Raw genomic sequence first — 70972 nt, forward strand, 5'->3', positions numbered from 1 at the left:
ACCCAAGGGGTCATCGACCCATCCACGAGGTCGAAACCGGGACCTAAGTCACCAAGAGCTTAATCCCTTTTCCATGGGCTCCCGTTGCTCACCAGCACACCTAAAGCCTAGCAGTTTAGCTAGTGGGGTTTATGCTAAGCCGTTGCCCATACAACGGTCGAGTGGTTGCACGATGGTTGAATTAGGCAAGATGACAAATCAACTCGGTCCTTAACCATGACAAGATGGATATCTCCCAACCTTGCTCAACCACTAAGGTACGAGCTCAACATTCCGGCATTTCACACAAGAAACACCCATCCATCTCATCAATGCACCACTTTTCTTTACACCCGAAAACCCATCTCCTTAGTTGAACACACTCACACATTTATTTTTTGAATAAACAAGTGTAGTCATGATTGATTAAGAGTAACGAGTTACTAAGCTTTCTAGCAGTATTTATCATCTAAACAGAGCAACTCATATTTAGAGACAAATATAGGACAACAAGGAATAATCACAACAATCAAGGGGTGGCTATCCAACCATGTCTTGCGATAAAACAATATGCATTTTATAAAACAGGCCAATAGGTTGTGTTTGAAAAACTAGGTATTAAATATGCATCAAAGGGTGAGGTTGGACTTGCCGTTCTCAAAGCCCTCCAGGAGCTCCTGCTCGCGGTACTGGTCCTCGGGCTCGGGCTCGCGGTCGAACTCCTCCTCGTGCTCCTCCTCGGGTACTCTGCGATCTATGGCACACACAAACGAGCACATAATAAATAAAAGGGAAATAAGATTTTACCCGTTGAGCTTTGAACAGGAAACGTGAACGGAAAATAGGTAGGAGGGGTATTTTCATGAAATTTGGATATGCTTCAGCGGAAATATATGAGAGGGGGCCATGGTTGAATTTGGGATCAATTGGAGGAAGTTTGGCGCATGAAATGACGAGTTAAACAGGGATTATGCGCTTAATTAGGAGGTTTAGGACTGAACTGCGAGAACCAGGGACCTATTTGTAATTATTTCTGAAATGGTGGAAGGGCTTGTTTGTGAATATGGGAAACTAGAGGGTCGGATCGAGAGGGGAGGGATTTAATCCCTTTCTTCTTCCTTGGGCCACAACAGGAAGTGGGGAGGGGGATGGCCGGCGATGGGCCGGCCGGCCTAGCTCGCCGGCGGCGAGGCCGAGTGGCGGGGGAGGGGGAGGAGAGTGTGGGGGACCCATTTTGGCCCTCACCTTGGCCGGCTAGTGATGGGGAAGGGGGCGCCGGCGTTGGACCAGGAGATGGCGGCGGCGGGCTACTGGCGGCGGCGTGCGGGCGGTGGGGAAGAGGGGGCGAGCAGGGAGGGCGGTGCCGGTGGTGTGGGGAGGCGGCAGGGGCTCGGCCCCCCTTTTATAGGCGGCGCAAGGGCTGGCGGAGACCAGAGGTAATGATGGTGGCCGGACCTCCGGCCGGTGGCGTGCCGGAGTGGTGAAGCTCGTGGATGGCGTGGGCTCGGTCGACGAGGGCACAGGGGCGGCGACCGACGGGCGGCGACGCCACGCGCTGGGCCAAGCGCTAGGCGCCAAGGTGGGAGTGGACGTGGGCGGGCGTGCACAGGCGGCGAGGCGCGGGCGCGGCAGCAGGCGGCGCGGCGCGGGCCCAGCGCGCGTGCGGGCGCTGTGCGCCTCGGGGCGCGTGCAGGGGCAGGCGATGCACGGGCGGCGCCAGGAGGGAGGAACCGGGCGCCTGGCGCCAGAGAGAAGAAAAGGAGGCAGGGAAAAGAAAAGAGAGAGAGGAAGGAGGAAGAAAGAGAAGGAAGAAGGAGAAGGGAAAAAGAAGAAAGAAAAAGAAGGAAAAACGAGGGAAAAAGAAAAGGAGGGAGACGGCAGGAATTGCGGGATTTGACGGCATGCGTGATGGATTTGACGGGCACGCGGCAAAAAATACGGGGAACGAAAAAAGAGGGTTGACGACGTCGGGGGCCGGAACGGCGGATCCGACGGGAAAGAGGGGATTTTTCGGGAGCTCAACGGTCGGAAAATTTTTGGAAAAACGAGTGATTTAAATTGGTAATTTTTACAGGCGTTACAGAATCTACCCCTCTCATTTCAGGGAGCGACTCCTTTGGGCCCTCTCTATGTGATGAATTGAAAGTGCATGGCCGTGCCTCGACTAAAGGTTAGTCGATCAGAAAAGTTCTACACTGAGCGATAAAAGGCTAAGAATAAGGGTAGCACTTGACTCGCCTTATACTTGGCTAGGTGTCGCGTGGCAGAAGGATATAATATTGGTGAGTGTTACAGGTTATGTAAGATATGATCTTCGTGAACCTTACGTCTTGCTAGAGGCCAATGCTAACTATTGATCGGAAATGGTCTCTGAGTCATGTCCGTTGGTTGCATGAACCTACAGGGTCACACACTTAAAGGATTGAAACACATGGATACTTGCATAATTAACTCTTGTGCAAGTGGGAAACTGTTGAAGATGCTCAAGAGGGCCTATCCCGTTTGGATGTGCTGGCCCGTTAAGCAAGTTTATAGATGCAAATCACCGGCAACAAATTTGATTAACCTAGGGGCTAATAAATCTGCCGCACGTCCTGCTGCCAGCCAGGGCTCCTGCCGCACGTCCTGCTGCCGCAGGACTCCTGCCGCGTGCAAGTGCTGCTGCTGGCCAGGCTCCTGCTGCACGCAAGTTGTGCCGCACGCCAGGTACCTGCCGCCGCGGCCGCAGCTGCAGTCTTCCCTTCTGAATCAAAGCTTGATCGCGGGATCTCCAAGAACGTACCATGGAATGCTAGCACGTTCTGGTTCGTCGTTCCATCCCGTACGTATGGACTGCCGTAGATGTGTCGCTCGGTTGCGCACTTCATCAGATCGTACCACTACTTCCTCGACGTCAATCGGATCGACTACTCGCGCTTCATCAAGACTTCCGCTGCGACGCGTGATGAGCGAAGGTATAATCTATGATCATCTACTCACAAGTGATCCTATTTTACACGGTTATATTTTTTTGTGCTAGCGAGTAGCATACCGTATTGCCCAACAGTATTGCTGTTGCTTGTAATTCTTCTGCAATTTATAACTTGCATATATAGTTCCTCAAACATACTCTTAGCAGAAGATGCAGGAGCTAGACGTTTTCTCTTTATTCATCTTCTTCGGAAGACTACCATATGCTAGACCTTAATTTGTTCTCGAACATGCTTTTATTGGTGACTCACATGCCCTGATCTATGATTTTTCCCAATAAAAACCTACAGAGCCTGCAGTAGCAAGTTTCCAATCATGATATCACACATTTGTGCTAGATAACTTCTCATCAGGAATAAGTGCTTCCTTTTGGCTGAAGAATAAGTGACTTGATGTTTTCCTTTTCTAATGCGGGGTGGGACTGGGAGTGAGGTTGATTTAATGATGATTCTAGCATTTTTCATAATATTGTAGGAGGATGAAGTATGTATACCATTTTGCGAAGAGTATTTTGCATATTGAGTTAACAAAAATCTTTTTTCTGGAAATTTGTATAGCCATGGTCGTTTTAATTTTAACTTCTCCCTTGTATTTTTAAAGTTTTTCAGTGCCATACCAGAAATTTCAGTTTGATGTTAACAGATATGCTAATGATTTTGCGGTGCTTGTTGCAGGTAAATGGCCAAGTCTAGCTCCTTTCTTTTTTTCTGGCCCATTTGAAAATATAAGGTCTCCACAAAATTTGAATGTGAATCATTTTGTCACGCAACTTTAGATTCAATAATAGTACATTTATTTTGAGGAACAAGGTGATCCATCATCTTCTCACTCCTTAATTCTTTTATATGGCTTGAGTAATGGAATTAATCCATCACCATCTCATTCTTGACAAGCACACGATAGTACAACACATGAGGGATAGACTCATAAAAAAAATTATAGGATGATTTCTTGATATACCACAACATCTATAACGAGGTGATTCCTCAAAATAAGGACCCTCTAAGTCTTATTCATCTACTTTTCAAAAGCAGTTGCAATTATTGTAATCTACAAGGTATAGAACAAAACGGTCGCAATCCACGTATATAGAACACAAATATGCAGGTTATGTTGTTGTATCGTCTACTCATGCTCCAACGATAGCTTTTCAAATATAATTTAGTGGATAAGGAAAGATAGGTAGTGTAACGTTCCAATCCATGAGCGAGTTGGGCCAGACCGATAGCTAATAATTTGGAGTACTATGGATGTGGTACGGTAATTCTACAATTTTAGTCCCAAATTGAAAATAAAGAGTGGGATGGGCTAATTTAAATAGCCATATTTAGGAGGTATTGCAATTTTTGGTTAACTCTTTTAAAATGTAAGCACGTTACAGAGTAGGTGTGATCCACTCAACTTGTAGAGTGAGAATGAGCCGTTTTCCTAAACTTGTTACGTATAGATGCCCAGGTGGTTTTTGCACCACGAATTGGCCATAGACAAATTACATATATTTTTTTAATTTTGATCACTTCATTTTTAACATGTTGCATTCCGTATTATAGTAGCTTAGAAAGCATAAACAACATAGCAAAATGGGCGTGCATGCAACGAGCAAGTGAAAAACTAGTAGGAGGCTACTTTTAGTTTTGCACGACGGACCCAGAAATTGGCTAGGAGAGGGGCTGTTCCAAGCTTAACACAAGATGAAGTGTTTTGCACCTTTCATATTTGTACTACTCCGGATCCTTTTTATTTGATGTTTAGGATAAATGATAAAAACTAGTTGCAGGTTGAAACATGAACTATAATGAACCGGAGGTAGAAGTATATTTTCTTTTCAGTCTATGTTGATTTTTTTTACCTTCGACTAGGGTTGGCAAGCCGGACGTGCACTTTACTAGTAGCATAAATGATAAAAACGAATTGCAGGTTGAAACATGTGTTAGATACGTCAAATATAATGAACTGGAGGTAGAAGTTGCAGCTTGTTGAGCGGGTGCGGCTGCAGCTGTGCAGCACATCCGTTCGGCTCCACGCACAAATAACCTGACTTTTTTTTTATTTTGGCCCTTTTTGTGAAAAAATTTCACAAATAGGCTCCTGGCGAAACCAATTCCGAAAATGGACCCTTAGCTTGGCGCCAGGATGACTGGCGCCAAGGTATAACGTCTTGGCGCCAGGCATCCTGGCGCCAAGGTCCCCCCACCGCGCCTCCGACGTGGCGCCGGCTCCCTGACGTGGCGCCGAGGCTTGGCGCCAAGATCTATGGCACCAAGCCTTGGCGCCAGGGAGGCTGGCGCCAAGCCTTTTACCATAACGACCCGTCCTTCCTTTTGCGCAGTTTGATTTCGCATCTCCCTTTCTCAACAACCCGCGCCGGCTCCCTAGTCCGCCGCCGCCGTAGGCGCCCTCGCCGCCCGGCGCCCGCCCGCCCCCGCCCGGCTCGCCCCGCCGCGACCCGCCCGGCTGACGCCCCGCCGCGCGCCGCCCCGCCGCGCGGCCGCCCGGCGCCAGGAGGCAGCCCGCCGCGCGCCGCCTTGGCCGCCCTGCTCGGCGCCCCGCCGCGCGGCCGCCCGGCGCCAGGAGGCAGCCCGCCGAGCGCCGCCCCGGGCCGCCCCGCCGCGCGTCGCCCCGGGCCGCCCGGCCCGAGCCGCGCCGCGCCGACCCGCCGGCGCCCCCCGGCCGGGCCCCAGCGCCCGCCGTGGCCTGAGGCAGGCCGCCCCCCGCCTTGTGCCCGCTCCCGGCCGGGCAGGCCGCCTCCCGTCCTGAGCCTGCTCCCACCACGATCGAAGGTAATTAGTTGTAGTATAATTTAGATGGATAGGTTTAGATAAAATAGTTATATTGATAAATTAGAATAGTTAGGTAAAATTTAGATAGATAGGTAGAATTGTTAGATAAAATAGGTAGATAGATAAATTGACAGATAGATAGAATTGTTAGATATGAAAACTAATATAATTTGATAGCATAATAAACTAGTTATTACGATATTTAGTTAAGTAGTTGTATAGTTAAGTATATATGTACATATTAGGTGACATAGTTAGTTAGTATATGTGACATAGTTAGTTAGTTGTATTTAGTAGTTAGGAGTCAATTGATACTATCTGATTTCATACTAGACTTTGGCATTTTGATTTATTATGGACTAAATGAATTGTGCGTCGTTATATTGATATACTAGATGGAGAATGTAGTGAGCATATATCACGGAGGCACCGTGGAAAGGGATGAATATGGATGTGTTAATTTTGTTGCCATGCAGTGCGAGGTTGTCATATTTGATGAGAAACCCTCATTTAGTGAGTTGCTTGCAAGGGCTCGAGAGGAGTTACATTGTAATGAAGATGATGAAATCACAGTCGAGGGCATACTTCACCTAGGTTCCCCTCTCAACATTCAAAGGAAGATGGTCCCAATTCGGTGTGTAGGCCAGTGGGAAAAATATGTGAGGACGGTTATGAATGGTCATTCCCCAAGTGTTGAAGTGGTTGTTCATCGGGTGGGAGTTGATCCAAATCCTCGTCGGTTTTCCCGAGCAATGGGTTAACGGGCACACTTCGATCCTCCCGTCCCAGAACCGTTATGGACGTGGATGTTGCACCTACTATTCCCGATGCTGAATCTGCCCCTAATGAAGTAGTTGGACATGGTTGTCGGATTGTTGATGATGTGGCGGACTCTCCTAATGAGTTCCTTTTCACTCAGAATGATCCGAGTAAGTGTCTTACCAGTTTCTATTGTTGAGAGATAATCCATTCGTTACATCAATTTATTCTTTACTCATATTTGTACTTCATGGCGCAGGAGATATTCCAGAAAATGTGGATGTGCCTCTAGTTGATGCGCAAGTGCAATGTGGAGATGGATTGCGTGGCTCTAATAGTGTTGAAATTTTGAATGATGAAGATGCATACGAGATGGGAGTGGATCTTGATTCTGATGATGATCGTCCTGTTGGAGAGATGACAGAGAGTGATATTGAGATATTCCGGCGTATCTTCCGTGGACGTCGTGATCCGATAGTTCACGAGTTTAGCGACCTGACTCTTTCCGATCAGGCGTTTGCAGAAGGACGTGATGATGAGCTCCTAAAAGCTCCTAAAGCTGGTCCTAGTATGGTTATTGAGGAGGGAAGGGTATTTAAGGACCTTCCCGCATTGAAGCGATGGTTGCAAGCTTTTGCGGTGATACGGAAGAGACCGTACAAAGTGTTGCATTCATATGCGGAGCGCCGTTACACAGTTGTGTGTGACAAGGAACGGTGCCCATGGAGGGTTTGTGCAAGGAAGCAAAATATCACCGGGAAGTGGAAGATCACAAAAGTTGTTGGTCCACACAATTGTGCTGACCATGAGCTTACAGTGAGACATTCGCAGCTAACATCTACCCTCATTGCGAAGCGGTTGATGGGAATATTGAAGGAACAACCCAACATGAAAGTGAGAACAATTATCAGAACTGTTGAGGAGATTTATGGAGGTTATGTGATAACTTATGGTAAAGCTTGGAGAGCTAAGCAACGAGCATGGAGGATGATTTATGGGGATTGGGAGTCTGGGTACGAGCAGCTGCTAGTGCTTTTTAATGCAATTAAAGCGGTGAATCCAGGCATGCATTATGAGTACATCCCAAAGCCAAATGCTTAGAAGGATGGGAGGCAGATATTCGGGCGTGCGTTCTGGTGCTTCCCTCAGTCTGTGGAAGCCTTTAGGCACTGTCGTCCTGTTTTCTCTATTGATGGTACGTTTTTTATTGGCAAATACAGGGGCACACTTCTTATAGCCATATCTTGTGACGCGAACAATATGTTGGTTCCTTTGGCATTTGCATTGGTTGAGAGGGAGAACAATGACAGTTGGGGATGGTTCGTAAGACTAGTCCGGATACATGTGGTTGGTCCTGGCAGGGAGGTTGGCGTAATATCCGATAGGCATCAGGGCATACTTCATGCTGTGCAAGAGCAGATAGAGGGATATGCACCTTTGCATCATCGTTGGTGCACTCGGCACCATGCGGAGAACCTTCTTCGGAAGGATGGTGTGAAGGATAATTTTGATCTGTTCCAAGTTGCTGCTTGTCAGCTTGAGGACTATTACTTCCAGCGCAAATTGGAGCAGGTAAGGACCGCAACAAATGCAGAAGGTAGACAATGGCTCGCTGGTTTGATGACAGATTTGGATAAGTGGACTAGATCTCATGACGCCGGTGGTTGGAGGTACGAGTTTCAGTGCAGTAACATGGCCGAGTCATTCAATAAGTTGTTATTGGGGATACGTGGTATGCCTGTGAACGCAATCGTTGAATTCACCTTCTACAGGCTTGTAGCGTGGTTCAATGAAAGACACGCAAAAGCAGAAGCATTGCAGATTGCTGGGGAGAGATTGGCTGAAAAACCAAAGAGACATCTCATCATTGCAAATGAAAGGGCTTCCACACATGAGGTGCAATGTTTTGATCTTGGCTCAGGGACTTACAGGTCGAGCATAGGGGCGGTACAACGTCCGACGGCGAGATCCGAGAGTCGAGGATACATGTGGTAGTCCTCTGAGATTTCAAATGCACTTGTGGTAGGCCAAGGCAGTACCACTTCGTATGTTCTCATTTGGTAGCAGCAGCTAGGCATCACAATTTTGATATCGAGAGCATGATACCTCATGAGTTCAGCGTAGACACCCTTGTGCGGACATGGAGCCCCCGCTTCGTGCCTTTCCGGGATCCTAGAGAGTGGCCTCCAGATGATGGGCCAAAATATGTTGCGGATCCAGCTTACCGTTGGAACAAACGTGGAACAAGGAAGCGGACGAGGCATAACATGACTATGGATCAGGTATCCGGAAGAACGAGGCGTGGTAGAGCAACACCATTTCTTGCTGATCCAGAATAGAACGAGTGCGGCAAGTGCGGTAGATTGGGCCATAATTCACGCACTTGCCGTTGGCAGATTAGTGAGGTGCGACTAGTAGCTCTTTTCGTTACTTCATATTTATTTTATTCATGGAGGTTATGTTTCTACATCTGTAATTACATGATTCATTGTTTAATAATCTTATTTGTTTTTGTCTTTTTGTAGGATGGCGCACTTCCACCTTCTAGACCAGGCATACGACCAGACCCACCGAGGTCGTCTCATAGCGGAAGGGCAGGTAATAATCTATAATTCATGATTTAAGCATTGCAAGCGTCCACGTCTTGTTTTCTAAGAAATGTCTGACTCGGTTTGTTTGCATGCAGGTCCTTCCGCTCCTTCGTTCTAGAGCCCATGATGGGTTTTTGGCGCTGCAATACGACGACCGCTACACTCCTTTGCTAGAGATGGCGGGCCTAAATGTCATCTCGTATCAGGTTCGTCGTGGGATGCCCAAGTTCAACTCAGCGGCTATAACTGCGTTGGTTGACAGGTACTACTTTATTTCTATTTCCTCCGTTCATATTCAATTTATTATGTCCTTACTTATGTTAACAAGTAATATTACTGCAAAATGTAGGTGGCGGCCCGAGACTCACAGCTTTCACTTGCCGTTCGGAGAGATGACAGTGACCCTACAGGACTGTCAGAAGATGCTGGGTCTGTCGATTCGTGGGTGGGCAGTGACTGGACCGTGCGTCTCAGAGGGTTGGAGAGCACGAGTGGCAGCCTTCCTTGGGTGAGAGGTTGACGAGCAGGGGACTCGCACATCTGGAGTCCTAATCTCCTGGCTGCGGGAACACTTCGGCCAGTGCCCCCAGGACGCGGATGCGGAGACAGTTGGGCACTACTGCAGGGCGTGGATCCTGCACCTGTTTGCCTACGTTCTTTTCCCAGAAGCTACAGGTGACACTGCGTCTTGGATGTGGATCCACTGCCTCACTAACTGGCACTAGGCACGTCTTTACAGTTGGGGATCAGCTGTGCTGTGTTTTCTATACCGACAGCTGTGCGAGGCGTGCCGTCGGACTGCGGGCTCCGCGTCAGTTGGTGGGTGTGTCTATCTATTGCAGTTATGGATGTGGGCCCGTCTTTGTGTTGGTCGTCCCAAGATTATGCCGCGTCGACCGTGGTTCCCAGGTGAGATGCCGAGACGGCAGCCGACATGGGCATATATTTGGGATTAGGTTAAGGTTAGCCATACGAGGTTGGACCGCGCGTACCTGGATTACATCAACGAGATAGACGCGCTCACGGCTCATAGTGTAAGTGAATTTTTTTTAACATGCTTTGTAATCTTTTAGTATAACAACTAACATCTTGTTTTGTCATGTTGCAGGTAAATTGACAGCCTTACCAAGGAGAGGACGCACTTCCTTTTACCCTTAGCTTCGTGTGTGGGTTGGACGAAGATCTTTACAGGATGAAGTGCCCTCTTATATGCTTCTATGCTGTTGAGTACCACCTGCCGGATCGAGTAGCACGGCAGTTTGGGATGAGGCAGATTTGGCCACCACCGGCGACCTCCACTAGTGTGGAGTTACATAAGTAAGTCTTTTTGTATTTGAATTATTTCAATACCAGTAACTAAATATTGCCTAGCAGTAACATGTAACGTGACGTGCAACGTGGATCGTAAGAAGAAACGGAAGGTCTCTGAGTGGGCCGCGTTCCACCAGGCGTACATTGACGATTGGGAGGACTTCGATGAAAACGTGGACAAGAACGACGAGCCACACACAAACAGTGAGTACAGGCAATATCAGACTTGGTACCAAGGTGCGACGCGTCACAGGCTGAGGGCAGCGTGGACGGAAGATGACTACGCCGATATCCACTCATCCGACGATGAAGACACGGTGTACGATCACAGTACTCGTGCTGGAAGGCAGGTGGAGGCAGGACCAATCCTGGATAGGATGGTAAGACAATTGCTTCACTTTTCTATGTTCTATGTTAAGTTACTTAGAGACTTAGTTAGTTAGATAAGGACTTAGTGATCATCTGACTTAATCATTTAGTCATTTAGTGACTTAGTGTGTAAGTAAGTTAATGACTAAATCCTTTATTGCTTTAGTGACTTAGTCATTTGTTGCAGGGCCGTACCCTCCAAAGCTCGGTTAGAGATATAGAGCATTTCCGTCCTAGAGTTACGTACCCCGAGACGCGGAGCTTCCTAGAGGTAAGTCTCAAATTATTCTTTCTAATACTTTATTAATACGTTACATTCTTCTTTCGTGTAACTAGTTTTTACTACTGCAACGACTGTCAAATCGGCTTCGCCGTGCCACTGCTTGTTGTGGTTGCAGGACTGCCACGACGCGAGACGTGCACGTTCCATCTCTACGCGAAGGAGGCGTCGGTACGTCTAGCCAAGGCCCCTCAGGTTCGAAATCAATTGCATCCGAGGAAGAGGACGACGATGACGACGATGAGCAGAGGGCCGAGGAGCTTGGCCCGTCTCAGCTCCAGGAGGCTCCCTTGACTCAGCCTACACAGGTTGTAGGCACTAGACTACGTCGTCCACGTTCTCCTTACACTCCAGGCACCGACGCCCTTGGTCACAAGGGTAAGGGTAAGACTAGGAGGCAGTGACGGTTCTTATTGCGAACTTTGTATTATATGGACTATTTGTATATATGGACTTTCATTCTGAACTATTGTGGATTCTATTATGAATGTGTCATATGCTTGTGTCATATGCTGTATGTTTGTATTTATGTTCACTATTCATCTCGTAATTTTGTATGGATTCATCAAAAAGTAGGGGAAATTCTGCCGAAATTTTGCTAACAAGTATCATTTTTATTTTCTGCGGATATTTCACTAGACTACGACTTCGAAATGCATTACATCGCAAAATGAACATAGGTCGTCTACAAATTGCGTGTCCATACTTAAAGTGCATTATTACATGACAACATAATAAAAGTCTCACAGTAGAAAATATTGTTCATAAATAAACCATAGAACTAGAACCTAAATATGGCTACTGAGTGCAACGAGGCCACTTTCCCTTCCTTAAGGCATCGGGATTCTCCTCAAACGCTGCTTTCGCTCGGCGTGCCCGCTCAAGCTTCTTCTCTCTCTCCTCCCTGTTCGCAGCAACCCGCCTCCTTTCCTACTCTTCCTTGTGCTCCTTTTCCGCAGCCTCCTCTATGAGCCTCTTCTCGTACACCTCCTTCCTCTCTGCATCCCAGCGCATCATATACTCCAAAAACTCCTTGTCTTCAGGATTGATCTCAGTGTCGATCCACTGCTCAAAATCACATAGCGGTGGAGGGGTCTACAACAAATGCAATTGTTATAAAACAAAAAAATTATGGACAATAATTATAAGACAACAACAATTCCTTACCAACATGTTAATGCGACGCTGACAAAGTGTAGGTTCAAACGCAAAGTTGGAACACATCCAATACCTCTGCCTATACGTGGCATGTTCTTCGGACTTGGCTACCTTGCAAGGATCGCCGCAAAAGCACATCGGCACTGGAACACCACTAGGCAAAGGCAATGGATCGAACGCATTTCCGATCTTCTTTGCGCCATAACTACAATTTAGTTTATTTCGTTCTATGTATCAAACGCACTTAACAATAAACCTACAATTAAGGTTTTTTCATTTGATCCACAACAATGAGCATATAACATAACTACGTGCGCTGAGATTACCTTAGTTTCTTAGCTTTTCCACGCCTCGGCATCCTACATTTGCATGAAACCCTAAGTTCAAAAATGCAACAAATATATAGCGAATCGATGTGAAAAAAAGGTACGAGGGAGAGAGGATACCTTGCTCTTCAGGATCCACGGATCAAATGAAAGTTTCCTAAGCTACAATGTCGATTCGTAGTCTAGGGCGAAGTAGGGAGAGTAAAAACCCGAGAGGGTGGAGACGAATGAGGAGGAACTCTCGGGCAGGAAGAAGGGGGCGGTATATGTAGGGAGGCTTGGCGCCAGGGAGGCTGGCGCCGAGCCTTGGCGCCATAGATCTTGGCGCCAAGCCTCGGCGCCACGTTGGAGGCGCGGTGAGGGGACCTTGGCGCCAGGATGCGTTATACCTTGGCGCCAAGCTAAGGGTCCATTTTCGGAATTGGTTTCACCAGGGGTCTATTTGTGAAATTTTTTCGCGAAAAGGACCAAAATAAAAAAAAAAGTCGGCACAAATAACAGCAGCTGGAGCCCCCAGCAGCTCAGCTCAGCTCAGAACGCCACAACGTGAACTAGAAGATCAGCCACACCGCCACACGTGTGGCACGCACACGGCGGCCCAAACGCATGCTTACTTTCACCGTCGTACGAATGCCACGGTGACGCACAGTGCGGCGGGCAGCTCGCCCCAAACACGAGTTTTGGTTCGCCGACCTAGCTCGGTCGGTGGTTCCAGGTGCCCAGCAACGATCCTCCCAAATCGCATCCGTGGACAAAAAGGACACGAGAAGGGAAAGAGGAGCGAGCCGGTGACTTGCGCACGTCACCCGGTGTCCCCGTGGGCCTGCGCGCCGCTCTCGCCGTCGCCTCACGTTTCCCCTGGGGACGGGCCACGTTTGTGCCGGCGACCCCCGCACGAGCGACGACACGTCACGGTCGTGCGCCCTACCGGTGCACGCGCACGGGGTCACGAAATTAATTATTTCGTGTCCTATCTCTATTCCCATCTGTACCAGAAAACAGTCTCGTACTGGTATTTGTATCTCTCTTATTTTCCTTTTCCGTCCCCTTCTTTGTTGCTCTCCTCCTGTCTCCCCCGCCGAGGAAGACGCACACCACCACCGAGGGCGACGAGCGACGGGGGCGAGCGCAGAGAGGGGACAAAAACAAAAATAAAAATAAAGGGAGAATTAATAAAAAAATCTAAACAGCAGTAACGGAGAAAAGGGTAACGGGAAATACCCTAGGCCGCGATCTCGGCGGTGCGGCGCGTCGGCGATCGGCGGGGGTCGCCCCGCCGCCGCCGCCGGCGTGAGGTAGATGCTGGGGCGGCGCGGGGGCATGGGGTACGAGGAGGGGGAGCTCGAGCTGGAGGAGGGCGAGGCGGCCCTCGGCGGCGCGGACGGGTACGGCAACGGCGAGCTCGTTGATCCCGACGCGCTCACCTACATCGTAAGAGACGCTCTCTGCTTCCCCCTTTTCTCTCTCTCTCTCTGGTTTGCTTGCGGATTGGATGGATGGCTGATGAGCTGGAGGTATGCGGTTTCCTGCTGGTTTTTGCGACGAGCTGATTATTGGTTTGATTGTCGCAGCGTTGCGGAATTTTGTTTTTTTGTTTTTTTTTGTGTTGCGTTAATTGTGATTACCTTTGTAACATCGTCGCGGAATTTCAGATTAATTTTGCAGTGTAATTTGAGGTGATTACTGATTGGTTTCTCTAATCTAATCTAACATACTTTATCATGGCTGCTGGGTGAATGTGGGGCCAGTTAATTGCTGCCCTTAGCAGGGGAATTGGAATTTGGTTAACATGCTAGCTTTAGCTGGTTCTGGGGGGTTACCAATTTACCATGTAATGTATTTGGAGCTGACATGAGAATGTGCACTAGTTCGTGGTTACTTACACAATCCTTGAATAGTAGTACTACTTTAGAGAATTACAGCGATTTCTGGTACTGCTTTGGTGAACTAGGAAGCTTTCAGTGCTAGATTTAACAGGTTGCTGCAAGTATCCCTGACACAACACCTAGGTTTCTGTTACGTGGAAGAAGTTAGCTGGTGACTAGAGCAGTGGCATGGTTCCCAGGGTTGATTCACGGCCTTACGGGCACATTTCGGTTTCATTTGTTTTCGGATAATTTATTGTTGCGTGACCTTTTGGGTGAAAACTCTGCTGTGTTATCATGGATAGTGTGTCGACAGGATGGAGTGATCAATGTGCTAGTTGATGCTATTGTTAGCAAGGCCGAGACTTACTGCACATAGCTCATGCCTTTTATTACGGATTAAATTTTGTCTCTTGCGATATTAGGTTCCTAGATCATTATCCGCATTACTAATTGGGCAACACAAGCATGCACCTAAGTTTTCATGATGATAGAGCAAAAAGGTTTTCAGTTTCCCTGTGTTTCCTAACATAAATTTAATGACGCCATAGTAGCCTTAGGTACATAATTCTTTAGGACTAATGAGGGGTATTTGACTAAAACTTGAACTAGTTTGCTATATTTTCTTTTTCTGATGGTAAATTGTATGAACTTCTTACTCCACTAGGGGATCAATGAACTGATAGTATTAGTTGTATATACTGTAGTAAGAACCATGTATTCGGTAGGCTGTTGTGCTTTACAATTCGTACGATGACATGAATCAATTTCTGTTGTCTAATCAATGCGGAGAGGCAACACAGGACAGAAATGCTTCTATGTTTTACTCTGATTTTTCAGTCGAATTTATTTTTATTTATAACAGTCTTTCCTTTTTTTTTTACTGATGTAGGAGTTTTTAGCTCATTAAAGATGTGTGTGTGGCTGTTTTTTTTTTTGGGGGGGCGGGGGGGGGGGGGGGGGGTGGACCTCACAAGTGCAAGCAAGTTGGATTTAGCCTAGAATTGAAAGCAACAAGAGACACATAAACCAAAGAGAAACAAAGAAAGAAAAATATTGCAATAGAACAAAATAATGATAGTAACAAGTAGTTAAGGTTTTGGATTTTTAAGTCATTGTTCTGGCACGTGGATTGCTAATTTCCATCTGTCTATCCAATGACTACTATCATCGTGTATAGAGATTAATATTTTGTCATTAGGAATGCACTATTATATGGTATATTTTTTCTTTATTCTAGAATTTGGTTTGTCATTCATGAGTACTGAGACATTGATAATGCTCACTTTATTATGCTGCTTGATGTTCCTGTGTGCACGTGGAGTTTTTGGGGTTAAAAATACCATATACGTAGTAGTTATAGATATTCATATGCAAATTCCAGCTTTTAGTTCTTAGGAGTGAGGGGTAACTCATAAGCTTGTTTGGATTCAAGGGATTTAATCTATTCTTTATAAGATAGTTTTGGGGTTCTTATCTCTATAATTATGTAAGTGGATAATGAGTATTCTGAGGGATGAATTATTCGTGCTAAGTTCATGCTTCACCGCTTCTATTGATGGTTATGTACCCAAAAAGAGAGCATTTAACTTTGTTGCTCCATACCCACATATACTTCAAGAAACTGCTTTCACTTTTCATGCATGCTTTATTTTTTTAATACACTCTCATAAGACGCTCCGTCCTTCTGAAAGATCAACTTTTAAACTTTTACGTATAAAATATGGTCCTTCCGCTAAAAGAATAAAGCATGTTGCATTGTTTACAGGATAAAAAGATTCAAAATTTGTTGGGCCATTTCTGTAAGAAATTTGAAGGCGCAATAACTCCGGAGAATTTGGGTAAGAGGATAAAAAATTTCCACCCTGTTTGCTCTGCAGAAGTTATTGATCTTGTACTGGCTTATGTGAAAAAATCACTCACAATACATAGGTTCGCTATATGGGGGCCATGGTTCATTCTTGCCAGCACACCCACATTCCCCTTTGGCCTTTCCTCAATGTAGGATTCCTGCAGATCCACCAAACCATAGCAGTGCCTCTAGATCACCATATTTGCCAACAGAGGTACACTTCTACAAAGTTTACACATGCTGACTTACTAGGATTACTGCCTAAATGTGACTATTACAATGTGCTTTCAGACTGCGCAAAAGAACCATTTTATTAAGACCGAATTAGACAGCAGCAGGAAAAATGACTACTATCAAATATCCGATGAATGCAATGGTAGTCTCTCACAGCAGATGTTAAATGGAGCAGTCAATGGTTCTGAGCAGAAAGCACTGAAAATACGTATCAAGGTGAATAACAATGGAAGTTTGGCAAGAAATACTGCTGCTATATACAGTGGCTTGGGCCTTGACATTTCCCCGTCATCATCCACGGAAGACAACCTAGATGGGACTGATGGGGCTCCGGTGCCTGAAGTTTTGCCTGATGAATCTCCACATACCATTTTTGAGGTTAAGTTTTGCCCTATTCGTGTTTATTATGGTAAAGCTTTGTACGATTGATTTTTAAGAGTTAACGCATTGTGTTGTTTGATGAACAGATAATGACCTGCCATTTTATTCCTGGAGGACACTTGCTCTCACCCCTCACAGGAAATGTTCTAGAACTGAGACAAAAGCCAAAAGCTATGGTAAAACACGAAGCACCAGAATTTCATGATGATAAAGCAGAATTGCATAGAGATCGGGGCCATACAACCTCTGCTACGCCGGATATCAATGATAAGAGTGCCAAGGAAATCAAGTCTGATGAAAAGAAAGACAGGGTTCCCAATTTCAAGAGTTCAAAATGCAGAGTTAACAAACCATCTGCTGTGAATAAGGGAACTAAGCCTCAGTTACAGTATGTTTCACATGATACTGCTTCAAACTTCTTACCTACAATCATAAAGACACAACATTCAGTCGAGGAGTCTGAAAATTTTACGGGTGAGATTTCATCAGATCAAATGCAGGGATTAAAAAAGGGTCCATTAAAAGGACACATTAGTGACAAGAACAAAGACAGTAAGAAAAAACCTTCACTTGATCATGGATTTTCATGTAAAATCAGTTATGATTCTGAAGAGTACAACAATCAACCTTCTACCAGTTCTAGTCACCTTAAAGACATTCCTAGCAAAACTTCGTTGCTGGAGAGGGACAAAGAAAAAGTAGTGCATATAAAAGAGGAACTATCTCAGTACAAAAGCAAGGAAATCGGAAGCCTCTTTAGTGCAGAATCCATGAATATCATGACAGGAAATGTTCATAGAAATTCTTCAGGACTGATAAAAGGGAAGAAGAAGATTAAGTTCAAGGCACAGAAACAATTGAATGAAGACAGAGACAGAAAATCTTGTGGTGAAGATGAGGCTTATGCTTTAGGCCATAGAATTGATTTGGCTAAATCATATCCAGAAGATAAGAGTGTGAAGATTGAGAAAAAGACCATTTCATCTGGGGAGACTGGCAACCAGGCAGAAGTTGGAAATGGTGGTGACCTCAAGATCTATCCCTTGTTTGATAACAAATCAGATCCTTTGCCATTAGTATGTAGGAATGGGACTACAGAATCATCCACAGCCCTGACTACTCCAGCACCTATTGTAATAAATGAACAATGGGTGTGCTGTGACAAGTGCGAGAATTGGCGCCTTTTACCCTATGGGATGAATCCAGATATACTTCCCAAAAAATGGCGGTGTAGCATGCAGAGTTGGCTGTAAGTTCACCCACCTTGTTATTTCTTGCAAGTGCTGTTATATGTTTTGTTTGGTATAACCATGTTTATTTTGGTATTTGCAACTTATTGTAGGCCTGGAATGAATAGCTGCAAAATAACTGAAGATGAGACCACAAGAGCCCTTCGTGCTCTTTATATGGTTCCTGCACCTGAAAATAACATTAAGGATGGTGGCCATGTTAATGCAACGTCAGGCATAGGCGCAGCTACTGCTTCAACTTTGAAGGGAAATATGCAGTCCATCAGTACATCAGGGAAGTTGAAAGGTTCCCATGATGGAGCCAATGTGGCAAATACTTCTGACTTGGCTGATATGTCAAAGCCCTCAAAGAAGCCACATGCTCCTTCCAGTAGAAAACCTGAGGGTGTTGATTGCTTCCCTAAACTCAAGGAAAAACGGAAGATAGAAGAATTATCAGATAAAGGTGAACCACCTAAAGTATTGTCGAAGTTTACTAATGACTTCATGTTGTATTGATTCTAATGGTTTATGTTTCTGCAGGAGAATTTGTTGAAAAAGATCAGTCACATCAAATGAGGAGCAGTGTAGGGGTTGATCATGATAACCTGAGAGCATCAAAGAAAATGAAGAAAGAATCCAAGCATCAGCCCTTTGAGTATGAGATAAGCAAATGTAGTCCTCCTGCCAATTTGACTCTAAAAAACATGCAGAAGCGTAGACATATTTCACCTTCATCAGGTAAACATTCTCATGGTGAAAATAAAGGTTTTTCAGATGGGGTCATTAAAACGTCCGATACAGAAAATTCTGGTCTTTCAGACTTATCTATTAAGAAGAGAAAATTGAAACAAAGGCAGTCAAGCCAGCATGATCTTGACCTGGGGCATAGTAATACCGACATAAATGCAAAGCAAAATATTACTGAAACTAATGTTGTGAAGAAAAAGCCCAGGCCAGAACTGAAGTTGTCAAAGACAGGTAGGACAGCCGCCCATTCTAAAGGCACAGATGCTGGAACTGATGATGATAGAATATCTGCTCACAATGAGTGTGTAAGTGAACAACGTCAAGAAAATACCCGTTTGCAGTATCCATTGCTCTCTGAAAGCTCCACAAGGTGGAATGTCTGTCATGCACCAACGTCTACGGCTGCCACTTCGAGTTCATCCAAGGTGTCTAACTCCCACAAGTGTAAAGCTGATTTTCAGGAAACAAGGACCTCTCCTGTAGGGTCAGTTTCTTCCTCACCCTTGAGAACTTCTGATATGGATCGACATAGAATCTATTCACAGTCAATTGCAGAAAATGTGCATTCTCAGGAGTCAGGGAAGAAAAGTTCTTCATGCTCCAACAGAAACTATGATCTTGGGTCTGATCCTAATCAAGCTAAGTCTCATGTTTCTGGTTTCCTTAACAGAGGCACAGGCCATCATATTAAGAATGATAAGGACTTGCTGAGAGATAAACAAGACTTGACGAATGCATGCCTCATAAACAAGGGTTCTGGGCTCAGTATTAAAAATGTCCAGTTAAATCCTGAACATAAAGTTAACACAGATGCCCTGCCATTACATGACAACCGTGGTCACAAGCAACCAACAGGCAGACAGAATGAGAAAACACTGCCGCATTTTGATTCAAACCTAAGTGACGAAGCAAACTTGACTTATGGGAATGTTAAGCCTGATAAAGGGAATATACCACATAATGACCTGAAAATAAATTCATCTACAGTCAAAGGAAGCAAGCAGCAGCAATCATTAAACAACGCATCAAATGGTGATGCCTCTTACAAGGCAAAGCAAATAGAGAAGTCTGTTGTTGAAAATTTGGAAACTAGGAAGCAAGTAACTCTGGGTGGCGATGCTTCAGATGTAACAAATGCATCTGTTCTACTGAAAGAAGCTCGAGATTTGAAGCACTTGTCTAAACGCCTGAAGGTTCGGTTGCTCAAAACATTTCTTAAATCACTGTTCGTCTTGTTCAAATGATGGTCTCTTCTTGCAGGCAAAAGGGGATGACTTTGAGAGTACAAGCATGTGCTTTGAGGCGGGTCTGAAATTTCTCCATGTTGCTTCTATATGGGAGGATCCACCTGTTGATAGCTCCAAGCAAGGGGATTCTGTACAAGCTATGAAACTATATTCTCAAACAGGAAACCTTTGTGGGTAAGAAACATCCCTATGGCTTTATGTCTTTATCAGGCAGACAACAGTCGATTTATTAATTCATAAGGATATTTGTGCCTGTTTTACCATGTTTAAAAATATTTTTTATTTATTTTAAGGAAAATTGATTAGATTGGTTGTTGAGGGCCATTTTGTAACCGATGAGGTTTCTAAAGAGATACTTGTTAGGAACTTAGCCTAGCAAAGTTGGTTGAGGGTGTGGCTGTTAGCTGCCATTCCGTCTTAATGTAAAGTTGCCTAGTTCCTCCTAGGCTGGTCTCTGAAAAAAGTAGATACTTGTGGTTCTAGACTTTGGATGTCAGAACTTCCATCATTTGTAAGCCTTTGTTGCTGACGTGTCAGTTTAATTTAATTGTTAGTTATGGTACTTATTTCTTCAACTCTTATGTGTAATATCATTCGGTGCTTATGTGGGATGATTAACTAAGATCTCCCTGTTGGCTTTGTTGTATCAACAGATTCTGCGCTTCAGAATTTGAGCGACTTAAGAAAGCGGCGAATGCTGCATTGGCATATAAATGTGTGGAAGTGGCGTATATGAAGGCTGCATTCTTTAAACATCCAGGTGCAATGAAAGATAGACATGCATTGCAGGCAGCATCTTTGATGGTTCCTCCAGGTTTTTTCTTTGACATACGCTTTAGCAAGTATCTGTATAATCATTTGAATACAGCTGAAACCTCTAGGGTAGTTACAGCCTGTTTGGTTTGAGGAATGGCCTCCTTTGGGTTGGTCCAGCATGGGAATATCCGAATATCCAATTGTTTTTATGGATTAACTTTATTATCTGTTTTATCAGTAATGCGATGGACCCGACCCATTCTCAAACCAAACTGGATTTAGAATAATCATACATTCTTCAAACCAAACCCCGAAAAGTAGGGGATCTGCAATTCTGAGGATCTGATCTGTTTTATATTCTACCATAAGTAATGTCATTTTTCAAGAACTTGTCTTGAGAAGTTATATTTCTTTGCTCATGACTATTTGAGAGCTTAGCATTGTGTAGGAAGTAAAGTAAGTTTCCTAATGATTCTGCCATTTCATCCTTGCACATGATTTGGCGAATCTCGTTCAAATTTGGATCGCATCTCTTGCTCATAAAGTTAGATGCCTAATGTGGCTTTCAGCTGCATGAAACAATGTAAATCTTCATTTGTTTTGGAGTGGCATCAATGCAATTAAGTTTATCATCCATCTTGTTGTTAACATGATTAACATTCTGATTGCTAACTCTCTTTCTTTTTCTAGCTGAGTCTCCATCATCTTCTGCTTCAGATATTGATAACTTAAATAACCAGAGCACAGTTGCTAAGGCTGTTTCTGCAAGGGGTGTATATTCTCCTCAGATTGCTAGCAATCCCATATCTCGGAACAATCATCACTTGATGGGATTGCTTTCTTATGTGAGTTCTTGATGTCATTTTCAGCTCTGTTGCTAGATTTGCCTGTGCTTAAACAAGAAAAATGAAGACTATCCGACAACTTATTCTCTTTCTGTTTTTTTAAATGCATCAACCGTCTCTCATAAGCTTTTGATTTTGTAATTATGGAAATTACATTATGCTGATAAGTGAACAACCATCTAATTACTGAAATATGTCCCACACATTTGGTTAAAATCAGAACATGCGACTTTTCTGTTCCACATCAGACTCATTTGCCTGGACTCTCATATAGATCAATGATTACAATGCCCCTCCTCTTTTTAGAAAATGTACCTGTGCACTTGTTTGCGTCTGTAGTTCTGCATGTCCTGTTTGTCATCAGTGGTGGCACATGATGCCCTTGTTTCCAGTATTTTAGAGATCAGGATAATCAGACCCATGAAATTTGTAACTAGTTTGGGCAGCAAACTCCCTCATGCTTGCTCATATATTTTAACTGAAATGACCTCTTTCTGTATTTTTTTATTGCACTTCTAATATTTCCCCACTAAGATGGTTGCCATCAAATAGTGATTCCAGTATGGTGTTCAGATTTAAAATTGTTCCCTCAGTCACAAGAAAGTGATAATTGAGCACCAACATGTTCTTCAAAATACTGCTCTAGCCACCCCAATTTAAAATCTTCAATCTGTTTGTTGGATATGTATAAATTGGCTTATTTGCTAATTCAGGTGTTCACTAGTTATTTATTCCTCATAAATAATCCACAGCCGCTTGTCCCTTGGCTTTGAGTATATCACAAGCCTGTTATAATTTCATGAAATGGTGCACACAGTAGAGCTAAATGAATCTATTCATGACCTGTGAGTTACTATTTCAGTTCTTGAATTTTTTTTTTACAGGCAGATGACATGAATAGTGCATTTGAGGGAACCAGAAAATCACAAAATTCATTTTCTGCTTATCTTTCTGGTATTGGAAAGAATAAGGTGAACGGTGCTCTTGTGAAGAAAGTACTTGATTTCAGTTTTCGTGATGTCAAGGGATTGCTGCAACTAATTCGTCATTCATTGGAGTCTATCAACCATGAATGAAAGTGTTAAATAGTAGGACGAGCATACTTCCTGTGAGTAAAGATCTATTATGGCAAAGTTGCTTTAGCATTTGTGCTACATTGGTACCTCCTCCAATATGAATGTAGAGATAAAACAAGATTAGAGAGTAAATGTCTGTGAATGTACAGGATTCACGCTTCCTTCTCTTGTGGGGTGATCATTTGGACCAGCGCAAGCTGCCAAAATATTTTTACCAAGTCTACTTTTGTTGCTTGGAAGTATTTCTTGCTGATGATCATTTGACTAGTGAATTGGCAAAGGGGATACCAAGAATTAGTTTGCAGATGTTAATTGCTGCTACATCCAATATTCTCGGTTTTCATGTCCTGTGAGTGACCAAATCCAAGTTTTGAATGTGAATCTAATCTCCATCTGTTGCAATGGTAAGAAATATTTATTTTGTTCTTCGGAATCTTGCTCTTGTACAGTAATAGTAGGCGAAGAAAGACTTGCCAATCTGATCCTCCTGAACTAGTAACCCCTCGAGTGACTTGCTCATTTTGTATTTGTTATTTGTTTTCGTGAAATGAAATGCCACATATTTTATTTTTTTATCGATTATTATATATGGCCCAAATAGCAACAAGTAGAGATCCTTTCATAGATGTACTCTCCTTCAGACAATGATACGTATTCTTTGATTGCAGTTCAAGGGCATAAAGTCTCATTTTTTTATTGGGCGCCAGTATAAGCTTTAGGTCAGAACTCCAGTCCACAAGTCTCCCCACCTTTTACTGGTATTCTGGTGAGGTACTGACAGGCAAGACTCTCCACCGTTTGCTTGTTCCAGCCTTTTATCATTTCTTCTTTGTTTCGTTCTTGAACTCTACATTGCTAAGGTTTGCAAGAGGCTATTTGGTGTTTCTGATCTAGTTATATGAGTGCTTGGTGGTCAAGGATGAGGACAAAGTTTTTTTTTCCCAGATTATCACGAAAGACCATGTGATAGAAAGACAGATTAAATTTAATGTCTTTCTGTCACAATCGATTGATCAATGCATTGGTTAAAATATGTGTTAAGCTGCTTTTACAGGCTAATATAATGTAAATTTGACTAAATTAGTGTCATGAGTCATGACTAACTTAGGCTAAACTTTTCTTTTTTTCTTATTTATTTCTTTTGTCATATCATCATGTATATTTCATTCATATCATAACGTTGCACTATATATTGCTTATTCTGTTGATGATTTGGCCAATGGCCCAGTCACCAACCATATGATTATGCAAAGATAATTGTAGGAACAATGACACGAACCAAAATTATTTGTCTTGTTATCTGCAAGGAAGCCCTTTTATCACTATGATTTTCTTGGTGGTTGATTGTTGACATGAGGCCTCTTTCTTGATTTCAGTTTTGGAGATGCACTGGGAGTGTCTAATTTACAAAGTTACAGAGGTTTGATGAGGATTGTCTAACTTCAATCGTTGGTGTATATAGGCCCTTTTAGCTGTTTCCTTATTTCTCGATACCTGTGTATATTATAGGAGAAAAAGGAAGCAATTTTGTCATAATTTTGGGTTAATGATTGTAATTGTTCTGATTGTCCTATCCGATTGTTTCGGTGCTTTGTAACTATAAATCATTTTTAGTATTTGATTCATTTTTTGTGAGGCTAATCTAACAACAAATGATGATGGCGCAATCTGTTGCCAATCTGAGTGTTGTTTGGGGTCCTGCTTGAGCCCTGCCATTGTAACGGGGAAGTGATGTAAATGCCCGTGTTGCTAATGAAAAGAGAGGTCTCGTTTCCATTCTGCAAAGGCCCTTTATATTCAGAAGATTGCTTTGTGTACACGTTCTCGTTCTACCTACGTGTGGAGTTATACAGCTTGAAGTCTTCTTTCTGTTGTGAATTTTAATTAACTTTCCCTGGTGAGACATGATTGTAATTTATTTCCGGGTGTGGTGCTCCTAAGAGTAGCAGCTCTTATTTTTCACACCTGATTCCATGAGTGTATTTTAAGCTCGTGTACGGAAATTAAGATGGAAGTGCAAAGTTCATCTGTCAACTGTCATCGTCATGATTGAGGGTTTTTTTTCCCCCCTCGAACATTATATTAAGAAGGAAAAAGGTGAGGAAAGAGCCCTTACAGGTTACAGCACACACACACACACACCACCCTCGTAGTTTTACAGGAATGATTGATGTGGTTAACATTTTCCATTGGATTGACTATTTATGATGAACATAAATAAACGGAAATAATACTTCACCTCCGAGATTAATCAAGGTTGACTACCTAATCTGGACCTATAGAAATAGAACTAGGTATTGTAAGCCGAAACTATTTTATGAGTGGGTCTTAGTCACTCTTACCCAAATAAACAAAGTCAAAATGGTGAGATAAGTAAAGAATGCTATTTTATTTTGAATTATAGGCCTATTCGTGCTTGTGATGCCATGCTCAGAAAGTGCCCTTGTGAATTTAGATCCTATTTATAATTTGAGAACTTTATCTAGTTCGTAACAAACTAAAAACCTATTTATAACGGTAATGTTGTAGATAGGGCAACCGATCCCTAAAAAAATCGGACACCCCAACTTGGTGTTCATGTTGCGGTGGGAATTTTTAACGCGTACTTTTGTTGCGACAGGCACGTGATGATGTTATAGCGCGGGAGACACTCCAACCCCAAGGATGGATGTTGCGGTGAGAATTTTCTATGTGTATTTTTGTTGCGATAGGTACACGATGATGTTGCAGAAGGTTTTCAGTTGAGTATTGATATTGCAATAGTTGTGTTGATTTAGGATGTTGCAAAAATTTGTTCTATATATTTCAATATTTGATTTATCATGTTGCACCTTTTAGTCTAATTAACTAATTCATTTTGTTCTATAGATATTTTTGTTAAAAATGATTTTATAATGTTGCAATTGTAGTTTAAAAATATTATGATTATAATTTTTAAATATTTCAAAAGATACGTGTTGATGTTGCAAAAACTTATTTCTGCTTGCTGTCGCTCTCCGAAGATGTTCCATGAAATATTTCTGCGGATGGAATATTCCTAGAATCAGATGACATAGTCATCTTAATACATGTTGCGAGTAGTGATGTCTAGTGTTGCAGGGCGTCCAATGAGAAATTTACTATCGGACGGGCGTCCGGACCGGACGCTAGCAGGTCCGTATTTATAAACAAGTTTTTCGAGAGAAATTTATAAATAATTTGTGTGCTCAACGTGGCCTTCGTCGGAATTCGATTTAGAGAAAAACTGGGCCAGCCGTTGCCTCCAATGGGCTGGACAAAACAAAGTGCCCGCAGAAGCCCAAAAAATCACCGCGTCCACGGAGAAACCCTAGCCCACACCACACCGTCCTCGCTATAAATCTTGGCGAGGTTTGCCTCTCATCTTCCCTCCCTCCCCTCCGCCGCCACTCAGATCTCAGCTCCGCAGTCGTATCTGCAAATCCTCCTTCCAATTCTCAACTTTTGCGGTTCGATGCGTGTTTTTCTCTTCCCACTAGGTTTGCCGATTGTTTCTCGCTTGTCTTTTCGTTCGCGTTCTGGCTTGGATCTTGCTGTTTGGGGGCTGTGATGCGACGTGATAAGGGATTTTCTGAGGGACGGAGCCGCCTGGTTTCCGCCCTGCTGACTGACAGAAATCAATGGATCCTTCTGAGCTTGCCCGGTTCAGTAATTTTCCAAGCCTCTTCGATTGATTCTCTCTTATTTCTTCCCGCTTTCTCCCCGGCTGACCATTTGTGTAGATTGCAAGATTTGGTCCGGTTGATGTGAGGATAAGCCTTCGCAGAAACGCATAGTTGTGTTGACTAGAAAATCAGACTACAATTATCTGATCAGCTACCAAATCTTGCTCAAAAGCTGCTAGTCCTAGCTTTTTTATATTAAAAATTCAAAATTTCTTTGGTTTTTTGAATGATTTTTTAGTTTCATATATATACCTGTAATAAGAACCCGTGCACAATAAGCCGATGCTCTGGACGAAGAGGAGGAAGGAAGCATGGTAGTGTGCACGGAGAGCACCAGCGGGTCTGCATGTCTGCTCGCCGTGACGCCTTCGGGCTTTGATCGTGCGGGCCTGGATTCGACCCACATTTTCGTTTCTCCTGCTTGTTGCTGCTGACTTTTTTAATCGACCTTGAACGACAGAAAAATAATTGCGTCTCAACCGAAAACAGATGATGTTGCAACTATCCCCTAATATAATATGGACTAAGTGTTTAATATTATGAAAACAGTGCGATTGTGTTCTTCTGATAGATTCAGGAAAAGGGCATTGTTTTGAAGATGGAGGGAGTATATCCTAACAGGAAATTATTGTAGTTATTATTCGATGGAGGCAGTATATCCCGATAGGAAATTATTGTAGTTATTATTCTAAGGGATAAGGGATTAAATAAAATAAGTACTTCTGAAGCAGTCTCAGTGGAGGTTTTATCAAGAATTTTATAGCTATTAAATACTGTTATTAGTAATTTTGATGGCCTGGTATGGTCATTACGAGGAGAGAAGAGAGAATTCGCTCATATATAAGATGAATTTTACTACCATGAAACCTAGCATGTGCCCTGAAACTGATCCGGCTAACTGGCCTTTACGTGTCATGGGCTTGACAGATTAAGCAGAATAATTTATTGAGATAATCGCACGCTAATAAATACTGATGTGACCCTGCGACGTGGCCTTCCACCGCCACAAAGTTTGGTATGGACAAAAATATCGTTGTCAGCAACGTAGGGGATGTATTCAAGTGGGGTAGAGAAAAAAAATGTCAATTAAGTACTCATACGACCAAAACTTCTGATATGATGTTTAATTTATGCAAGGAATGCAACCAACCTTTCTGTGTGAGGACTCAATTTTCAATGGGATTGACATTGCTGAAAGTTTATATGACATCCTAACAATCGAACTGTCTACTCAATCTATATACGATGGTAATGGCTTGTTTCGCTAAAATATAGTAATGGCTTATTTTGAATTGAAGGAAGCACGATCAGGATCATTGATGACGTTATTTTGAGTAAAAATGGCATACGAACAATGAGTTATAGGTATGCCATCATCAAATGAGACGAGGACAGATGTCTTGTAGCCATTTTTCATTGCAATGATGGCTTTGTGAAACCTATGTGGCGGCTGTGCGCATTTTTTTTTTATGACGATGGCAGCAAAGCCTTCATATGCGTGCACGTCGTTGCAGCCAAACCATCATCCTCTGGCCACAAACATCCGTGGCAGTTCCTCCAAGTAGCACAAGCAAGAAGGAACACGATGTGGTAGGGCATAATGGCGACGACAAAGTATATTTTTTATCATGAATTTTAGGAAACTTACGAAGGAAGTCTACATCACCTCCTAAACTATAAAATCATTTACTTAACCCCTTGAATTTATAAAAACAGCTCATTTTTCACCTCTGACATCTAACTAAAACCAGTTTTGCTACGTGATTACGTAAATAGTGGATTTGTTTTTTTCATGGCCGGAATGACCACATCATCAACCGTCTCCTCTTGCTGCCGCTAACTACCCCACCCCAGCCGTCTCTGTTCCTTGCTTCTCCCACGAACAAGAAACCCCACCAGAGCAGTAGCTCTCTTTCTACCCCACCAATCAGAGCCGAGCAACACACTGCCGAATCCTCTCCAAATATCAGTAGTCGGACGTAGGATTTTAAAATTGGGTGTACATTACCCTACCAAAGATCGACCATAGTCTCTATGTGGATAGTCGATCGGACTACCCTCTACAGTAGCTCAATCGTGCTGCCCTCCACTAGAGTTTGATCACACCATCCCCCTTATGCTCTCCACCCGTGACGTGACTTTGACCTGGCCACCCCCACGCTTGCGCAGATGAGACGAAAGCAGCATCTAGGGAGGCAAGGTAATATCGATCATAGTCATCCGTGCTAGCGTTGTGAACTGTGAAATATTATCCGTCTCATTTCTTTCTATCTCTCCTACTCCGTCCCAAATAACTATTCATTTTGGTTTTTCTAAGTACATAATTTTTGTTACCTATCTAGACACAATATACTAAACAAAGAACTAGAATCGTCACATCCTGTGAAGGACCAACTTATCCAAAAAATAGGACAGTGTTACATCTTGTACTCAAATCAAACACATGCTTAGCTTTTTTTTTCCTTGGTAAAACTTATTGTCAAGATCTTAAACACTTAAACACTTGAGAGAGGAGGTTAGAATGCTTTGGAGCTTTTGAGCAGGTTATTTCTCTTGTTTGAGCTGAAGTATATACAATTGGACCCAAATACGAATATACACACTGGTGGAGCCAAGGCCCGGCCACCCTGGGCGGTTGCCTGGGCTCCCCGGCTACTTGCGCTTTAGGCCCAAAGGCTAGTATAGAGCAAAAGGTCAAGTATACTTACTGAAATTTATGATGAGGATTTCTCAAATCATGACCATGGAGTCATAAGGGGACAATTGGAGATCTATATTCTTCATGTAAGGAGGCATGCTGCCTTTGCAAATTGCAAAGATATTTCAAGTTTGTCCCAGAAAATGGTTGAAACTGAAAAACATTTGCTTTTTCTATTGGTCTACAAGCTCATTGAATTGGCATTGTTGGTGCCGGTGTCAACAACAACTGTTGAAAGGGCTTTCTCAGCTATGAAGACTATCAAGTCTAAATCCTGTAATAAGATTGCTGATGATTGGTTCAACAACTTGATGGTGTGCTATATTGAGCAAGAACTATTCAATTCACTTGATGAAGCTACTATTCTTCGACGGTTTCAGAACTTGAAGAGTCGCAAGATACAGCTACCTCGTAACCCTGCTTGTGTGCAACCATAGTTACCGAATAGCATTTTGGTTTATCTTTTGTGTTTCATTATCTAAGTCTTGAAATTGTGTACTGAAAAATTATTTTAATATCTTAATTTGAATTATCATGATTTCCTAATATTTTATGTATGCTATATAATATACTTATGTGCATTGCTTGTCATTGTTAGCTCGACGTATTGTCTCGCCCAGGCTCTCTAAAATTCCTTGCTCCACCACTGAATATACATATGTGTATATGTATGCTGCAGGGGAGTTTGTCGCCCTCGCCACCGGGGTATTCGTCGTTGCTGCCGCCAGCGGCGAGGGCGTAGGCTTCGCGCTCGGGCTCGACACAGCTGTGCCACTCTTGAGGCAGAGCAGTTGGGCGCCTTGGGCAAGAACACGTATGGTTGGTTCCTGTGGCTGGACTTGAAGTAAATGAAGGCTTTGGAGATCACCGGCTTTGGTGTGGCCACGGGACGATACGGCCACGGGCTCAAGGTCGGCACCCTGTGCATCGCAGCTGTCCATGTGGCGAAAACAAGCTTGAATTGAATGCCAAAGATGAGAAATGAGCTGGTTTTGGAAATCTAGGGTGTTAAATAAACGGTTTATACTTTAGGGGTTATGTGAACTTGAGCTATAATTGAAGGGAGTAATTTGAAATTTTTACTGAATTTGATGCTGCGAAGTTGCTATTGAAGAGTCTTGTTACTGTGGACTTCCAAATAAAAGCCGTAACTACAAGTTTGGAACAACTTGATGTTACTTTTCGCTCAAATGGATATCACTGTCGATTTAAAAGTGAACCGGTAGGTAGTGATCAAGAAGGGGAAAACTTGATGTTACTTTTCGCTCAAATGGATATCACTGTCGATTTAAAAGTGAACCGGTAGGTAGTGATCAAGAAGGGGCAAGGATGACTTTCTCTCTAGCAGTGTCAATATTTAAATAAACACCATAATTTATAAACGGAGGGGGTAAATATTTGTGACCACTGACCAATAGTAATGAGTTGTATCCTATATGAATTATAGAAAAAAATATAGGCAACGTTTAATCACAATGTTTCCAGTATGTAAGCTAGGGGCCAATATGTGATCTTCCAGTATGGGCACATATGGCTACATGCTACGGATATAATTGAGATTGGGGACCCATTCTGTCCTTATCCTCAGCCTTAAATATGATTTTTCACGTGGTGGTCGCCTAATAATGAAATTCCCAAGTGATTGTTTCCTTGTTGGGGAAAGTGCCACCTTGCCTGACGCGTCATTCAAATGGCCGTATCAATTATATATAAAAATTATTCCCCAATTGTATGTTGCATATAAATGACTGATTAATTGAGGATGTGACATATATGCTTGGAAGATCGTTTGCTTGAAAAATTATTTGAGCCAGAGATGGAGCAGACCGGAGCGAGATATTTGTTTTGGTGGGGCATCACGTTTCTATTTTAGGTCTATATAGTAATACTACTACCTTCATTCTTCATTCTTAAATATACGAGACTATTTAAATATACGAAAATATTGACTTTTTTCATTCATTTAACTTTTTATTTTTATTATAAATATTTATGCAAATAGAATAAATATTGTAGGTCAAAATTTAACTAAAAAGTCAATAGTGTCTTATATTAAAAAATGAAGGTAGTATATACTAGGTTGATGTTGGGGATCTGGATTCGGATTGTAAACGTCACCCTCGCACGCTGCTTTAGAGAATTGGACCATCACAATGATAATCAAAATGATCTTCACCCTCGCTCAAAGCTAACACCCTCGTTTCGTTTTCTTACCTTCGTCACCTCGCCTGTAGGGAAATTGTTTTGATCGTGTCGGCAGATTCTCGTGCTGGAGGGCGCGAAGCGAAGGTATTCGACAAACTTGGCGGAGCAAGGTGAAGGTCGTCAGCACATTCAATGTCCGAAATTCAAGGCCCATTCAAGATCACTTGGGCGAAGGTGTGGAGGATTAGGGTCACGTTGTGAATGTGACCCTAGTGGTATGAATAGCATGACTCGATTAGGGTGTATAAATCGGATTAGGACTCTTTCTTTACCAAAATGTATAATATATTCTTGGAATGTAGTGGTTGAGTGAGGACTCAGTATGTAAAAGTCAGTTGGCCTCCCTATAAAAGGGGAGGTACCCCCACTGTATGAGGGTTCATATTTTTGAAGAAATATAAGCTTTAAGAGTTTTGTTTTCCATTTGTGTGTGCTTTCTTTAAATGTTCGGTGAAGAGCTTGCTCTAAACCAACATTTTGATGCCCACCGTTTGTGCTCGAGAAGAAATTCACGATGGCTCCTGCTAGGAAGAAGAGAACGAAGGCAAATTCAAGCAAATCAATCCCGAGTGAAGAAGTGAACCCTAGAGACCCAAATACAAGCATAAATCAAGAAGTCCAAAGGGAAAATGCTAATAATCCCCGACAGCAAGAGACTACTACAGACTAGCAACAAACAAGAGCCCAAGAAGCGAAGGAATTGAACCGAGCAAGGCAAAGATTAATAGATCGAGCAGCAGCGCAGAAAAGAGCAGCGCAGGCTGCTAAAGAGGTGCAGCTAGCAATAGAAGAAATCAAGAGATTGCGAGTGGATTTGGAATAGCTCAAAGAAAAGCAAGTTCACCAGCAAAACACCTCTGCTCCTACCAATCAAGAGAGGCAAGCCCATCATCAAAACACCGTCGCTCAATCCAATCAAGAAAGGCAATTCAATCAGCTGAGCACCTTCGCAAACACAAACACATGGTTTGGGGGAGGAATCATAACTAATCAGTTTGAGTCAGGTCCTTCATCGCAATAAGTGAGAGTCTTGCATACCAGAACATGGGATCGAAAGTCGCCATTGTCACAAGAGCTTCAGCTAACCCCTTGGCCTCAAACTTACAAGCTAGGACCCTTGCCAAAGTACTTAGGGCACTCTGATCCAAGGCAATTCTCGATGAGTTATGAGGCTACAATACTATCAGCCGGAGCTTTTATTATTTAGCAGAAGATGCAGCCGTTATGTGGTATTCATTGTTGAACCTAGGGGTAATTCATTCGCGAGAAGATTTGAAGCTAAGGATACTGGCAAATTTCTAGGGTTTCCAGAGACTAGAACTGACAAAAATGATCTGTTTTGTTTCAAGCAGAAAGATAAGGAGTTATTGCAAGGCTATTTCAGAAGATTTGTGCAGTTGAGAGCGCAAGCTCTGAATGTGTTGGATTCAGTAGCTATTAAAGCGGCCATCATTGGCCTAAAAATAGGGCAATGTCGATCCCATCTCATGCGAGAAATGCCAAAGACAATCCAAGCGCTATATGCAGAATTCGAGAAATATTACAGGTCCGATAATGGTTACCGCATGTGCATGGAGGAGCAATCTCAACAAAAGCAGGCCGCAAGACAAAACTCTAGCAACAACAGGGGCTGGGTCAATCCTAGAAGTATTCCCACCCAACCAACAAGAACAGTATTTGGTGTCGAGGGAAACAATCAGTCAGAATAGATAGAGCAGAATTCTGCTAACACAAACAACCAATTTGCAAACAATTTAAACACTCAGTCCTAGGGAGGAGTCAGAGATGGAAGAGGTGGAGGAAGAGGAAGAGGCCGAGGTAGAGGTCAACCCCCTCAGCAGAGAAGGAAATTTCATTGCATTTTTCATGAGGAAAATTTTGATCATGGCTCCATATATTGCTTGGACAAGAAAAGTATGGATGCAATACTCGAGGAAGAGAAGAAACAAAAGGAAAAAATGAACCTAGTTAATCACACGTCTACACCTTGGCTTCCGCAACCTTATTGCCCGGTCTACTCAGGAATAAATTCAAGCACAATTCATGCTTCTAAACTTGCAAACTCAGCATCCACACCAACTTTCAACTATCAGCCAGCCCCTGTATTCAGTTACCAACCAATACAAGCTTGCAGTTATCAGTCAACTCCCACTTTCAGTCACCAACCAATTTGGCAATCTCAAACTTTCCAAGCTCAGAACGTAGAAAGAAGAGCTCCGCATAATACCGCAGCCACAACCATATTTCGGAGTGTCAGCACCTCCGCAGCCAGCGAAGGTGGAAGGACAATTAGAGAAATCAGATGCATTGCCGACAATCGGGATGATTATGGCAATAACCGGAGAATCAGCCTTGGAATTCGAAAGTAAGAAACAAAGAAACAATTACTTTAGAGAGGTGGGCAACATATTTGTGGAAGACAAAGTGAAGAAAACCAAATGGTCTCACATCCCAATCACCTTCACGGAGGATGACATGCAGTTGAAAAGCTATACTCACAACGATGCCATGGTAATCAATGCAAACATTGCAAATTGGGCAATTGGAAAAATCTTGGTGGACAACAGCTCTTCCGCGGACATCATGTTCTCTAGCACCTTCGACAAGATGGAGTTAAACAAGAATCTGTTGCAACTCCCAGACACGCCACTGTACGGTTTCGGAGGAAAAGTAATACATGCATTAGGAAAAATTTCCTTACCCCTCATTCGGAATAGTTCAAAATGCAAGAACAGAGTATATATCATTTGATGTGGTGGAAATGTATTATCCATATTTTAGAATTTTTGGCAGAGGATTTTTGAACAAATTTGAAGCTGCAATTCATCAGGGCTATCTATGTATGAAGATGCCTGTGTTGCATGGTGTTATCACCATTTTGGAGATCAAGGTGATGGAAGAAACTTAGAAAGGGGGAGAACTCCGGGTCAAAGAAATGTGAATGCACTTGAGGTAGAGAATCGAGTAAAGAAAGTTATCAAAGAGCCCAAATGAGATAAAGAGAAAGTAAACATCGAGAAAAATTGTGACACAAGAAGTGTGTTATTGGATGACATGGTCTTTGGCTAGGAAGTAATCATCGGGACTGATCTTGATCCTGAGGAGGAGGAGAAATTGGTTGAATTTCTTCATAAGAACAAAGATGTATTTGCATGGTCCGCAAATGACCTAGCGGGGGTCAGCAGAAATATTATTGAACACAAGCTAAGCATCAAAAAGGCAATAAGACCAAAGAGGCAGAAGCTGAGAAAGATGTTAGATGACAAGGTAGCAGCAGTTAAATCTGAGGTCGAGAGATTGCTTGATGCAAAGGTCATCAGAGAGGTTGAGTATCCCCAATGGCTAGCCAATACAGTCCCTGTCAAGAAAAAGAATGGAAAGTGGAGAATGTGCATAGATTTCACTGATCTGAATAAGGCTTGCCCAAAAGATAATTTTTCCCTACCTAGAGTTGATAAAGTGATTGATGCAGCAGCAAGAGCAGCAATTATGTCACTCCTTGACTGTTTCTTAGGTTATCACCAGCTGTGGATGAGAAAGGAAGACGAAGAGAAAACTAGTTTCATCACCCCATTCGGAACATATTGTTTTGTCCAAATGCCAGAGGAACTCAAGAATGCTGGGCCAACATTCACGCGCATGCCCGGTGAAGTGTCAAAACCTCATATTGATAGAAATATACTAGCATACGTTGATGACATCATCATGAAAAGTGAACAAAGAGAGGATCACATCCATGATCTCGCAGAGACCTTTGCTAGGCTCCGCGAAGCGAACTTAAAACTGAATCCGAAAAAGTGTGTTTTCAGAGTCCAGAAGGGAAAGTGTTGGGTTCTCTTGTGTCCACAAAGGGGGTAGAGGCAAACCCAGATAAGATAAAAGCAATCAGAGTTATGGAAGAACCCAAGTCTAGAAAGGATGTCCAAAAGCTCACCGGAAGAATTGCGGTGCTAAATAGATTCATATCAAAATCAGCTAAAAGAAGTATGCCCTTTTTCAAGGTGCTAAGGGGGGCTAAAAGCTGGAATGGGGTCTTGAGCAGAGCAAAGCATTCACGGAGTATTGAAAGATTACCTTAAGAAAATGGCTACACTGTCACCTCCGCAACCGAGGGAACCTCTCTTGATGTATATTGCCGCATCCCAATCAGCAGTGAGCGCCGCCCTAGTGCGAGAAGTTGAAAGCAAAGGTGCAAAGAAATAAATGCCCATATATTATGTGTCCGAGGCACTGTCAGGTTCTAAGTTATTGTATTCTGAACTAGAAAAGATTGCTTATGCAATGATCATGGCATCTAGAAAGTTAAGGCATTACTTTGAGGCTCACAAAGTTACTGTGCTATCAGATCAACTGCTCAATGACTTGTTTGCAAACAGAGAAGCTTCAAGCAGAATTGCAAAATGGGCAACTGAATAATCCGATCATGTAATAGACTTTGAGAGGAGGAGAGCCATAAAATCACAAGTGCTAGCAGATTTTGTCATATATTAGACCGCTCCAAATCATAGTTGCGAAGGTGAGGAGTTCATTCTAATCTAGGAGATCACCTGCAATGGTGCCTGGGGACACAAAGGAGTTGAAATCATTGCAATCATAACATCACCATCAGGAGTGAAAATCAGATACGTTGCAAGACTGCAATACTCAGATCCACCAGATAAGTGCACAAACAATACCATAGAGTATGAGGAACTATTGCTTGGGCTACGCAAAGTTAAAGCATTAGGGGCAAGGAATTTCTTGGTAAAATCGGATGCAAAAGTAATCAAAGTGAAAATCAAAAAAGAATGTGAGGCCAGAGAGCCGGAATTGATAAAATACTTAGCGGATATCAGAAGAATGGAAAGGCATTTTAGGGGTTTCACTGTTGAGCATTTACCAAGAAAAGGGATGGTGAGGATGATGATCTAGCGAAGAAAGCCCTCCAGAAATGAGAAATTACCACTGGATGTATTCTTTGAAGTCATTACAACTCCATCAATGAAACAAGACAAGCAACCAATGAGTTTTGTAAATGCAATCAGCAGCATGGATTGGAGATCCCCAATCATCTCTTACCTTCGCAACAATTGTGAACCAGTAGAGGAGCACGAACTCAAGCGCATGAAGTAAAGAGCGAGAGGCTACATCATGAAGGGGAATATTTGTACAAGTTAGGAGTGAGTGCACCATTGCTAAAGTGCATCTCACAAGGAGAGGGAATCAAATTGCTGAAAGAAATCCACAGTGGATATTGCAGATCTCAAATCGGGGTCAGAGCATTAGTTGGAAAGGCTTTCATGCAGGAATTCTATTGGCCAATGGCAATCAGAGACGCTGAGCAGATTGTCAGAACGTGCAAGGTGTGCCAATTCGTAGCCAAACATCAACGAGTACCGGGATTACCTTCGCAGTTAACTGCTCCCATCTATCCGTTATAGAGATAGGGAATGGATATAGTAGGTCCATTGCCAACAGCTCAAGGAATTACAAATATGCAGTCGTAGCAGTCGAATATTTTACCAAATAGATTGAGGCAAGGCCTTTGACAACACTCACCTCCAGAACCATGTAGGTTTGGAATCCCCAGCGAATTAACCGTTGATAATGGCAAGCAATTTGATTGCTATGAGTTCAGGCAATATTGTGGGATGATTGGAACCAAGCTGAACTTCGCATCAATATACCACCCACAATCCAACGGAGCTGTCGAAAGAGCAAACGGTGACATTTTCACCGCAATCAAGAAATGCCTTTTCAATCAGAAAAAGGGAAAGTGGGCAGAAGAGTTGCCGACGGTAGTATGGTCTCACAACACAACCAAGTCCAGAACAGCTAAGTTTCCTCCATTCAGATTACTCTACGGGGCTGAGGCAATGAGCCCGGAGGAAATAGCACACCAGAGTGAGAGGGTAATAGCTGAGCAAAATGAGGAAAAGGAGGCAATAGACAAAGATATCGTTGAGATTGATAGGCTCGAGGCAGCCGAGAATTTAGCAAAATCAAGAACAAACGAGAAAGTGGAGAGACAAAAAAGTTATCAGAAAAGACATCAAAGTGGGAGATTTTATCCTTAAAAGAAAAAAGAATGCAGAAACCATAGGAAAACTACAAGTAGCTTGGGAAGGACTGTATCTGGTTGTGAGCAGCGTCAGGCTAGGGGTTTATCGTTTGGCTGATGAAGAGGGGGGGGAGCTGCCGCATTCGTGGAATGTGGACAACCTCCGCAAGTTCTATCCTGTAGTAGAAAAGGGGTACGGGGTCGGTTGCGTGGAGTTATAAACGCAATCAGATCCTTGGGCAGCGCAATTTTACATTCTCGTGAATTTACATTTCTGCAAAACGGGTCGTACTCTTTTCCTCACTAGGGGGGCTCAACATCGGAGGTGAGTTTTTTTAAGTAGGCGATCCTGATGTAATCATTTACATTTATGAAGAAAAGAAATTCCCCCTGAAACCGTATTCGAGAACGCGCCTGTGACGCGATAACTTTACTTTTATGTCTGAGAACACCTTTGCACGGGGTGTCAGAAAGAACGCGCCTGTGACGCGATAACTTTACTTTTATTTCTTGGAACACCTTCGCATGGGGTGTCAGAAAGAACACATCTGTGACGCGATAACTTTACTTTTATGTCTGAAAACACCTATGCACAAGGTGTTAAAAGAATACGCCTGTGACGCACCTTATCGTCTTTATATAAGAGAAAGAGATAAGAAAACATCTTCGCACAAGGTGTTAAAAGAATGCACCTGTGATGCACTTTATCATCTTTCTATAAGAGAAAGAGATAAGGAAACACCTTCGCACAAGTTGTTAAAACAATGCGCCTGTGACACACCTTATCATATTTCTATAAGAGAGAGAGAGAGAGATAGGAAAACACCTTCGCACAAGGTGTTAAAAAAATGCACCTGTGATGCGTGTTATCATCTTGCTATAAGAGAAAACAATTAAGAAAGAGGTTTTGCATGCGAAGGTGTCAAAGAAAGATATCGTGATCATCAAAAACCAACTAGGAAGTAAAAGAGAAGAAATTAACGTCAAAAGCAACCTAAAGGTTGCCAATTCGAGCTGTACAAGAGTTGGACCTGCAAAGGCTTTCAGCTAAATAAATCCATCGCAGGCCATGTTCAGTTATAAAAGGTTATAAGGAAATAGTGTGCTCTGCATCTCTATCACTTCCTGAGGGGGGAGACATTTTTAATCAAAAGTTTACAATCAAATGGGAAGTTCGATTACACAACCTACATGACCAGAGGCTATGCTAGGATCAAAAGCATTATATACAAAACAATATTCTTCATCCTTGGGGCACTCATTTTCGATCTTGACCAACGCAGCACACGATTCAAAATCTTATGCCTGGGATTGACTAACCTGTCCACCACCAGTAGAATTGAGCAAATGACGTAGTGCATAGCTGCGCAATGGGTAATAGGAACAACAAAAATGCCAAAAATCTTCAAAGGGCTTATCCGGATACTTAGCATGATAAACCGTCCAAGAATGGCCGCTGACGCACAAGCCTTCTTGGCAGAATGTTTTGGGGACTACATCACAAACAGTTCCATCACTTGGAACCTGCACCACAGTTGGTATTTACAACAAAATAAGCCATAGTTTTTCCACTTAACAAGTTTAACAGGCATAAACATCTCAGGCAAGAATTTCAACTCGTTCGTCAGCCATTGAAATAGTGTTCCTGCATTCCCGGACCCAGGAAAAGGTTGTGGCTTAGCGAAACAGGTTAAGAGCATCGTGATATTGGCGATTTATGTGAAGGCCCCATTGCCAAATTTTCGATTCATTTTCTTCAAGAATTTTCTCTTGAGACGCATTAACTTGCCTCAATTCAGAAATTATCTTATCCTTACTCACCAAATCCCTAGCTTGCACAGTTGCAGTCATCTTGATGGTTTCAAGCTCTTTGCGAACCCCATGAAAGCACTCCGCATCTTTCTCAATCATTGTGCGAAGGTTATCGAGAGCTATCTCTTGCTGCTAATTACGCGAGGTCAAAGACTTAATCTCAGTTGAGAGGTCTTTATTGTTCACTTCCATTTGAGCAATTTGATCCTTTAGCCTCTGTAACTCGGTAGTGAGATCTACTTTCTCAATGCATAGGTCTTCCATCTTGTTGAAAACTTTTTCGCAACCAAGTTTTCTAGCAATCACCCCTTTCATTGAGAACATCATCATCAATGAGCAAAGCTCAAGTCCGTTGAGACCATCAATTCTTGACTCAAAGGCTACCAAAAAGAATACGTTAGGATTTTCTTTACAAGCAAAACAAAAAACAAATAATAAAAACATCGTTAGCGAAGGTGTTAACCTTTTGAATTGAAAAATTGGTATTGTGGAATTTTAGCGTTAGCCTCACTGGAGTCAACATCTGGAACATCTTTGAAGGAATCCCTTTTTTCAACATTTGTTTCAAATGACTTCATGTCTTTAACCAATCTCAGTTCATCTGAGTCAAGTTGACTCAAGGAAAGCAACGCGCGAGCAGCAGTTTCACCACCTGCGCAAGCTAGGCAATTGAATACAAAACAAAAACACAAAGTAACACCGGGGACAAGTCAAAGGTAATTTACCCTTGGGGGGAGAGCAAATCCCTTTACCCTTTACAGACGAGGGAATCTCATGAACCTTAGGAAAGGAGAAATCTTCGTTTGTCTTGGACGCAAGAGGATTCCCTTCGTCAGCAATCTCAGGGGGCAAGGTCTCATTGTCTTCACCTTCTTGAGCATTTAGCATAGGAGACAAATTAAGAGGCAGTTTATCAGATGAGCCATCGACATGCTTGGCCCCGCATGACTCGGCGTCAAGACTTGGCTAAAAACAGCCGCGTCTTTGTCATAGTCAATTGGATCCTCATCGAAATAAATCACGTTTTCATCTTGATGCAAAATGTCAACCATCCCAGCAAAGGCAGTAGCGGAGGTGCCACGCATTTCGACCTCAAAATCGAAATTCGTGTCCTCCATACGCTGATAGTATTCTGCAGCCAAGCCTCGATGTTGATCAATTTCACATTCAAGAGCATTAGTTCTCGCGAAACTATCATGAGGAGCATCCGCTGGCTCGGGCGAGAAGGTCACCTTAGCACCGGTGAAACTTAGCGTTTAGTCTCATGTTGCTTAGAGGCAAAACTTTGAGTTTCAAGCACCTAGAGCGAAGGAGAGCTCTCAACTATTGGTGGTGCACTGGGAAGTATCTTACGTTGTTTAATAGCGGCACCAACAGTTTCAATTTCTCTTTTCCATTTCTGCAACGCCGTTACAACTTTCGTGGATTTAGAAACATCTAACGACCCAACAACGCCCAATTTTTTCTTCTTGGAAAGCTTTTTCTTCTTGACCTCAGGAATCTGAGAGCCAACGTTTCCCGACAAAACCATTTTCTTTGCAGGCCCACCAGGACTCGGGCGCTGGCTGTAAGTGTCGTACATACATCTATAGGCCCACCAGAAGGTTTGGACAGTTCTAGATATAGTGCTGTACACTGAGACATGTCAGACATGGAGACTACAGTGTAAGACGGCGTGATCTACGTGGCAAGATAGGAACTAGTCGAGGATGAGGAAACTACTTGTAGCAATTAGAGTAGGACTCAGTAGTCGAATCCGACTAGTATTCTTGTAAACAACCAACGTGTAACCCTACCACTGGCAATATAAGGTGAGGTAGGGCTCCCCTCCAAAGTGGTTCAATCCAATTCAATAACCAACACATAGGACGTAGGGTATTAAGCAATCTAGCGGCGCAAACCTGTCTAAATCGTGTGTTCGAGTTCACCTTCGAGTTCCTGATCTTGGCGAGCCCCACGCACTAAACACTACCTCGGGCACCCCCCGTGTAGGTTGCTAGGTCTAAACACCAACAGCTAGCGTGCCAGATAGGGGATGTTGCTGAGAGTCCACTAGCGAATTCGAAGGAAAAAGTCATCATCAAGCCCATCATCGCGTTCGAAGCGGGCACGACATTCATCTTCGGCTCCTGGGTTTGCGTTGCAGATGGCGCTGGAAACTTCCACCGCCACATTGCATCGGCCCCGGAGAAGAAGCAGCACACCATCAACCTTCAGCGCCAGGCTTTGGAGGATTTCGTTGAGAAATTCAATGAATTTTCAATTTTTGACTTATTCAGAGGCTGGGAGGATGAGTCCGAGTACAACTCAACTTCTCCCACTAGTTGGACCAGTTCCCACGAGCTGGCGCTTAAGCCATCGTGCGAATCGGTCTACAACCCAAGTCGATTCCTGTTCGGATTCTGAAACTTGGGTGCTGTCTACCAAGCTATCCTTTCCAGATCACAATTCAACTTGGATTTGATCGAGAACCTTGACTACTACTCAGATTCGGATGAGGAGACCCCATTATCAGGTCCACAACAAGGCTTGGTGATTACTTCAACTCCACAAGGAAGATTCGTCTATTGACCCAACATGAAGCCATCAGCTCTTGCCAAGGACAACGATTCACACCTTGTCACCTACCTTGATACCCTCCCATACCAGGAGGGAACCCCACCGTCGCATATCTCCTGAAAATGCATCCGGGATTAATCTGTCGAGATAAAGGGGGGGGGTCTTTTATCCTGATTGGTAATACCAACCAGGACTAAATGGTTTTGCAAAAAAAATTGCAAAAATAAAAATAAAAATATCGGGGGGGGGGGGGGGGGGGGTCCCTGGGAGGGCCCCCACACGTGCACGTCAAGCCTCGCGCGTAGCTTCCTTGCCATCCCACCTACACACCACATCTGTCTATATAGGGGATACTATCCTTTTGTATTAACTCATGTAGGACCCTTTAATCCGGGTTGGTAACACCAACCGGGATTAAAGATCTCATTTAATCCCGGTTGGATACCAACTGGGATAAAAAGGTTCGAGGGATTTAGTACTTTCCCAGCCACACATGGGGGACCTCCGAGGGCTTTATTCTTTTCTCAGCCACCCGTGGGGGACCCTTTTATCCCAGTTGGAGTTTCCAACCGGGACTAAAGGACCCCCTTTTATCCCGATTGCTTTAGTCCCGGGTGGTAATACCAACCGGGACTAAAGGGTGACCTTTTAGTCCCAGTTGATCTTACCAACCGGGACTAAAGGGTGACCTTTTAGTCCCAGTTGATCTTACCAACCGGGACTAAAGGGTCCCCCACGTGTGCCAAAATTTTTCAATCGGGACTAAAGGATCCCCACGGGTGGCTGATTTTTGAACAAGGACTAAAAGGTCCCCTTTAGTCCTGATTGCAAATACCAATCGGGAGTAAATTGTAGCGCACCCCCTTTTCTCCCGGGCCAAAATTAAACCGAGACTAAAGGGGGTGGTATCTAAAGTCAGTTTTCTAGTAGTGACCTAGTCCAATGGCTGCAGTGCTACTCCCTGTCATTACAAGCGGCAGAAGGAAACGACGCCACCAAGGTTTTCTACTTCCCTATTTGCATGGAGGTGGCGCCACTCACGTGGCTCAAATCATTAGACAAACTCCATCAATATGTGGAAGGACCTCATGGCGGCGTTCCCAAATAACTTCGCAGGGGCAATGCAGGGTCCTAGCAACATGATTGACTTGTCTCAAGTCAAGCACCAACAAGGCGAGACCCTGATAGTTGTCTATGTCATTTCTTCGACAAGAAGACCACTATCATGGACATCACGGAGCGTGACGCCATAGATTGCTTCAAGAACAGTCTCTATGACCGCCGGATGGTCCAAGATTTTGGCAGGAGATGCCCCCGAAGATATCAAATCTCTTAAGATCATGATACAAGCGTGGGCAGATGAAGAAGATAAGGAGATTGAGAGGTTGGAGTCTAGTCGTAACGGGGGTAAGAACAACAACAATCAGAGTAACGGCCATGCAACGACAAGAACTGTAATGATCGACCCAACAATGACAATCGAAGTAACTACTCGGGTGGTCAGAATCGCAAGAGGAAGCCAGACAACACTGTCGAGGCAATGTCTCAATCTTCCAAGATAGGCGGCAGGAATCAAGAAAGGACTCCATTCAGCGAGCTCTTGAAGAAGCAATGCCCATGGCACCCGCACCATAAGCATGCTGCGATGGATTGCTATAGTCTGCGTAGAGTCATGAAAGATCTGCCAGAACCTTCTGGAACAAAGGACAAAGGCAGGGCCAAGGAAGACGAAGACAATGGCGACAACGGCAAATTCCAGAACCCGTCCAACACCGTCAACGTCATCTTCGGTGGCACACTGGGTACTGCTACTATGCGGTCCTAGAAACTAATACTCTGAGAGATTATGTCCATTGAACCAGCAAAATCTACATTCCTCAAGTGGTTTGAGGTGCCAATCACTTTCTCTAGGAAGGATCAATGCACTAGTTTCTCAAACCCATGATGCTACCCTCTCATCCTGGACCCAATAGTTAGAAGCTCCAGACTTACCAAAGTACTCATCGATGGCGGCAATGGTCTCAACGTACTCTTCGCTAAGACATTGAGGAAAATGGGCCTCGATGTTATCGATATGCTCACCCCCATGAACTAGTCAACGTACCAGGCAACACGGTTGTGGCCCTTGGTCACATGGTTTTGCCAGTTACCTTCGGGACCGAAGAACATTACCGGACAGAGTACATCCGGTTCGAGATGGCTGGTTTCGAAACTTCGTATCATGCTATCCTTGGAAGACCTGCCTTGGCCAAATTCATGGCCATCCCTCACTACGTGTACCTAGTACTCAAGATGCCGGGATCCAAGGGAGTACTCTCGCTATGCGGAGACTTGAAGAGATCATATGACTGCAACACAGAAGCCGTGGAGCTAGCAACGACTACTCAAGTGCCAAATTTGATGATGCAAGTCCCAAGAAACTATCCCCGTCAGACCTCGAGATCCCAAAGAAGAAGTCAGGGGGAACAAAGGTCAAGCCGGCAAATGAAGTCGATATCAAAGCCATTGACCTCGAAACTAGTGCTAGCTCCAAGATATCTCTAACTGGCTCAGGGCTGGATCCTAAATAGGAAAGCGCGCTCATCAGCTTCCTTCGGGCCAACCGAGATATCTTCGCATCGAAGCCATCAGATATGTTGGGGGTGCCCAGGGAGCTAATTAAACACTCATTGAATGTGGATCCAAAAGCTACGCCAAAAAGACAACGACTTCGTCGATTCGCCCCAGACAGAAGAGAAGCAATAAAAAAGGAGTTGTCTAAACTACTCGTGGTCGGCTTCATAAAAGAGGTGTATCATCCAGAGTGGCTGGCCAATCCCATCTTGGTGTGAAAGAAAAACAACAACGAGTGGAGGATGTGTGTTGACTACACAGATGTCAATAAGAACTGTCCAAAGGATCCGTTCAGGCTCCCAAGGAATTATGAAGTTAGCGACTCAACAGCTGGATGCGCCCTACTCTGTTTCCTTGATTCCTACTCGGGATATGACCCGATAGCTCTCAAGGAAGAATACAAAAATCAAGACTGCATTCATCACTCCGTACGGAGCTTTCTGCTACACTACAATGTCCTTCAGGTTGAAGAATGCAGGTGCCACCTATCAACGGGCAATCCAGAATTGCTTCAAGAAATAACTACATCGCAATGTAGAGACGTACGTGGATGACATGGTTGTAAAGACCAGAAATCCTGATGACTTGATTGTGGATCTGGAAGAAACCTTCGCAAGCTTGTGAGAATTTTGGTGGAAGCTAAACCCAACAAAATGCATGTTCGGCGTACCCTTCAGAAAAATACTCGGGTGGGATTGAAGCTAATCCCAAGAAGATCTCCGCCATCACCAACTTGCATGCTCCATCGTGCATCAAGGACGTCTAGAAGCTGACCGGATGCATGGCGGCCCTCAACAGATTTATCTCAAGACTTGGAGAACGGGAACTACCCTTCTTCAAACTACTCAAGCGGCAAGATAAATTCCAATGGACCAAGGAGGTAGATCAAGCCCTACAACAATTGAAGGACTTCTTATCACAGCCATCGGTCCCCACAGTGCCAAATCCCAACGAATACTTGCTGCTCTACATCGTCGCGACTACCAATGTCGTCAGCACGACGATCATGGTCGAAAGACCAGAACCAAGCCATGTATACAAAGTACAGAGGCCTGTCTACTTCATCAGCGAGGTGTTGTCAGATTCCAAATTCAGGTACCCGCCAGTCCAAAAGCTATTATATGCAATACTACTCACCTCGCAGAAGCTACGACATTACTTTTAGCAACACAACATCTCCGTCGTCACAAACTTCCCCTTGGGAGAAATTCTCCACAATCGAGATGCAGAAGGAAGAATATTCAAGTGGGCAGTAAAACTCGGAGCATTGTCCCTGAAATTCAAGTTGAGGACTGCCATCAAGTCACAGGCACTAGTCCATTTTATGGCAGAGTGGTGGGAAAATCAAGTACCAACGCCAACAGAGCACCCAGAGCATTGGGTCATATACTTTGATGGATCTTTCAAACTCGAAGGCACTGGCGTAGGAGTACTCTTAATCTCTCCCGAAGGCAAACAATTCATATATGTCTTGCAAATCTTCTAGGAGGTATCCAACAATGAAGCTGAATATGAAGCGCTTCTGCATGGGCTTCGCTTGGTAGTCTCGCTGGGAATAAAGCGACTGTTGGTTTATGGCGACTCACTGGTGGTAATCAATTAAGTCAACACAAGGACAACATGGATGCGTACTGCTTGGAAGTACGCAAGCTAGAGACCAAGTTCTCTGGTCTGGAGTTCCACCACGTGGTTCGTGACAACAACGTAGCCGCAGACGTTTTATGCAAGCTTGGATCTACTTGTGCTCAAGTTCCAGCTAGGGTTTTCGTCCACGAACTACACAAGCCATCCATAGCGGAGCTGACGCTATCAAAAACCACTGATCGAGGTCATGATGCACCAGACCGGGAGGTTATGATCATCAATGTAGATTGGAGAACCCCCTTCATCGACTAAATCAACGATCACAAGTTACCTTCAAACAAAGTAGAAGTAGAGTAAGTCTCACGACACAGCCAGAACTATGTTCTAGTCGGGCACAAGCTCTACAGAAGAGGCGCAATGTCAGAAGTACTCATGAGGTACATCTCGCGACAAGATAGCAAGGACATACTTGAGGAAATCCACAAAGGCATCTGCGGCAACCACACATCCTCAAGAATGATCATGGGCAAAGCTTTTAGAGCAGGATTCTTTTGACCTACAGCTCTCGTTGATGCTGAAGAACTAGTCCACCAATGTCAAGGGTGTCAATTCTTTATCAAGCAACACCACGTCCCTACCTACAAGCTAATCACCATACCACCCTCTTGGCCCTCTGCGTGTTGGGGGTTAGACATGATTGGCCTAGTTCCTACGGTGCCTGGAGGATTCAACCGAGTACTCGTGTCGATTGAAAAGTTTACCAAGTTGATCCAGGTGAAGCTAGTAACCTGCCCCAAGGAAGATAGGATACTCAACTTCCTTGACGAAATTGTTCATCGCTACGGCTTTCCCAACCACATTATCACAGATCTGGGTTCCAATTTCAACAACCATGAGTTTTGGGAATATTGTGAGAATAGCAGCATTGACATCCAATACATCTCTGTCGCTCATCTGTGGGCCAACGACTAGGTTGAGCGTGCCAACGGGATGTTATTGGAGGCTCTCCAGAAAAGACTACACGACATTGGAAACACCAAAGGGGGCAAGTCGCTCAAGGAGCTACCCAATGTCCTCTGGGGGCTTTGCACCCAGCCATGCAAGCCTACAAGGTACTCGCCCTATTTCCTATTCTACAGATTAGAAGCCGTCCTTCCCGCCGACGTCATGTGGAAATCTCAAGTAGTTGAGCAGTACGAGGAGGGCGCGGCAGAGGAAACAAGACGTCTAGACTTGGACAACATCGAAGAAGCTCGCTGTGCAGCACTCGTCTAGTCAGCAAGGTACCTTGAAGGAATCTGCCATTATCATGATCGCAATGTCAAAGAACGTTCGTTCAATGTAGACGATATGGTCCTCAATGTATCCAAGACACCAAGGGACTGCAGAAGCTAAATTCGTCATGGGGGAGGGATCCTTTTATCATCTCCAAGGTCAGTGGACCAGGTCATATAGGCTACAACATCTCTCTAGCGAAGACGTCGACAACTCGTGGAACATCGAGCAACTTTGTCAATTTTACTCTTAATTTACATATTTATGTAAAGTGGCCATCGGCCTTAGTTGTATAATTACAATTTTATAAAGCAGAGTTATTTTTTGTCGTAAAACGACTAGTTTCTACCTAATAGCGACTTGCAAAAGCAAGTTCGCAGAGCTATTCAGCACCTTGGGTACTATCGCCCAATTCACGGCTTGTAGTTGCAAGCCTGCAAAAGATATTTTTGAGTTATTCAACTTGTTGGACGAAATTGTCCTAAAGCGACTTGCAAAGACAAGCCCACACACAAATTCATGAGCTAGTCAGCTCCTTGGACAAATTTGTCCATCGATGGCTCTCAGAAGAGAAGTTGTCAGTAATTTGAAAGTTATTTATACTACCCGAGCTCTTATCTAGACAAGTTTGTTTAGTCGTAGCTTGTAATAACAAGTCTGCAGTTCCAGGTTCTTGAGAGTACAACATCAGAACAACCCAGAGAGGTTGCAAAGATAGGCTCCTACTGACGAAATCCTGAAGAGTCTACTCACCTAAAGAGTTTGACTACCCAGATGTGCACAGAGTACTTGTGCCCCACAGAAAGAGGGCGCATCTAAACCTACTCTACACCGTGTATCAGAGGAGGCTCATAAGAGTCGCCTTGTGCGCAGACACTCATGACTATCATACGAGCAATTATCATGGTAGTATGAGAGATGCACTAAACAAAAAAAACAAGCAAGCTGACAACAATGAAATTTGCGATTCAAATAATTTACATTCTCATTCATATGATGTTTATATTACAATGGTTTGATGTCTACTTCTTTACATACAACTACTCAAGGTCTATCTGAATGGCTACTTCCTTGGCGATAGGAGCCACCTATTGCAGGTATTGCTGAAACTGCTCATCAGAAAAGTCTTGTGCTATCCCCTCTACAACTGGAGCTAGGTCCGCCTGCAGGTAGAAAGACTTCACAATAGCCAGCAATTGCTTGGAGACCAACTCGCCTATCTTCTGGATGTAGCCGGTAATCTTGGCAGGCACTTCCTTGAGTATCTCTGCCAGAGGGTGGGGCTCCACGCCATCCGCTGGGGGATCCACCATATCAGCAATGGGATGAGCCACTTCGGTTAGCTCCTTCAGAGCAAGCTTGGTGGTTTCTAGCTTAGCCTCGAGCTTTCGGAGGGTCTTCATGGTGTTCACCAAGTTGACTTCTCCGTCAGCGCACATCTTTTGTTCATTCTCCAGGCGGTGCTCCAGGTTCTCGTACAAAGTGGATAATTTATCATGTTGCTCTGTCACTCTGTAGTAAGAGTTCTGCCAATCAGTGGCTCGACCTTGGAGATCTTCTTTTATCTTCTCGAGTGCTGCAAGAACAACAAACAATTCAGTACTGTCAAGCGCAATCAGTTACCTTTTAGCTGATGCTTCAAAGCCTTCTTGCACTTCCATAGGTGATCTTTCTCCTCCGCGGCTGACTGGACAAGGTTGCGGTACTCGGCGGCTTGGCCGTCGTACTTCATGAGCAGCCTGGAGGAGTACTCCTGCTCCTTGGCTAGTTCTTGCTCAAGTGCTTAAGCTTGCATTGCGGTGTCTCCATAGCTCTGGAGCATCTCCGACTTTTGGCGGGAGCGCTTGATTAAATCCTGCAAAATAGAGCAAGTACTCGTGTAAGGAACGAGTACTAATTTCAAATTGTGGACAATGAAGAAGGAAGCTTAGCGCTGCATATTCACCTACACGGTGATTCATCTCCATCACTGTGGCCTCCCTCTCTATCATGAGCAGCGGGTCAGCGATGAGTTGGATGTCTTCCAAGTTTACCTCCTCAGCTATCCAGGTTTCCTCGTGCTCTTCAGCGATTGTTGCACCAAGCTGAACCAAGGCGCGGCTAGACAACGGACCCACCTCAGAAGGCGGGATGGAGGCCAACACTTGAAGGGCTCCAGCAGCTTTAGCCTCTACCTCTGGCTCGGGGGCTACAGGCGTAGCCACGACACAAGAAGTAGTCACCTCCACCACTTCGGTCTCTATCTCCGGCTTGGGGGCTACAAAAGTAGCCACGACATCGGAGGGAGTCACCACTACGGCTTCAGCTACTGGCAGCTTGGGGGCTAGCTCTAAAGTATAATTCAGTGATGAAATTACATCATGCATAAGTGCAGCAACAAGGGATACAACACCTGGGGTTATTTCCGGCGCAGGCAACTCCTTCGGCGGCAGACTTGTAGGCGCCAGGACGAGGTCTTGAGCCATGTGGCTACTGCCATCATTTGTAGACCTCGGGCTCGGCCCTCCAATTTCCACACTGCTGGATTTCCTGAAAAAGACAAGTGTCACAAGACATATTACAAGGCAACAATAAATTACAATCAGTACTCGAATGAAATTTTAGTACTTACTTTGAGGACCTCTTTATTTTCAAAGAGGGCTCCCCCGCCAAGCGCATGAGCTTGGTAGTGGGTGACAGCTTCTTCCACGTGGCTTGTTGGATCATAGTCTGATCCTCACTAGCCTTGGTCGTTGTCCGCCTCTCAGGTTGTTTGCGCGCTGATGGGGTTGGCCTTAGAGACGGGATGATCTTCATCATCATCGATCTCGATGACCTCCTCGATCGCTGGCAGCTATTGCTGCACGACTTCTATAGTCGTTCTCTTCGCCTCAGTTACCTCCCCTACTACATGCAATCCACCATTGTCGTATTGAGTAGACATAGTGGTAAGGAAATTACTTACGAGTACTTGATCCTCAGGATCTTGTCCTTCTTCAAAAGTGATTACCGGAGGAGGCACGTCCTCGATGGTGAGAGGCTTCTTCACCACATGCTTCACAGCAACGGTGCACCTCTTCTTCAGTGGCAGCGCCAGTTTGGCCTCTAGATCATCCTCCGCCGGTCGTTTGGGTGACCCAGAGGAAGACCTAGCTTTGTCTAACGGTCGGGCCTTGATTACAAACTCTTCAATAGCCTCAGAGTCAGAGCTATTGAAGGAAGAGAATCCCTCTGACTCTTCCTCCTCGACTACTCCCTGTACGCTCGCGGTTGTATGCACGCGCGGAGCGGCGTCGGAACCATTCGATCTGAGTGGAGGAGGTGTGGAGCAGAACAAGTGTACATCTTCCAACATGCGAAGACAAGTCAGTACATCAACAGATATAAAAATCAGTACTTGGGGGCTGCGGCTACGGGTACTTACACTTGTTGGCGAGTTGGAGGCACAGAACTCCCACACAATAGTTGGGATCTCACTCGCATGCTTGAATAGGTACCTCAATCACACCATGACTTCATCCACGGTCAGGTCTTCTGGTGACGTCCGGAATAGGTCATTGAGTCCGGTGTAGTCGTACCCCATGTGCACCGCAGTTGTAGGGGTTGGATCTGCCTCTTCATAAAACTAAAAGCTACTCTTACTCCTATCAGCCCTTGCTGCTTGAGTATGGCGATCTTTTCCAGGAGATCGGGTAGCTGCAAGCTATCTGCATGGGTGGGCTCGTCTAACCACCTGTTATTCCAAATAGGGCAGTGGCCTGTCACATTGGAAAGCTTGGGCTCGTGGTTGCCGATATAGCACCACCTTTACTTCTAGCCAGAATATGAGTCAATTAACTATTAATCCAAATACAAGCCCTTCGCTTTCTCCCGCATTTGGATCCCAGCCCTACCGACTACTTCTGTATGCTCCATTTTAGGCTAGCGTTTGACTCTGAAGATCTTGTGGAACAGCTGAAAATGCGGCTGAATCCCCAAAAAGGCTTTGCAAAGATGAACAAAAATTTCAATATGCGAAATAGAGTTGGGGCTGAGGTGAACCAATTCCAGCTTAAGTACTTCAAGAGTTCACGGAAAAAATTTGAAGTAGGCAAAGCCAAGCCACGTTCGATGAAGTGGGTGAAGATTACCATTTCGTCGGTGTAGGTTTCCATTGGCTATGGGTTGCCATAGGCAGCCCTCTAGTTGATAACATCTTGCCCTTGGAGTAGATTGGCTGCCACCAATACCTTAATGTCCGTCTCCTTCAGCACGGACTTCTTCTAGGCACGCAGGCAATGGCGGGGCTGTCTGATCAATCTTGCTGTATTTGGGAGCCAATAGCTGGATCTCCTTCTTCTTCGATGCCTTCTTCTTCCTACCTTCTGATACCTTGCTTGTGGTCGCCTTCTTCCCCATCCGTGCTGCCATGAGGGTCTCCTTGTGCATGCACTCGGGGGCTAAGCGGTGGGGGATGGTGGCGCTCGAGCTCGAGGATTGGGCAGCGGCGGCGCTAGGGCTACAGTGCAGAAGTTGAAAGAGAAGATGGCTTGGGTGAAACCGAAGGGATGATTTCCTTCATTATTAATAACTGCAACACAGTTAAAATAGTGGCGAGATTAACAGGAATATTCTGTTTTTAAAATGCCCAAAGATTTCGCACCGGGCTGCAGTTTCCAATTTTTTTGGAAAGAGATAAGGTTACTGTTGGTGAACGGTTACATTGACCAGTGGTTGACCCTTATACCCAAACTAGTCGTGTAACGGCTCAGGGGCTATGTGCCACGTGCCCATCAGCTAAAAAGTTTTTTCATTGGGTTTTAAGGGAAAAGAGATGCAAAATTACAGATTGACCCTCAGCCTGATTCTTTGGTTCAACCTAATGCTCGGGGGCTACTTCATATGGAGTGTGATTTTTATCGCACTTCCATATAAAATTCAAGACCAAGTTAAATGAGGCTTGAGAATATTCCAGCCGCATGGCAGTACTTGAGTATGTTTAAAGACTCAACCCGATGAAGTACTTAAGGAGCACCAAAAACTTGTCGGAGAAACCTACAAAAGTACTAGGAACTGCTGCATTTGACTAAAAAATACTCAGGGGCTTGTCGTACATACATCTATGGGCCCACCAGAAGGTTTGGACAGTTCTAGATACAGGGTTGTACACCGAGACATGTTAGGCATGAAGACTATGGTGCAGGACGATGTGGTCTACGTGGCAAGACAGGAACTAGTAGAGGATTAGGAAACTACTCGTAGCAATTAGAGTAGGACTCACTAGTCGAATCCGACTAGTATTCTTGTAAACAACCGACCTCTAACCCTACCCCCGGCAATATAAGGCAAGGCAGGGACCCCCTCAAAAGTAGTTCAATCCAATTCAATACAACCAACACACAGGACGTAGGGTATTACGCAATCTAGTGGCGCGAACTTGTCTAAATCATGTGTTCGAGTTCACCTTCGAGTTCCTGATCTCGGTGAGCCCCACGCACTAAACACTATCTCGGGCACCCCCCTCGGTAGGTTGCTGGGTCTAAACACCGATAGTAAGAAATTTTCATCTCATGAAACACCCGATTGATTCGTCCACCATGTTTCAAAGCTACCATCGCAGCCTCATGTTCCTTCAATGAATAGTTACCAATCAAGAGAATAGCTTGCCTCTCAGTTTCTACCATGAACTCTGCATTTGATACCCCATTTGGCTTTTTAACACCAAATTTTGGAAATTTAATCTCTAGGTTGTGTCGGGGATCTTTTTCTTAACAAAACTAGTTGGTTTCCAACCATGGCGCGGGGTCAGATGCTAGCAGCCAAAAACTCTTTAATAGAATCTCAACTAGAAACAACTTGACTAGGTTGGAAATAAGCAGATATCCCTGGTGAAGAACGGCTTCGACGGCTAAGAGTGGGCGCGAATTCAGGACAAAGGTACTCCAAAATTTCCTTACCCTCAGAATCTTTTGCATCAACAATAGGAACGGTTGCATAGAACCAATACGAATCCTACTTGTTCGACCACTTATTTTCATAGCCTGGGGCGAGGGCAACTGGCATTATGTTTCCACCGAACCGCCACGTCTGGAAAGTGCAGCATCCATATTACGCCTTGAATTCTTCTTCACCAACAATAATATGCTTCTTTTGGAGATGCAGTTCAAAATGGCAGAAGAAAGACTCTGCATCTATTTCACCTCCAAATGAACAACTACACCAAAAATATTTTAGGATTTGAGGGATGGAATTTGGGGTTAGTTGATGAATCCGGACCTTGTATGCAACAAGAACATCTGCGAAAGCTTTTTCCAATGGAAATCTTAGCCCGACCACGAAGAAATGTCGAAAGACCACACTCTCATTAGGCTGTGGAACAGGAATATCCTCATCTCCAGGGGCCGGCAATCACTAGTGTTGAAATATCCCTTCTCGACATAGAAATTAATGTCATTCGGACTAACCAAAGAACAGCCAAAAAAGCAACTGGTGGGAGTTTCCACAACCGGATCGCTCACATTAGCATCTACATCTTCAAGATCCTCGCCTTCTTCCCTCAGCAGTATAACCATCATCAAAATCACTAGATCTATCCTCATTAGATCCCCCTCAGATGAACTGTTACCTTCGCGGGCGTGTTGAGAGCCGACCATGTCTTCATCTCCCACGTGAGGTGGTTCAATATCAGGATGCACCGGATTGTCGACCGCGATATCATGAGCAATCGAATTCACCGGATTGGCTGCAAAGTTTCCTTGAGTGTTGGGATCCATTAGATTGACAACAGCCAGCTCCTCCTCGGTCATTAGTCTAGCAGTACTTTTAACGCGTGCCACTTTATCTATCGAAAACAAATTCGTATAAGATAGCATTCAATTCATATAAAGTGCAGTGCCAACATAAAGAAAGAAAATCATCTTTGCTAGATCAACAAAGGATGAATTGAAAGGAATGCACGAATCTCAAAGCACAAAATCTGAAAGCAGCGAGGGTACTTGTCAAAGCAAGGGTGTAGAAAGTTACCGCACCCCCCATCTATTTATAGGCCCGGAAAGGCGCCGTTTTGGTAACCCCGCTCAACGGTAAAAAAGCAAGGACAAAATAGTCTTTGAACTACCTTCCCAGAGAGATCCAATCCAACGAGCAGGGAGACGTTTTTCAATCCTTGATCCAGATCAAATGATATTTCAAGGGTTCGACCCACTGAAGTTGGACCTCGCCCCCGAGGGGCTACTGTTCGGGATCTGGATCCGGATTGTAAACATCACTCTCGCACGCCACTTTAGAGAATTGGACCATCACAATGATAATCCAAATGATCTTCACCTTTGCTCAAAGCTAACACCCTCGTCTCCTTTCCTTACCTTCGTCACCTCACCTGCGAGGGTGCGGGGAAATTGTTTTGATCGTGTCCGCAGGTTCTCATGCTGGAGGGCGCAAAGCGAAGGTATTCGACAAACTTGGCGGAGCGAGGTGAAGGTCGCGAGCACATTCGATGTCCGAAATCCAAGGCCCATTCAAGATCACTTGGGTAAAGGTGTGGAGGATTAGGATCACGTTGTGAACGTGACCCTGGTGGCATGAATAGCGTGACTCAGTTAGGGTGTACAAATCGGATTAGGACTCTTCCTTTACCAAAATGTACAATATATTCTTGGAATGTAGTGGTTGAGTGAGGGCAAATTCGGTATGTAAAAGTCGGTTGGCCTCCCTATAAAAGGGGAGGTACCCCACTGTACAAGGGTTCACATTTTTTGAGAAATACAAACTTTAAAAGTTTTGTTTTCCGTTTGTGTGTGCTTTCTTTAAGTTCGGTGAAGAGCTCGCTCTAAACCAACAGTTGTTTTAGCCTATACATATATTCCTTGCATATAAATTATGCTGCAGACATTGGTATAGTCTTCAAAGCACAAGTTTCTCTCGTAATATGTCATAATATATCTGTAATACATAGCAAAGTGATGCTATTAGGAAACTACTTATATAAATGTACTCTTAGGAAAAGTACATTGGTGTCGTCTAGTAGGCGATCTAATACATTGACACATAGTTTTGAGACGACTTCACAGACAACCCGTACAATGGGTTGTCTTATAAGTTGTCCGATAGAGCTATATAATTTCTTAATTTATGCATATGAAAAAAGAAATATTATGAGTTGCGTAGCAACAACAACTCGTACAATGGTTGTTGAGTTATCTCATAGTCTCTCCTCGCTCTCTCTCCTCCATATCATCAACAATCCTATGTGGCACTGCATGAGACGACTTATGAGACCGCTGGCGTGTAGCAATATACTTGCTCTACCATTCTCAAATATTGAAGCTCTACATAAAAATATTTTTCTAATAAAATATTTACAGCAGTTTACTTCAAACAACTTAAAATACATCACTTGGTCGTTGTGATCAGAGAAAATCTGCAACATATCACTCATTCAGACGTCGAGCAAATCTTAACGAAACGAGCCTCCATTACTGACATCGGTGCCGGAGCACCCGGCCACCTGTATTTAGTCTACGAGTCATAGTGTCATACACTCCAACGCAAACCACCGGAAGCTCATGGAGACCAACGGCCGTGCCAACAACAATAGGCACGAGGCGCGGCACCACTTCGTCCTGGTGCACGGGCTGTGCCACGGCGCGTGGTGCTGGTACAAGGCCGCCACGGCGCTGCGGCGCGCGGGCCACCGCGCCACGGCGCCCGACATGGCCGGCTGCGGCGCGCACCCGGCGCGCGCCGGCGAGGTGCGCGGCTTCGAGGAGTACTCGCGCCCGCTGCTGGACGCGGTGGCCGCGCTGCCGCCCGGGGAGCGCGCCGTGCTCGTCGGGCACAGCCACGGCGGGTGCAGCGTCGCGCTCGCCGCCGAGAGGTTCCCGGACAAGGTCGCGGCGGCCGTGTTCGTGACCGCTTCTATGCCGGCCGTCGGCCGCTCCATGGGCGCCGCAACCACCGACGAGGTACTTCGTAATTCGTATACGTACCTTTAATTACCTCAGAACTACTGCTGCACGCGTGGCTGCGAGGGCAAATACCAGGTCGCGCAATAAATTGCATCACGTTGGGGCGCTAGCTGCATGCCGCACGCTGCACGTCATCAACAGAACGTTCGAAAATTTTCAATTTTTTCTTTTGAACGAAGTTCATAGGTGCGCAGTGATAACTATAGAAAAAACTGATAATGGAGGGGTTTTTTTTTGCCATAATAGCAAACTTTGATCGAGCTCGAGATATGTTTGTTGCATTTACTTTGGACAACCTATTTCTACATCTTGTCTCAAATATGTTTCTTCTGCTCTTCATCCTTTTTATTTTGTAATTTGTATTCCCTTCGGAATAAATCAGGAAGACCTTTTCCACAACAAAGTACAAAAATCATTGAGGGTAAAGCGGACCTTGTATAGGAAGGCTAGAGGTGTGAAGTAGATTTATTCCTGCAACTAGCCAAAATAATCCTTGAAACTTTGTTTTTGCTTATTAGCGATTTAATGCATCTAGTTTGCAATTTATTCAATGATAAATCAGCAATGCCACCGGCGGCTATATATAATCACTGTTGTGGAATGCGTCTTCAGTACCGGGTCCAAACCCTCCTTTAGTACCGGTTGTGCAACCGGTATTGCTATTTCAGTACTAAAGGGGGACTTTTAGTACCAGGTCAAATAATCGGTACTAAAAGGGTATTAAAAAATAAGAAAAGAAATCTGCCGACCGGAGCCCGGGCCGCACCCCCCCGCCGTCCGCCCGAGTGCCGACGCCCCGGCCGCACCCCGCCACCGTCTGTCGAGCATCGGAGCGTCGGGCACACAGCACCTGGCCCCGCAAATGGAGAAAGAGAGGGAGGGAGGCGGCGTACATACGCTACTCAGCCACCACCGCCAATTGCCGCCGCCGCTACTCCTGAGCCTGTCGATTGCTGCGCGCTGCCGGATCTGAGGGAGAGGTGGCTGCTACTCTAAGATCCACGTGCTCCTTGCTCCGCCACGCCCTGCCAACGCTCCGCCGCCGCGCTCTCCCGTCGGAGCTCCGCCGCTCCTTGCTCCACCACGCCCTGCCGACGCTTCGCCACCTCGCCGTGTCCTCCCTTCTTGCCTGTCGGTGTTTTATACCCGTCATATCCCGAGGTAGTAGATTAGTTGGTGAGGGATCGTCGGACTGGAACTTGAAGGTAAAAGCGAGGACACAAAACACAGATTTATACAGGTTCGGGCCGCTAGAGTAGCGTGATACCCTACATCCTATTTCGGGTGTTGTATATTGTGCCCTATGCTTAGGTGTTGTTTGGTGTTCAGGATTTGATCCTCTGTTGTGGTTCTATGAGGTCTTGGCCTACCGATCTAGAAATCCCTACCCTCCTTTATATACTCCCGGGGGTGGGATTACTAGTCGGTTACACGGAGGAGTCCCAGTAGGATTACATTATATGAGTCCTAATAGGATTATAGGGGAATCCTAGTAGGAGTTCATCTTCTTCCTTCCTTACAGGTACTGGGGATCTATCCCCGACAAACCCCCAAGCGCTTCATAGTCGAATGTAGCAGTCTTCGAGTACTTTTCAGATTCTCGCCAAGTAGTATTAGTGCTCCTCGAGTACTTTGTCTGGCTGAATCTTCAAAGTTTCTCAAAGGTGCCATAAGGCTATGGTGTGCTCAAACCCTTGATCGTCTTGATTTTGTAATCTTCATCTTTGTAATGTGATATGGAGGGTGGCGGAAGTCGCACTTCATATGGAATAACCCCCGAGTCTTAGGTTGAATCAAAGAATCAGGCTGAGGGTCAATAAAATCTTGAATCTTCTAGCTTTGTCTTGAAAAAAAAACTGTTGGGTGTAGCTTATCTCCCGAGCCTTGGAATGATTAAATAATAAATTCAAGGGTCTAGCGAGCTTTAGTCTTCACTCAAGTCATCATCCGAGTAGTTTTGCGGCATCCAACCCTCGAGCTTACATGCCAGGTGAGCCGTAGGAGCCACGTCGAGTAGTTATTTGGAGCTTAGCCCCTGAGGAAGGAAGCTAGCTGAGCCATTGGAGATATTACGGGTAGTAATTAGCGCTTAGCCCCTAAGTCTAGGAGTTAGCGGAGCCATTGGAAGTACGCTGAACGTCCTGGAGAGTCGTCGTCGAAGCTTGACCTGCAAAAAGACATGCATACATTATGTAGCATATTTGTAGAATTTGAAACTACTAAAATTTATTCAATGATGAATATAGTATAAATGTTGTGTGTCATGCTCTTATTTCGGCCATATTTTTGCTTAGTAGTTAGCCTATTATGTTTAGACTCTCAGTCCCTGTTTAGCTATTGCCACTGCGTGTGAGATCTTTGTCTCGTGTACGCGTACTGTCACTGCTGCTACGCGTTTGAGATCTTTGTCTGGTGTATGCGTCCTAGCGTTTAGGCATGACATAAGATCCAAGACTTTCACGAATTAAGGCATGTTCTGTCGGTGTTTTAGACTGGCAACCCGCCTAGGGGGTACCCTAGGTGGTCTTTTATGCGGTAAGGGTCGTCGAGAATCAAGGAATCAATGGTGACGCAAGGAACACGATTTAGACAGGTTCGGGCCGCTAGATCGCGTAATACCCTACGTCCTGTGTGTTGGTTTGTATTGATGTATGTTCTAGTCCTGAGGGATCTATGAATTGGAGTTGTTCTTGGGTGTCCTGGGCGTGGGTGTTGAGGTATGACCTTGAGGTCTGACCTGCCGAGCTAGGTACCCCTGCCCTCTTTTATATAGTCTAGGGGGCAGAGTACTAGTCGGATTACAAGGAGGAGTCCTAGTAGGAGTACTCGGGACTAGTTCTAGTCGGATTACAGGGGAATCCTAGTAGGAGTCCGAGTTCTTCCTTCTTTGCGGGTACTGGGGATGTATCCCCGACAAGCCCCCGAGCGCTTCATAGTCGAATGCAGCAGTCTTCGAGTAGTCTTGAGATATTCGCCGAGTAGTCTTGGTGCTCTTCGAGTACTTTGTTAGGCTGAATCTTTCAATGCTTCTCAAAGCTGCCATGAGGCTATGGTGTGCTCAAAGTCTTGATCAACATGATATTGTAGTCTTCATGTATGGAGGGCGGCGAAAGTCGCACTCCATATGGAGTAGCCCCCGAGCCTTAGGTTGAATCGTAGAATCGGCTGAGGGTCAAAATCTTGAATCTTCCTCTTTCGACTTGAAAAAATCGATTGTTGGGTGTAGCTTATCAGCCCCCGAGCCTTGGATTGATTGAGTAATGAACCTGAGGGTCTTGAATCTTCACTCAGGTCATCATTCGATTAGTCTTGCGGCGTCCAGCCCCCGTGCTTATGCGCCAGGTAAGTCATTGGAGCCACGTCGAGTAGCTTTGCAGCGTTCAGCCCCCGAGCTTGGGAGCTAGCTAAGCCACTGGAGATATTCCGAGTACTGATTGGTGCTTATCCCCCGAGTTCGGGAACTAGCCTGTGCCGTTGGAGGCATGCTTAGTAGGCGTCGCGACGAGCATCGTCGCCAAAGCTTGACCTGAAAGAAAAAATGTGTACATTATGTAGCATATTTGTAGGATTTTGAAACTGCTGAAATTTATCCAGTGATCAGTATGAAAGTTGTGTCATGCTCTTATTCCGGTCATACTCTTCCCGAGTAGTTAGCCTGTTACGCTTAGGCTCTCAGTCTCTGGGTAGCCGTTGCCGCTGCGTGTGTGAGATCGGCCTCGTATACGCGTATGGGCTTAGGCGTGACAGATGCGCCTAAGGCTTTCACGAGTTAAGGCGTGTACTACTCGAGAAGAGTAGTGACCTTAAGAGAAGACACAAATGAGAGGAGTCGCTGCTGCGACCAGAAAGAGACTGCATGATTGCGAGTCAAGCTCTTGTTTCAGTCATACTCTTCCCGAGTAGTTAGCCTGTTACGCTTAGGCTCTCAGTCTCTGGGTAGCCGTTGCCGCTGCGTGTGTGAGATCGGCCTCGTATACGCGTATGGGCTTAAGCGTGACAGATGCGCCTGAGGCTTTCACGAGTTAAGGCGTGTACTACTCGAGAAGAGTAGTGACCTCAAGAGAAGATAAGGAAAATTCGTTATTGCGATAAAAAGAGAGCGCGGTAGCGCGAAAGAGTTTGCTGCCCTCCGGCGAATAGAGCGCGCGTTGCGCGCAAGAGTTTCCGGCGAGTAGAGCGCGTGTTGCGCGCAAACGGAGAATAAGCCGGAAAATAATTTAGAAAAGTGACTTAGCTTGATTCGTGGATGATTGTTGACGAAGCCGTGACGGTCGTTGACGAAGTCGACTAGTAGGAGGCGATTCTGACTAGTTGTTGGTGATGCAAAGTTTGCCCCGACTAATTTTTAGTCGAGATGAGTTGAAGTCGTCGACGAGCTGCCCGTAGCTGACGGAGTGGTCGGCAAGCTGATCGTGGTTGTCTTGACGCGGGCGAGGAGTAGTTCATTCCGTTTCGCCCGACCCAAGGTCCCGGGGTCGGACATGCCCGACCCTTTGAGGATGGAAATCCGCCTCGCCCGACCCTTGGTCCCGGGGTCGGATGCGCCCGACCCCTTGAGGGTGGAACTCCGCCTCGCCCGACCCTTGCTCCCGGGGTCGGATGCGCCCGACTCCTTGCCGCAAGGCTTCAAATCGCCCGACCCCCGGCTTAGAGGGTCGGACTAATCCAAGACCTCGAGACAAGGATGCGTTTTGAGCGTAGACCATGCTTGGCTGGAGTAGTCGGCGCGCTTACGACATAGTCGATGAAATCATCGGCGAGCCGCCCGTAGTCGTTGGCGAGCTTGCGATGTAGTCGGACTTTCGAGTTGTAGTCAAACTCAGAGTCGCTGTCGGACTTCGAGTCGTAGTCGGACCCAGAGTCGCCATCGGAATCCGAGTTGTAGTCGGACCCGGAGCCACCGTTGGAGTTCGAGTTCGAATCGCGGTGGAACCTGGGGTCACCGTCGAAGTTGACGATCTGGCGCTGGAACGATCCGGCGCCGTCTACGATGCAGAGCCGGGATCCAAAAACGAAGGTTGCGCCGGCTTCGATGAAGAAGGCGGGCCTGATGATGATCTTTGCCATTGAGTTCGCGTTGAGAAACTCGACGAGTCCCCCTACCTGGCGCGCTAGCTGTCGGTGTTTTAAACCGGCAACCCGCCTAGGGGGTACCCTAGGTGGTCTTTTATGCGGTAAGGGTCGTCGAGAATCAAGGAATGAATGGTGATGCAAGGAACACGATTTAGACAGGTTCGGGCCGTTAGATCGCGTAATACCCTACGTCCTGTGTGTTGGTTTGTATTGATGTATGTTCTGGTCCTGAGAGATCTATGAATTGGAGTTGTTCTTGGGTGTCCTGGGCTTGGGTGTTGAGGTATGACCTTGAGGTCTGACCTGCCGAGCTAGGTACCCCTGCCCTCCTTTATATAGTCCAGGGGGCAGAGTACTAGTCGGATTACAAGGAGGAGTCCTAGTAGGAGTACTCGGGACTAGTTATAGTCGGATTACAGGGGAATCCTAGTAGGAGTCTGAGTTCTTCCTTCTTTGCGGGTACTGGGGATGTATCCCTGACATGTTCTGCTTGAGGAGATTAACAACCGCTAAGAGAAGACATTTAAAATAAGTAGTCGGCATTGCGACAAAAAACTGCACGATTACGCGTAAAGTAGTCATTGAGACTTTTCTGCCTTTTTGACGAGGAGAGCGCGTGTTACTGCGCATAAGATTTTTACCTCCTTAGGGTGTAGCCGCTGCGAGCCTCCAGCACTCAGTGCACCAAACCTGTGACCGTAGCCTCTGAAATTTGATGTACCAAGCCTGTTGGCAGAGCTTCCGGAATTCAGTGCACAAACCCGTGGCTATAGCCTACAGCGGAAACCGACTCGGTCTTCAACTGGAATGTGGAGCACGTCGATTCTGTCTTGGTGTAGATTTGTCTACTCGTAACTCTGACTCGGTGACTTGCTTCTTGTTGAGCAGATTGATCTTAATGAGGTCCTTCAAGCTCGCCTGATGATCTCGACGATCACCCCTACCTGGCACACCAGATGTCGGTGTTTTTTACTCAGCAACCTACCGAGGGGTATCCCAAGGTAGTAGATTGGTTGGTGGGGGATCAGCGAACCTGAAACTCGAAGGTAAAAGCGAGGACACAAGACACAGATTTATACAGGTTCGGACCGCCAGAGTAGCCTAATACCCTACGTCATATTTGGAGTGTTGTATATTGCGCCCTGCGCTTGGGTATTTTTTGGTGTTGAGAATTTGATCCTCTGTTATGGTTCTATGAGGTCTTGACCTACCAATCTAGGGACCCCTGCCCTCCTTTATATACTCCAGGGGTGGGATTACTAGTCGTTTAGAAGAAGAAGTCCTAGTAGGATCCTACATGGTATGAGTCCTAGTAGGATTACAGGAGAATCCTATTAGGAGTCCATCTTCTTCCTTCCTTACGAGTACTGAGGATCTATCCTCGACATTGTCTCCACCGCTCCTTATCCCACCACCACTCCTCACGACATGTAAGAGATAAGGAGCAAGCGGGGGGGGGGGGGAGGGGAGGGAGGGACCGCGACGGGAGGGGTGGTGATGGGATCTGTGTTGGGAGAGGGAGTGGATTCAGCTAGGGAGAGAGGGGGGATTTGGCGGGGAGAAGAAGAGAGTGAGGTGCGGGTGAGAGGATGAGGGAACGAGCGGAAAAGTGTGGGGAGGGGTGAGCGTGGGGTGAGAGAGATAAGGGGGGCTGACGCGTGAGGGGAGGTTGCGATTTAGTACCAGGTGAAGCCTCCACCTGGTACTAAAGGCTCTCAAGCACATTAGTACCGGTTGGAGGCTTCAACGGGTACTAATTTGTGACCTTTAGTACCAAGTGAAGCCTTCACCCGGTACTAAAGGGGGTCATGAGGAGCTCCTTGGGGACTGGCCGTTAGACCTGTTACTAATGCTCACTTTAATACCGGGTCAAAACGTAATCGGTACTGAGCCTCGGAATAAATGTTGAGTTTTCCAGTAGCGAACTAAACTTCACCTGGTACTAAAGGGGGTCACGAGGAGGTCCTTGGGGACTGGCCGTTAGACTTGTTACTAATGCTCACATTAATACCGGGTCAAAACGTAATCGGTACTGAGTCTCGAAATAAATGCTGAGTTTCCAGTAGCGAACGGTTTAGTGCATCATTTTCATCACATTTCGTATGGTCCAATGATGCGTATAAGACATACGGGCAACGATTGCGTGCGTTATGTGTATTGCTTTGGCTGTGTAGCAACACTGACATATTGAGCTGGTGTAGGTTAAAAAGGAACCTGGCTTCACAGGTCCCTGTTCAATTCCCATTCAATTTGCCAAAGATGTATGGAGCGTCTAGTTTCTCGAGCTAAAGTTTAGTCCATGTCACATTGAATATTCGAAGGCTAATTAGGAGGACTAAATATGAGTTAATTATAAAACTAATTGCACAAATAGAGGCTAAACGGCGAGATCTATTAAGCCTAATTAATTCATCATTAGCAAATGTTTACTGTAGCAGCACATTGTCAAATCATAGACTAATTAGGCTTAATAGATTCATCTCGCTGTTTAACCTCCATCTGTGTAATGGATTTTGTAAATAGTCTATATTTAATACTCCTAATTAGTATCTAAATATTTGATGTGACTAGTGCTAAAAATAAGTAAGGGGAAACAAACGGGGCGTAGTCTGTGCCACAATGATCTATGCGTGTTGACGCTACATCATCGTTTTTACTGGATGAATGAGCCAGAGCCGGTGGAAACTACATCGCCCGCTGCTGATGCAACCGACTCGTTGACTAGGGTCTATTTGGCTCCCACGTGCTAAACTTCACCACTTGTCACATCGGATGTTTACCTGTCATATCGGATGTTTGGATACTAAGTAGGAGTATTAAACATAGTCTAATTACAAAACTAATTACACAGATGGAGTTTAATTCGTGAGACGAATCTATTAAGCCTAATTAGTCCGTGATTTGACAATGTGGTGCTACAGTAATCATTTACTAATGATGGATTAATTAGTTTTAATAGATTCGTCTCGCGAATTAGCCTAGGGATTCTGCAATTAGTTTTATAATTAGCTCATGTTTAGTCCTCCTAATTAGCATCCGAACATCCGACGTGACACTGCTAAAGTTTAGCACCTAGTATCCAAACTCCTAAAGAGGTGTTTGGATGCTATGTGTTAAACTTTAAACGTGTCACATCGGATGTTCGGATGTCAATTAGGAGGACTAAATATGAGCTAATTATAAAACTAATTGTAGAACCCTGTGCTAATTCGTGAGACGAATCTATTAAGCCTAATTAATCCATCATTACCAAATGGTTACTGTAGCACCACATTATCAAATCATGGACTAATTAGGTTTAATAGATTCGTTTCGCGAATTAGACGCCATATGTGTAATTAGTTTTGTAATTAGTTTATGTTTAATAATCCTAATTAGCATCAAAACATCCACATATGTGGTGAGGTGTAAACACCCCTAAAATAAGCGAAAGAAGCGAAAATGCCAACTACAGCTCGGCCGTCAGTCATATCATATCAATCATATCATAGATGATACTACAGTACAGCAGCAGTGCAGCACAGTACACTGAGAGAGTTGACACGACGGTAATAAAGCAACTAGCTAGCAGTAGCAAGTAAAGTGTGTTGTAATTTTGGATCGGACAGGTAATAAAGTATGCATGCATGTGCTCGTGCGTAAATAGAAGCTACCTCTGCAGGCTTTCCCTACGTGCACAACGTGGCGTCCAGACGGCCGGAGCCTAAGCCTGCGTACATCGGCGGGTGCCTATAGTCCTCCTGTATACAAGCGCATAGTGGATGCGTGGCGTTATCACGACCGCCGATCGGGTCCTGAGTCCTGACCCTACTGTGACCTCGACAGCTCAAGGTGCGCCGTACGCGCACGAGCACCTACGACGGGTTTGCCAACCGCAGCTGCAGAATAGACGAGATATAGCGGTGTCGGAGCTTAGCTTGGACAGGAACAGGATGACATCAAATGCAAGACAGGGTGCCAGATTAGCATTTACTTAACGCTTAAAACAGTGAAATCAAGTACTTTACTAAGAATTTTTCTTACTAAGAGGGCATGGTCCACTTGGTTCTCACTGAGCTCCGCCACTGCAGCCTGCAGGCAGACGCGCCAAACCACAAGGCAGAGAGGCGCAGAGCTAATGCAGGTTTAGCCTAGGTGCTGGCGTACGATAGAATCACTAAAAGCGCCTAAATATTTTTAGAAAAAATATGCATTACATTATACCATAATCTGTTATCATGTAAAAGTTGAAATATTAAAGCTTATAGAAAAGAGAAATCAATATATAGTTGCGCTTTATAGAGAGAGAGGACTGCATAAATTATTTATCACGCACTACGATGAAATGACCATGTTTGATGCCTCCGTCCTAAAATATAAAATATTTTGATTTGTCCTAAGTAAAATTGCGCTAAGTTTTACTGATCGATTACCCTCCTTTTGTTTGGTCTGCTTTTCTCCCTACACCCCTTATTACTCATCCGTTTCATATTGGAAGGAGTTTTGATTTTTATAAATACATAATTTTTATCGTACCCATACAATCATACATCTAGATATAAATTATGTTTAAAAAACTATATATCTAGAAAAGTTATGATCATTTATAATTTGGAATGAAGGGAATATTGCAGTGGATTTTGCATGTAATCATTACAGTTCTCTCTTTCTCTGTTTTCCACCCTACTGTCGCCAGTATCTCAAGTTCGTTGCAGCAGAGCCAGATTTCTTCCTAGACACCAAAGAGCAAGACCAGGAGAATCCTGAGATTCCTGGACGGCCGGTTCTCTTCGGGCCAAAGTTCGTGGCCCAGAGACTCTATCAACTATGCCCGGCAGAGGTGAGTGAGACTGTGAAAGCCACACAATCTTGATATCAACCTTTCTTGTTCTCTTCCCCATTAATGTTCAGCGTTATTGACCATGCCAAAGGAAAAAAAACAGGCTTAAGGCTTACTAAAAGAAAATGAGTGAATTTCATTGCGAAAGAGGTTAAAACCATGATAGATATTTTACCTTCAGACGTGAAAACACAAAGTTATTAACGAAATCACCGTGATGTTAGTGAAGCAGCTTCTTAATTTAACTGCAGGACTTGACGTTGGCCTTGTCGCTGATCCGGCCGGCGAACCGGTTCGACGAGGACGCGCTGATGAAGGACGAGAAGCTGCTGACAGAAGCAGGGTACGGGTCGACAAGGCGCGTGTTCGTGGTGGTGGAGGGCGACCTGGGCATCCCGGCGGAGTTCCAGCGCCGCATGATCGCGCTGAGCCCCGGCGTCGAGGTGGAGGCGATGGCCGCTGGCGGGGCCGACCACATGGCCATGCTGTCCGGGACGGAGGAGCTCGTCGAGCTCCTCATCAGAGTCGCCAACAAGTGCACTGTCCGAGTGTGATCGATGACATGGCTGGTGTCGCGTGTAGTCATCGCCCAGCTAGCAGTCAGCAAATCAAATGCTTAGAATGAGAATCATGATCATTGTTGGCATGGCTTGATGTGTGTCAGCACTCAACGAATAAAATCAAAATAGAACTATGTACCTGTTTTGTATTGCGTGTAATTTACTATGGACCATATTTCTCTTCGATAAGCACACTCTAATTTGTCTTACTCGCTCTTTTTTTAAGCTAAAAAATTAGCACGAATCCTAAAGCATATTTAATCAATTTATTGACTTATTTTGTTGTTATACATCCGGGGCCCAGCCCAACCCATTACGGTCCAAATTCTTCATGTTTTTCTTCCCTTCGTTGCCGGACACCGCGGCACAAGCTGCGTAAATGGCTGGTGATCGGTGAATGCTAGTTCAACTGGAACCCAAGCGTTGGAACCCCGTTTGCCTGGGAGGATGATTCGATGACAGCTCGACACTTCCGGCTGCCGATGCCCATTGATGGACAAATGCATACATCGATTCACATGTTGCCTTCGATTTGGAGACTTTGTTTACCCGCTGGTTCAATGTATTTTTCTTTTTTGATTGATTATTTCTACTGCTAAATGTGCAACGTGGCTCAAAAAATGGTGACCTTTTTGATTGATTGTCGCTAGTACTAGAAAAACCCCACCAACAGCGCAGCTGTGATGAAATGCGAGAGGCATCATCTTGCTTCCAATCCAATCCAATCCGCCGCCGCCGCCGCCGCAGTCGATCCTAAGACCTAAACAATCAATCAAAGAGTTTTTGTGCTTCTAGGACTAGTAGCTGGATATTGCGATCTGCGTTAGTGAAATTCGCTCTGCCAGCTACTTGCATCTCTGTGCTGTGCCGGCAAAAGGCGCCGCCGTGGCCAGAGGAAAGCGCCGCAAGACGGGAAGGAAAGGGAGGGATTGGGCTGGGCCAGGATGGGCTGGAGCAGACAGCGCATTGATGTGTGAAAAACCAAAACCAATAAGTTAAGTAATTAAGGTGCTTTATGATTCGTGCTATTTTTTTGAGAAGGGAGTACCGGAGCAGTTCTCTTTTTGAAGACGGCAATGCAAGCAAGTTATCTGACTTTGCACCGGCCGAGTGTGATCGATGCATGAGATGGCTGGTGTTGTGTCGTCAGTCAGCAAATCAAATTTGCTTACAACGAGAATGATTATTGTTGACAACTTGACATGGCTTTGTGTTAGCACTCAGCAAATCAGATCCAAAATAAACTATATATTTGATGTGTATTGCATGTACTTAATTTGTGAGTACTATAGACCATAGTTCTCTTCGATAAGCACTCTAAAATTTCGTCTTTGCTCGCTCTGATTTTTATGACGGCACTGCAAGCAAATTATATGACTTTGCACAATAAAGTTATTGCACTGGGATCTCATCTTGGCCACCGAATCTAGCACAGATGGGTGAGATTAGTGTTGGAGCAATGCAACCAGAGATCTTTATGGGTAGAAAGTAATTAAAGGCAGAACACCGTAGTGCTGTGACTTTGATCCTCAAAGAATGAGGAAGACGATCTGCACCTAGTTGTTGGGCGGCAACTAAGAGTTCAGGTCAAACTGAATTTTTCCACGAACACGTACAACTCTTTATCTTCTCACGGTGACTCTCTCGACCCTTCCCTTCCATCCTTTTTGCTACAGTAAGAGCAGAGGTGGCGGCCAATTTTCTTGTCTCCAGCTTCGATTCACCCGCCTCCCTCCTCTCCGGCGATCTCGTCGCCGCCGGAGAGGGAGGGGAAGCCGAATCGGCCAGAGGGCCGTATAGTTTAGGTCTAGAGTAGGATCTAGGGTTCTAAATAAGTCCGGGTGGTATCAGTTCGATGTGTGCTGGTGCTTTTGATCCTCTGGAGTGACGTCGGTGTTGGTCAGCGAGTCCGGGGCTATCTTCTTCAGCAGTGCTCCATGGAGGCTTGGATGTACTTGGGTGGCGGTGCGTCGTCATTTAGGATGCTTTTCCCTCCCAGTTGGTGATGCGGATGATGGCGACAATGGTGTTGGCGACGGGCTTTCCTTTGATCCATCTCGGAGGTTTGTTTTTCTTCTCTTCTGCGAAAGGAAGGAAGACTTGGCTACCCCCTCGGGGTTTTCCTTTCGGAAAAATTGATTATGTAGCATAGAAAGATCGCGACTTCCGTAAAATACCACTGAAAGACATCGGCCCCGTAAAATACCACTAAAAGGTGCACACGTTAACTGAAAGTCGCACTCCATCGCATTTTTTCACCGAAAACTCATTTTTGGACCCTTTTCAGCACATCACGTGAACATGGAATGACCTTTCTACCCTTGGCTGGAGGACAAGTCCCAGGCAAACCTTATCCAACCGCATCTTGCATAGGCCCATCCCTCCCAGCTCCCGTGCGTCGCCCCTTCTCTTCCACAGCTGCCGCCCCTTCTCTCCCAGGTCCTGCGCCACCCCTCCCAGGTCCTACGCCACCGCCCCTCCCCTTCTCTCCCACCGCCATCGCCCACCCCTTCTCTCCCACCACCGCTGCCCCTTCTCTCCCAGGTCTTGCGCCGCCCCTCCCAGGTCTTGCGCCGCCACCCCTCCATCATCCTAGCATCCTTGAGTGGCCCCTTGAGCCCAGTGTCCTCAGATGCATCCAATGGAGATCCCCGAAGGGTAAGACCGAAACCCTAGCTCATCCCTTCCCTGTTACTGCTCATTGTTCCTCATATGCTTCTTGTAGATTAGTTGTATTGTAGAAATTAGTTGTAAAACACGCGTGTTGTCGGATACATGGATTGATTTTGTATGGGATTGGAAGTAGGGCATACATGGACTGATTTTGTATCAGAAGATAGTTGACTGATTTTGTGCTGATTCAATGGGAATTGTAACAAATGAGTCAAATGGATTAGAAGTGAGGATTCATGTGAAGAATTGATGTTAATTTTTGCACTGCTACTATGTTCAGGATTGATGAGAACAATGCTTGTAGAGTAGTGATTGATGTATGCTCCTTCTCAACTATTGAAGATGGTAGAGCGACGTACCAAAAGGGCAGATGTTTGGAGTGGTGGGTAGATTCAGATGAGTACTCTATCATTGACATGGAGAAGGATGTTTTCAAACACTTTGCTTGAGCAAGCAACCAGGAGTCGAATTTTTGGTTTGCAAATAAAAAAGGTCAAATGACTCACCTTGCTACTAATCAAGAGCTTCTTACCTTGCTACAGGTTTCAAAAAATGTGAAGTTCATCATGACTGTTGATAGATGTGTCACTCAAATGGAGGATCAAAGTTAGGTCATAGATGAGGATAATAACCTGCAACTTGTAGTCAGCAATGAAGGTCAATATAAAGTTGTAGGTCTAGAATATGAAGGTGATGAATGGGCGGATGAACCAGAACTTCGGGTTTCAGGAGCTGGTCCTGCTAGAGTAGAGGAGGAGGAGGAGAAGGAGCACTATATGGACTATGGTTTTGACCCTAAGGGAGATGATCCAGTTGGAGCAGATGAAGAATGGAGATATTTCAAGAAGCAACAAAAGGAAAAGAAAAAAGTGGAGAAAAAAGGGAAAGTATATGAAGGTACAGATCCTGATGCTGTACCAAGTGATGAAGCCACTATGATGAAAGATGCACCCTATGCTGCACACACTACATATGACAGAGGTAACCCTGAGATAAAGAAAGGATCCACATTTGCTGATAAAGATACTTTCATCTTGGTAATCGAGCAACATGCAATTAAAAGGGAGTTCCAGATATTTGTGGAGCATAGTGACACAAGAAGGTATAGGGCAATATGTGCCGATTCAGCTTGTGAATGGAAAATACATGCAAAGAAACTTCTTGGCTACCCTACTTTTATGGTATACATGTTTTGTCCATATTTTCATAATTGTTCAGATCTGTTACATACATGTTTTGTCCATATTTTCATAATGGTTCAGATCTATCCATATACATGTTTTGTCCATATTTTCATAATTGTTTAGATTGTCTTATTTTAGAAGGGCATACATGCGCCAGCACAAGCCAAGTGAAGGGTAAGAAAGCCACTAAAGGTTGGATCGCTGACAGGGCAAAAGAGATACTCATGTCAAATCCATCCATGGGAGCAAAGAAGATGAAGGATCAGATTGAACAATAATTCACAATCAAACTATCATATAACAAGGTGTAAGACAAAAGGCACTTGAAGGACTCCATGGCACTTGGGAGGACAGCTTCAAAATATTGTGGAGTTTCAAAGCAGAGTTAGAAGCTACATGTCCTAGAAGCATAGTAGAGATCGATTGCAAGAAGAAAAAAGATGGAAAAATCTACTTCTCTAGGATGTTTGTGGCTATCAAAGCATGTGTGGATGGATTTGTTGTTGGATGCA

The 70972-nt window shown here is 44.8% G+C and overlaps 3 protein-coding genes, 3 non-coding genes and 2 pseudogenes across 9 annotated transcripts; all 8 read left to right on the forward strand.

Annotated features, from left to right (window-relative positions):
• Positions 1–6186: 6186 nt before the first annotated feature.
• Positions 6187–7710, forward strand: LOC140222110 (uncharacterized). Its single transcript, XM_072292310.1, has 2 exons — positions 6187–6658; positions 6748–7710. Exons 1-2 carry the CDS (start codon positions 6526–6528, stop codon positions 7587–7589), a joined length of 975 nt encoding a protein of 324 aa, XP_072148411.1. The 5' UTR covers positions 6187–6525; the 3' UTR covers positions 7590–7710.
• A 1473-nt stretch (positions 7711–9183) lies between these two features.
• Positions 9184–10599, forward strand: LOC140222194 (serine/threonine-protein phosphatase 7 long form homolog; annotated as a pseudogene).
• Positions 10600–13580: 2981 nt separating this feature from the next.
• LOC117847780 (cysteine-tryptophan domain-containing zinc finger protein 5) lies at positions 13581–24543 on the forward strand. Of its 4 annotated transcripts, XM_072292803.1 has the most exons (14): positions 13581–13954; positions 16157–16229; positions 16321–16454; positions 16532–16852; positions 16942–18104; positions 18198–18550; positions 18628–20027; positions 20095–20255; positions 20735–20895; positions 21528–21682; positions 22567–22790; positions 22908–23162; positions 23427–23539; positions 24135–24543. In XM_072292803.1, exons 1-11 carry the CDS (start codon positions 13823–13825, stop codon positions 22756–22758), a joined length of 4245 nt encoding a protein of 1414 aa, XP_072148904.1. In that variant the 5' UTR covers positions 13581–13822; the 3' UTR covers positions 22759–22790; positions 22908–23162; positions 23427–23539; positions 24135–24543. The 4 variants fall into 4 exon arrangements, with proteins under 4 accessions (XP_072148904.1, XP_072148903.1, XP_034584958.1 ...); XM_072292802.1 differs by having other exon boundaries at positions 22567–23162; XM_034729067.2 differs by having other exon boundaries at positions 22567–23162; positions 23427–23529.
• A 1770-nt stretch (positions 24544–26313) lies between these two features.
• Positions 26314–26418, forward strand: LOC117851112 (small nucleolar RNA R41). The gene has a single exon (XR_004639474.1). It is a non-coding gene; the product is annotated as a small nucleolar RNA R41 (small nucleolar RNA).
• A 97-nt stretch (positions 26419–26515) lies between these two features.
• On the forward strand, positions 26516–26594 carry LOC117851074 (small nucleolar RNA Z155). The gene has a single exon (XR_004639441.1). It is a non-coding gene; the product is annotated as a small nucleolar RNA Z155 (small nucleolar RNA).
• Positions 26595–26739: 145 nt separating this feature from the next.
• LOC117851085 (small nucleolar RNA snoR100) lies at positions 26740–26849 on the forward strand. The gene has a single exon (XR_004639450.1). It is a non-coding gene; the product is annotated as a small nucleolar RNA snoR100 (small nucleolar RNA).
• A 28668-nt stretch (positions 26850–55517) lies between these two features.
• Positions 55518–66812, forward strand: LOC117847982 (probable esterase PIR7A). Its single transcript, XM_034729292.2, has 3 exons — positions 55518–56148; positions 65900–66043; positions 66295–66812. The coding sequence occupies exons 1-3, from the start codon at positions 55750–55752 to the stop codon at positions 66595–66597; spliced, it is 846 nt and encodes a 281-aa protein (XP_034585183.1). The 5' UTR covers positions 55518–55749; the 3' UTR covers positions 66598–66812.
• A 2432-nt stretch (positions 66813–69244) lies between these two features.
• The window catches only part of LOC140222195 (uncharacterized), a 2907-nt pseudogene continuing 1179 nt past the window's right edge, over positions 69245–70972 (forward strand).

This window comes from Setaria viridis, chromosome 3 (genome assembly GCF_005286985.2).
Source record: "Setaria viridis chromosome 3, Setaria_viridis_v4.0, whole genome shotgun sequence".
In the NCBI taxonomy this organism is placed as follows: domain Eukaryota; kingdom Viridiplantae; phylum Streptophyta; class Magnoliopsida; order Poales; family Poaceae; genus Setaria; species Setaria viridis.

Bases quoted from the DNA above. Each gene is read 5' to 3' on its own strand.
- LOC140222110 (XM_072292310.1), top strand. From the start codon at position 6,526: ATGGACGTGGATGTTGCACCTACTATTCCCGATGCTGAATCTGCCCCT. The intron at 6,659-6,747 runs GTAAGTGTCTTA...TTCATGGCGCAG, and splicing joins TTTCACTCAGAATGATCCGA to GAGATATTCCAGAAAATGTG.
- LOC117847780 (XM_072292802.1), top strand. From the start codon at position 13,823: ATGCTGGGGCGGCGCGGGGGCATGGGGTACGAGGAGGGGGAGCTCGAG. The intron at 16,853-16,941 runs GTTAAGTTTTGC...TTTGATGAACAG, and splicing joins CTCCACATACCATTTTTGAG to ATAATGACCTGCCATTTTAT. The intron at 20,896-21,527 runs GTTTTTTCTTTG...TTCTTTTTCTAG, and splicing joins ATCTTTGATGGTTCCTCCAG to CTGAGTCTCCATCATCTTCT.
- LOC117847982 (XM_034729292.2), top strand. From the start codon at position 55,750: ATGGAGACCAACGGCCGTGCCAACAACAATAGGCACGAGGCGCGGCAC. The intron at 56,149-65,899 runs GTACTTCGTAAT...TACTGTCGCCAG, and splicing joins GCGCCGCAACCACCGACGAG to TATCTCAAGTTCGTTGCAGC. The intron at 66,044-66,294 runs GTGAGTGAGACT...ATTTAACTGCAG, and splicing joins ATCAACTATGCCCGGCAGAG to GACTTGACGTTGGCCTTGTC.